Here is a 71,073-nt window from a genome sequence, read left to right on the forward strand (position 1 = left end):
ATTACAGGTGCCGTCGGGTAGAATAGGGCTGTATGGAACAAGCTAGAGTCGATTTGTAGCATATCTGACCCATGGTATATGTTTGACACTGGTTAAGCATTATGATTATGATTATAATGTCAAAAACCGCATTGAATCTGCGTGATTTTTTGCCATTTGCGAGAGGGGCACAAAATCTCAGGGGGCGCAAAAACTCAAAACCATGACGCAAATGATGCAAAGTTTGTCATTACATCCCTCTCACTTAACCACAAGATAGAACACCAAATACACCGAGAAACAGTTATTGATAATACCCAATAGTTATAAAGCCTCCCATGCCAAATTCCAGTGACACGTGACAACAGTTGGAATTGGGTCAATAAACTAGTTTTAAATAGTGTTTACCTGTACAATTTTTTAGTTTATAAACATGTTGACAGGCTCAATTTTATAAATATTGTCGTTATTGAAATTTTGTTTGTTGATTAAGAAATGTCTGAGCAAATCTCTTTCTGTTTTTTCAGCATCCTATATTTTCTACATTAACAGAAGGAGATGAAACTGATGGACCATCATATGTTGCAGCTGATCAAACAAAACAACTCTTCAGGTTTGTATTATTGAATTCTTATTAAACAGATTTAAGAATGTATTTTTATTTATTCATCAGTCTAAAAAAAATGAGCTATTTTACATGCTAAATTCAACCGGAGTCCAGATGCTAAGATTATATTGTCTCAAATTATTATTTTCTCATGATTAGTAATTAACCACTACATGGAAAATATAGCCAATAGAAATTCACCATGTGATTTAAAGGTCCATTATGTTATACTATTGAGGTGGACTTGATTTTAATGACAATCACCATACTTGTACTTTGCTGGTAAAGATTTTTATAATCATTTCAGTGTTACAACTTATATTTCTGTGTAAAATATGTACCATATTAAAAAGTTGAAAAGAAATGAATGGGCTTAACATCCTACTTTTCTGCTCCATCCGGGCTAATGAAAATGGGCATGGCATTCGCCATACCGAGTGCTCTGGGGGAAAATTTGCCTTGACGGCAGTGCTACAGCCTAATCATATTTGTATTCCGAATGTCAAGGTTTCAGGGTTCTTTTACGTGAATGTCAATGTGTACACAGGACTTTACTCAATGATCCATTACAAAGATATAGTGCTTATAGTTATTATCTGTATTTTTTTTGTACAGATTGTCTGATGCGTCTGGTAAGCTGACGTTCTCAGAAGAGAAATCAGGAGAAATATCAAAGAAAGATTTTGACAGTAAAGTAAGTATTATTTATACATACATAATTGTAGGAAGTAGAATTTTTAAAATTCTGTTCAGGTGGACTTTTCAATTGATAGAATTTTTTTGTAATGAAAATCATTCAAGATAACATGATAAGAAATGAGATTTTATTTTTTATTATCAGGACGTGTTTATTTTCGATACCAAAGAAACAGTTTATGTATGGGTTGGTAAAAAGACATCATCTAACGAGAAGAAAAATGCCATGACTTATGCTCATGTAAGTGTATTTTAACTCATTAACGTGAAAGTGGCGACTGGACTTATATTACTCTGTCCGCAGACTGATGATAGCAGCTTGTTGAGATATTATGTTTGATTGGGAAATCCTCTAGGATTATCTCAATATATACTTTTATGCACCTAATATCTGCATTTTATTGGCTATGGCTCATTCTCGGGGAATGGGGGGGTTGGATCGCCGAATGGTTAGCACGTGCGCACTGTATCATAAAGTATGTCATTGAGTCAGCTGACGTGGTTTCGATTCCCCGGTTGTACATGACAAGGAGTAGGGTTGCCTGTCCAATTTGTGGGTTTTCTCCGTGTTCTCCGGATTCCTCTCACTGCTAAAAAACCCTACGCACAAGCGAATTATTGAAATGATATTGAACCATATGTTAGTCCTGAAATGACCTAGTTTGTGTCGAGTGGACATTAAACCCCATTTCCCTGTCTCTTTTCTCGAAGAATGATCCAAACACTGAATTCTTTTCAAAAATAATCTGTCCAAATGTGTAAAAATATTCAATGATTAAAACGTTACTACTGTATTTGTTTTGAAGGTTATCAGATTCTCAATAAAATATTAACAATTATCAGTGCTTTGCCAATACTGTGAATATTAAATATCCATAAAATGGTATTTGATGTGTCAGTCTGTAGTAAAAGTTGTATTGAACTATATGACTTTAAGATACATTATATAAGAGCTAAATTTGCCTATTGAAGGTCTATTAATTAGACATTTATTAACATGACAAGACCATCATCAACTCTCTAGCTATCGCATGCACACAATTTTCAATGGATTGAAACAAGATCATCATTTAATAATTGAATTAAAAGATGGATAATTGAGACATTATTTTACTATGGTAGCAGTGACAATCAAGACTCTTGAAACAGCCATAACTTCGCTCACAATGAATTCATTTGATTGAAATTTTCAAATTATTAATTTTTCAATATCTATTTTTAAACTATTATAGCGAGAACTGTTAGCTCCTTATCTGAATCTTACATAATTCATCTTTAACTGGTCTAATATAAAACATTTTCTTCCTTCCATTGCATTGCTATTCATTTCTATTTTTAAAACAATAATTTCTATGTTCTCAAATTTTATATTTTTTGTATTGTATATTTACAGAAATATTTACAAGACAGTGATCATCCTTTACAATCTATCTGTGTTTTGTCAGAGGGCAAACATAACAAACAATTTGAGACAGCCATTGCCGCTTAAAATAATTAACTTTCAACATCCCTTTAAAAATGATTATGTGAGCATTTTAATGTGGGCTTATCTGTGTATCCCTGGTACATATATATTTGTTAATTAATTTAAATGTTATCAAGTGATGTATATCACATTGTCATGTATATTTATGAAAAAATATAAGAAAAGTTATATATCTTTCTACCTTAATGAAACCTGTTGTGACTAAAATTGATAATTTTGCATTTATTAATATAAGACCTTCATGTAAAGGTATATTTATTAACATTTCTGTAATCTAATGTTAATAGTAGGGACTTTTGAAAGCCTATTCATCTTTTTAACAGCAAATTTATAAAAAAGGTCTTCATGTATAAATGAAGCCAATTTCTGATTTAAGATAAACCATTTCTTATTTGGTATGAAATCGCATACAGCTTTTTGATAGATATGCATTATATTGTATTATTATCTTCAATTTATTTAAAATATGATATACAGTAGTTTGACTTTTATATAATTTTTTCCCCACACATGGCTATTGTTATAAATGTTAATGACTTCTAGAAATTGAAAAGCTGTTAATCTGCCTATTATTAGATTGATTTTGTTAGAAGAGGAGTGTTTGTTATTACAGTTAATTAAAGATGTGAAATTTAAATAGTTTGAATTAGGTTAGTGATAATGCTAATTGAATAAAATGAGTATAGAACTGGTACCAAATATTATATACAGAGGACATGTCATTGAAAAGTAGAAATGATTCTATAAAACCTGTAAATCATATCATTATTGTTATCATTCTGCTTTATTAAAAACTTTATACTGAAAGGTTGTCTCATTTTTTGCATCAAACTGTATTCCAGCATGATATATTATAACATCAAACAAATAAAATTCATTCCATTTATTTTTTATTATTAATAGTATTTGTAAAAAAAAAGTAAATTTATATTTTATTATAATTATTGTTATATAACAAGGGTATATTTAGATACCAACCAGTAGATGTCTCAGTAACAAGTAGCTATGTCTTCATCGTATAGCTTGTAATAAATACAATTTCAAAATATAAAAACTCTGTACTTTATCATTTTATTTCTACAATAAATCCCAACTAGTGGCTGCCAGGCAGGATAATCCAGAAAGTTATGGTCTGAAATGCACAAATATTAAAAGGGACTGAGATTTTTTGGATATAAAGATATGTTTTAAGTTTCATCAAAATCTGATAAAAATTGTGACCTCTAGAGGGCCCACAACCTTCGTATTACATATTTTTACCCAATTTGCGTACAAAGAGCGGCCCTTCAATTTTCCTGAAATTCGAATTCAACCTTCATTATGGTGGAATGGTGATATATTTTAACGGTTTTTAAAATAAAGAAAAAATTGTGAACAATCAGGGGCCATAATCTAGGAAGTGTGTAACGGTGGTATATTCACCCATTTTTTATGAAGTGTGTAACAGTGATATATTCACCCGTTTTCTATACGCCCACATTTTCATGTGGACGTATGTTGTCGTCTCCCCAGTCTGTCTGTCCACAATTTGTTTGTGGACACTTTTCCAGGGCAACAAGGGGGGAGGGGGGGAAGTGTTCTCAGGGGTGCTGTAATATTGACGGACAATGTATATCTATTTTTTATGGTCGAAAATTTTTTTCACGGGGGGGGGGGGGGGGGGGGGGGGGGCTTAGCGCCCCCAAGTTACGGGTATGCACTCTTCAGGTCACAATTTTTAGACAATCAGGGGCCATAATTCAGGAAGTTACGATCTGATATGTGCAAATATCGAAAGGAACCAAGATCTTTGGGTTATAAACATGCATATCAAGTTTCATCAAAATTGGGCGAAAATTGTGACCTCTAGAATGTCCACAAGCTAAAAACATGATTTTTCGTAAAATCAGGGGCCATAATCCATGAAGTTATGGTACGATACATGCCAGTATCGAAAGGAACCGAGATCTTCAGGAGATAGACCTATATTTTAAATTTCGTCAAAATCAGATAAAAATTGTGACCTGTAGAGTGTCCACCAGGGCCGTATCTAGCGGGGGTGCAGGGGGTACATTGCACCCAACCCCCCCCAAAAAAAATTGATAACCTTTTAATCATAAAATAATACACTTGATTATGATCACACAGTGATGCTCTTAAGGCACTGATCAGTCGGTCTTTTTTTAAGGGCGCCCACATTCCAATGGGTAACTTGGGCATTATTTTGGCGCCCCACCACTCTGCTGCACCCCCACTTTTAAAATCCTACATACGGCCCTGGTGTCCACAAAGAATGATGCTTGATGCTCCATCAAAATTTGATTTAGATGAGATTTAACTTCTGTTTAAAGTACTTGTTGTATATAATCATGTGTTGTCCTAACCTGGGTGATGCATATGCCTGAAGCAGTGGCCTTAGAAATCTGCAGTGGGATTAAATCTAATCCAAGATGCTCATTTAAGAAAATGTTTCATTATGTGATGGATAATGACCTAACACCCCTAGTTGTTCTTTCTATTTTCATAATGGACAGTCTTCGGCCATTATCTATCACTTAAAATGTCTATGGCCCTGAAGTTAATGACAGTCTATTCCATAAAATTGGTACATAGACATTAAAAGCATTGGAAAAGACAGCTGTAACCCATTTCTAACAGATTTATTAAATATTTGTCATGAGAGGATAACTGACAAATGCTTTTGATTTTCTGTGTAAGAGTCTAGAGTTTTTAACAGATTTTATTCAAATTTGGGTTGAAACTTGAAGCATTGTAAAAGGCAGCTCTAAAATCATTTTTTTATATGCGGTCCGTCTACAATTGGCAGGATTTGGGTAATAGAATGAAATGAACCCCGTGGTTATTTAATGCTCCGCGACCTGTTTGTGAATGACATCCTTTTTGCCGAAAACCTTGCGTGAAGCATTGGAGTCATGTCAGGACGAACCTTATTAATTTTCAGAGCTCTGCAACCTTCTCTTCCTGAGTTACCGGCGCTATTGCACTTTCTTAAAGTTTTATAAAGCGATAGAGGCTACAGGGGCCGTATTCAAAGGATATCTTAAGTCTAAAATACATTAGATAGTCACTTAACTGCTAGATTTCACTTAAATATACGTAACTTCCTGTAAGTTAAGGGTAAGTGGTATTCAAAGGCAGTGTTAAATGTCGAATTTTCCCGTAAAGTTAAAGGGACTATCCCGATTTGAATCTCGAAAATAAAAGTCCGAGTACGTATGGAATTTAAGCGCCAAAATATAGAGGAATGGTGTATTTATCTCGTCTCAAAATTTCAGCTCAAAATATTGAGTCGTTTGAACGTGAACCTCAAAACTTCTTATCCAGACACGTAACCCTTTTAAGATTTCTGGTCATTTTGTTCGTTGGGTGATCTGATAATCGATTCCTGTTAGTTAAGAGGTGAATGACCCATGGCCTGTACTCGATAATGAAAGGTAAATTTCATCTACTCATTATTTCTATAAAATAAAAGTCTGGTTTTATCCAGACACTGTATAATACAGCTTGGGACACCTGTCTCCATTTCCAGATGAATACTGCCGGGTTTAAGTTTGAAAACGTATCACATATATTGAGTTAGTTGCTCTACCCTAAGGTAGTGGATTTTAAGGGATTTTAACACAAAATCAAGCAGTTTTAATCTCCGAAATATTAACGGGCTTAACCCTTTAAGCTACGTTAACTTCTAAGTGTTTAGTCTTTTAGTGGTATTCAAAGGCCAGTTTAAGTGAGAAAAATCCACTTAACTTTAAGTGACCTATGGGAGGTACCTTAAAGTTAAGTGAGATTATAATGACTTCTTTTGACCGGAGTACATCATGTAGTAGCAGGCCCGTTATGGCGATTTTAAAAGTTAGGGAATTGAGATTGAAACAAAGACAATGTCGCCGAATTCAGCTGGCATCAAACGGTTTTTGGGGATTTTTTTTTTTGTCATCATCAGCCTTGATTTTGTAGAGCCATACTAGCGTATAAGGTTACTACCACCGAAATGGTTACTATCATGTTTTTATTGTTTAATCAATCATTAATAAAGTTTGATGCGTTAAATTTATTTGTAAATTTGACATTGCGATGGCATTCCATTGTAGATTTCAGAAAATATTAATCCTGCCGCGAGAAGCAAGGCATGGTTTATTTTTTACAATTCATTCCCATTAAAATATTTGAAGTATATGATGATGACTGCTGACCGAGGCGTGCCACCAATGATTTACAATTTACTGTCATGGTCAGGCCTTTGGGATTCTAAAGTTTAGGAACTGACACAATTTCTAGGAATTTTTCAAATGATAGATTGATAAACAACACTGTATGATTTGTTCAGTTTAATTTTAAAGCCAATATCCTGTCATATTGCTAATATGTTATTTTCTATTTGTTATAATAAAGTTTACAATATCCACCATTATACGGTCCACCCATTATACTACGTGTACCACTATTCGATAACTGCTAATGAAATCTGTTTATTTATTTTTTTTTTTTTGAAAAACATCTATACGAAAACAGCTGTTCCGGTTACGGATGGTACCATCATAATTTATCATAAATTATAATCATACTATTTTCGTGCGTTACAATATAATATTTCGACAAACATTTTCCTGGTAATGACAAGATTTTAATAGAGTATAGTGGTGCTCTGAAGGGGACATAACTTGCGTGTGATGTGAGTAATTCGTGATTTTTGGCAGTGGAGGTTATTCCATAAGTTAAAATGCTTGTTTTTTGGCTAATGTTGATATTCCGAATTTTAAGTGTGCAGTTAAGTTTTTCACATAGCCAAGTCTACCTAAAATAGAACCTTTGAATACCGATTTAAGATAAGACACTTGGTTAAGTGGAAGAATTAAGTATTTTTATTTAACTTTAAGAAAACCTTTGAATATGGACCCTGATGTTTTTAGTAACACAAGATTTGCTGGGAGGGGGAGATGAAGGGACTACTGGTTGTAATGGTAATATTGTCAAATTTAAAACATTCCTTCTAGCGATACCATTTGACTCAGTCTTGAGTTGTATGGATTTTATTGCCAAGGTTTTAGGTTCAATTTGCTGTAAAAGTGTTTGGGTCACATTTAGAATAACAGGTAATCAAATGTCTACAACAGTTTAAAAGCAATAACAAAATTAAATATTTCTCATGAAAATAATTGTATTTTATTTTTTACATGCACCATGTGTTAGTAAAATATAAACAAAATCTACAAAAAAAATAGAGAGAAAAATACACAGTGATTTGTCTGCATAAAATAAATTACTTAAGAAAATGAAAATTGTGAAAGCAAAAAAAACCCACAAGAAACAAAAACACCATCAATGAAAGACATATTGTGAAAGTTACCTAGAATGTTTACTTAGAATGAATATTATTGAAAGCAACATGACTGAATCTGTTTTGTGACAAATTTAACATCATGATTCAGATTATTAAAATATGCAAATTTGGTCATAACAATAGCACTTCAACATGTGAATTACATATGATTTCATCAAAATAAAACTTATTAAAATAAAAAACAGGAATATCTGTATTGACAGAAAGCATTTTATAAAAGGTTTAATTAAATTGAACGATATGTTTTATTAATTATTACCAATTTCGATTTTAATACATAAACTATTGCACTGAAAAGCTTAAAAGACAAAACTAACAAACTATAAACCATACAGTACAAAAAATAAAAATACAACATCCATTTTTATTGCATAGGTGGTAGTTTATAATTTATCATGCCATTATAAACATATCTAAAGTATATAAATAAGTGTTAGTGTGGCTAATATTAGAAAATAAGCTATTCTATTGTTCATTTCTATTCGTCCCCATTGAGATTCTTCTTGTTACGATGGCAATATGTAATTATCAACCATGGCAACACCATGGCAACACTAATATTATGTACATATACATTTTTGTTTCTAAGCTGCTAATGCAGCATCTAATGCAGGACATCGCTGTCCAGTTGTAACAACAGTAACTGGACGACCAAATCGCTTTTCATCATGTATGCAGAGATATGTCTAAAAAAAGAAGAAATAATTGAAATTAATTATTCATTATGATTAACAATATTACTTCAGATGTCTTGTCCAGATAAATGGTTATTAACAGAGTCCAGCGAAATTAGTCAAACTGTTTGATGCTGGTGTGATATATGAAAATATTTAAAATTATCTGATCATCGATCTTAAACTTCTAGTAATTTAGGATTTAAGATAAAGGTAAGAAACTTACATGAGCATAAGGTAAACCATTTCTCTTCTCTTCAGTAGATGCGTTTTTACCAACAACAACAAACACTTCTTTACCCGAATCAAATACAAATACATCCTAATAAAAGTTAAAATTATTATCACACAGAGAGCACTGTATAATCATTTTATAATCTATCAAGCTGTAGTACCACACATAAATATAAAAAGAAACCCACAAGACAAACATAGGCACAAGACAAAAACACTGACATTGTAAGACATAAGAGAATTATCACATTATGAGAATGGATTGGATAGCGACCTGTATACGTCCACTGTATTGTACAATCCTAGGTCTATAACGAAACAGGTTTCACTTAATTTATAAGTGAAAAAATGACAAAAGTTCCATAATTTATGAATAAAAACAAAACTGAAAGGGAAGTAATTCACAAATTTAAATGAGTACAGCTGTCATAGTATCAGTCCTATATTGACGTTAAAGAGCATTTTACCATGTTGTAAATACAACTTAGGTTACTGACCAGCACCATTGACTAGTTTGTTCCTTAAACTTTCAGTGCTTGGTCGACATATTGCAGGATATGTGACAATACTTCAGCAGACTGATGACTAAGGTGTGATTCATTAGATATGGTCGAAGCAGCGGAGTACAAAAAACAAAATAAATCCTATAACAAAATAAAGATGTTACTAAATGTATCAAAAATAACATACATCATCAGCGAGATCATCACGTGTAACTGGTTCACCTTCTTTAACTTTATCAAAACTACCACTGGAATATCTAAAATATAATATAGCAATAAATATTAAAATATATATTATTTAATTCAGGATATATGTAATGTAAACACCAGAAATTTATATGTCATAAAATTAAGGTGACCAGCCTCAATGGTGCATCAAACTGCATTAAAAGAAAAACTGTAGAACTTTAAAAGGGAGATAACTAAACCAAACTAACATTGTCTACGATATCACCTTAGGTGGAAGTGGACGTAAAACCCCAGAAACGAACGAACGAACGAACCAAACTAACCCATAGAAATTGTAAGTCATTGAGAGTGACAGAAATTTGGTTTAATGTCAACTGAATACAAACTAGGTCATTTTGGGACCAATGTATGGCACAATTTTATTTCAATAATTTGCTTGTGCATAGGGGTCTTTAGCAGTGGGAGGTAATTGGAGAACCCAGAAAAAAAATACATGTTTAGGCAGGTGACTTTATCATGAACAAGTGTGAAATCTAAACCACATCAATTGACTCAATGATTTTAAGCAGACACTTTAGACCAGTAGGCCAAACCCCACCCTGTAAATCACTAAGTTGGCCTGCTTTGTTCTGTAAATGTCAAGACAAGAAATTTAAACAACCTAATATAGTGGGTTTAATCAACCACCAATATAAACAGTTATCTTTACTTTTCTGCTTAGGGGAGACACAGTGGCTAAGCGGGTAAGATGCTGGCTCGCTAGCCTGGAGGTCGCATGTTCGATCCCTGCATTGGCCAAGAAAGTTCGAGATTTTTCCACGTGGTTTCTCCTTGTCAGGATGGAGGGCCTAACCAGGACAGCTGTCTCGTTGTTCGGATGGTACAAAAAAAAGAAACCTGTGTATACAATGGCATGCATGTAAAAGATCTCTTGGCAGTTGGAATTCTATATAAGAGTAGGCCATAGTGCCACTGAGAGGCTTCATTAGCCCAGTTGGAGCTTATCGGAGTGGAGACACTGAAGACTTTCAGAAACTGGAAAAACTGAAAAATAACCAAATCAATTCTTCTACTTGCAGGGCCACATACACCAAAATGGATATATATTAATTAAATTAATATCATTATTATTACCTGTAAAGAACGTTGTCATCATCATCATCTTCATCATCACTATCATTTTCTTCCGGTACACTATCTGTTAAACTGTCAAAGAATTCATGCTGGAAGTAGAAAATGGTATAGATGTTTAAACTGACCTCACTAATATAGAAGTGTCTGCTCTAATGTTATAGCATGCTACATATCAAACATAAAAGATGCAATGTGGAAAACAACAAATAAATAATTTACTGATAATAGATAATAACGATCAGACATTAGATAGTAATTTAGCTAAATAAGGAAGATACAGCTGCCTTGGTCTAGAAATTTATGGATAAAACTGAGTTCTCATTCGACAGACAATTACAACAAATTATTGATAGCGGCCACATAAAATATTACATTAATTTTGGTAAGATCACTTTTTTATTGTGTATATATTTTCCATTTATTCCTAGGGTTTTAACAGAAAGATCTCACCATCAACTAAAATCATTAAATTAACCACAAAGTATATAAAGCTAGTACTTACACTACTGGATGTCTCGGCTTCATCTAATGTTTCAGAATCAGCATTACCTCGTTCACCCTTCAATTTAATCAAATACTGCATGGCCTGTAATTAAAATAAATCATTAAGCTGTGTTAAATAATAATTAGTAAACACACCTAATTTGTTGATCATCTCTTGATTAGATAGACCACAGATCAGGTATGACCCAAGAATGACATTTTATATATTGATTCATTTACATAAACCCTGACCTATAAATAAGAAATAATGAGTGATATGATATTTTTTATAGCTACCTTGAATTTTTCGTCTTTGCTGCAATCAGCACCATTGAATTGGAAGAGTTTGAGACCCTTATCAAGAATATATACATCACTGGATTTAACAAGATCTCTACACAGAGGAATCTAGGCAAAGAGAACAAATAAATTACATTACAAAGTGGGGATGCTCTGAATTGACAGAATTGCAATGGGGTGACACAGAATCAAGTCCTGTCACAGTTCTGCCAATACTGACAACTAAGGTCATGTGAGTAGAATCGTGACATATGTTTCAGCTGGCATGGTTGGTTGTAGCCCAAAATCCCCCTTTTCACTCAATGGACACTATTTTTGGAATTGAGAGAATTCAATTCCTGAACACCCAATAGGGGAGTGTCCCCATTATATATAATCTACAAAGGGAGGTTAGCCAGTTGGACATGTAACTACACCACTGCATGTGTTATCTGTAAAAGTAATGTTTTGACAAAAAGATTTTTTTTATCTCATGTAGCAAAAATATCAATTTGGCAAAATGATGCCCTCTTAAAGGCTCAATACCACTCTTGTTGTAACTGAATAATATGTCTCAATCTTTATTCTGGTCAACAAATTGTACTATTTTACAATATTCCAATTAATTGATGATACAAATTTCATCTTAACACACCTAGTTTAAAAAATTGGAAAAATTCAACAAAATGATTTGAAAAGCCTAACGTAAAGCTTTTCAAATGTGACTTGGATTTAAAAATATTTTTGAACCCTTTGGACAAGTAAAATAGGATTTAATGAATAATTTACACAACAGGTAGGACACTAACACCTCTAGTACTTAGAATAAGGCTATTTTTTTATTTTCTGGAGCTGTCAAGCCAGCAAGAGTGTTATTGTCCCTTTAAGAGAGTTAAAAACATGTCAATATTTTTTTGTGTTCTAGGACCAGGGGTCTATCACAGCAAACACAAAAATTTAATTACATTATTATAATGTCCATATTGATTTATTATTCAAGGGGATACAGGAAGTGTTAAGCTTCACACATTAATTTCACGTGGGCATTAATTTCTTATTTTTACTGTGAGGGAGAATAATTTGGGCTTCTAAATGTATGCATGGTTGTCTAAGATATAAAATAAAAAATAATAAATTGCCTACCTCCCTGATGGTGATATTACGTTTTTGACCAGAGAAATGTAAAAGACGAGGACGATATTCCTCAGGTTCCACATGGCGGAAACCAGTCTTAGCTCCTCCTTCCATGGTTCTACAAAATGAAACAGACAAATAACAATAACAATACCTATAGCTGTAATTAAAGCTTAACACCAAGTTAAAGATACATTATGGGAGATTTTAATAGAAAGTTGTCCATTCTTGCTATAACAGTTCAAAAACAGATGATGAAAGAAGAATATTGAAAATTTCAGTCAAATTACTTTATTCTGAACAGAGTTATCGCCATTGTAATTTTTGACTAGAAATAAGAGTCAACTCTCTCTTCACTATAACCGAGAATGGCCGATCGTGTGATTGACAGGCGTTAACTCCACCTACATAATCTCGATTATCAAGTAACGTTTTCAATGACTGTGGTACCGTTAGCCTTTTCGGTTTAGCCTTTACGGTTCGAGACGGGGTTGCAATTCAATTCGTATCACATTTATTTTTACTACAAATTAAAAATAAGACTTTTAATATATAAAAAAGAAGCGAAAGTTAGAAAGGAATGGACCAAATCAATGAGGCATAATTATAGCCGACTTCTTGTTAGCCTGCATGTACTCTTGTACTGTAACTGGTAGGCATACGTAACTCCCGAAGCAGATAAATAGAAAACAGTGATCCAATGGAGCTGCAATTCAACTGGGGTGATGTTAGCTGCGATGTTTATCAATTTCCATAATTTTTCTGTAAACGCAAGTGACAAAAGAGTGTATAATACTGACATCCAAACTCTCATTTTAACCACAACTAAACATAATATCAAGGCAGTATATATCAAACTTTCAATCAAATTGATAACATGCGGCCTCGCTCAACAGCGGCCTCGCTTCGTACACTCTATCATTTAGCCTCGATCTAAAATTTCCGGGAGTATGGCGTCAACGTAACGGTTAATCTCTGCTTACGACACCATTTAAAAATTTAATCAATCAATGAAATCCTGTTTAAATCCAAGCCGAATCCAAGCCATCTGTGGGTCTACAGAGTTGATTTTGTGCTTGTTGTGTAAATAAAGATCTAATTTATAATTTCTATGACATCTGAAGCCTAAATAAAGACTTGCAATAATCAGATTTAGCTCTTGCATAATGTATGTTTAATAGGTGGTGGAGTTATGGTTAATACTGAGATAGAGTTCGAGGTCAAAATTCATTCAAGATAGGCTTTACGTGGGAATTATCTGTTTTCCCTTAACAGTGGGGTAAGATGGAGGACCAGGCAAGGAACAGTATCTAGTTATTTGAATGGGACGAAAAACCTGTTTTACACCAACTGCCAGTTTAAAAACAGGAGTAATATTCATAAATATACCAATTCCACATCTATAATAAATTTAACAAAGAAATCCAATTAAACTTACGTAATTCCCTCTGGGAAATAAGACTTGAAAAGGTCAGATTCATGACCTTGAACCTCTCGATGTTGGACTGCAGCATCGTCTAAAAATGTATCAAGTTCAACCGTCTTGTATGCTGCAGTTCCATATTCATCCTAAAATTACACGTAAAATGTAATAGTTTATTCTAACAGCTCTGGATTAATTTTCACATTTGCTTGTGCTTTTTTAAACAGTTAGTATTGTCTGCACTGTATGTGCTTTGCTATGTTGTATTCCTGTATTATCTATTAAGTCACAAATTTGAATTTTAATTACAGTAGAATCTATATGAGCAGCCACTCCTATTCAGCAACATCTCCTTGTAAGCGGTCACGATAAATTCCCCCCGTAAAAATTCTGTTGTTTCATCTCTTTATTCAACGGTCACTCCTCTAACGCGGCCAGCGGTCACTATTTTACAAATAAATTCAACAAAACATTGCCCATTCAGCGGCAATTGTTGAATGATACCATCTTGTCGTTCTTTGTAACGCCCCCGCTAATCCCGTGAGTAGTAGTTAATTAACTGGACCCCCACTGATCAGGTAAAAAGAAATGTAAAAATAACAATCAACCCGGGATTATCTATTAATTAATCTTTTGTTATTAAACGACTAACCTGATCATTGTTTTCACGCGTAACGACAGATTATTTGATATTGATTGAATAAAATAAAAGTACCGAGTTTTGTCACGATCATCTAGTATCTCTTTTCCATTGCCACTTTATTGTTAAACAGACGTTTTAGCGCCTCCTATAATATTACATACAGAGTTACATCCCCTGTAAATAGGTGATAGAATCGGCAATGTTTTTTTGTTCATGTGCTTTTTTGATAAAATAAAATTAATTCATCGATTTTCTTCACAAAAATGGATAAATATTATCGAATGCATCACAATGGTAGACAGTAGTATCGAAGGTTGGTACAAAATGACAAGTTTACAGAAGTTATGTCCGAGATTTGAGTAAAGAATTTTCGTTCGGCGCAAGATTCAGCGACGGTCAAATTTACCGCTTATTTACCGCTTCCAATGCATTCAAGTGTAATATTTAATTTATGTCAGCACAGAAAGCACCAAGATTTTATTAAGAGGTCACTCCTGTTAAGTTATGTCCGAGATTTGAGTAAAGAATTTTCGTTCGGCGCAAGATTCAGCGACGGTCAAATTTACCGCTTCCAATGCATCCAAGCGTAATATTTAATTTCTGTCAGCACAAAAAGCACCGAGATTTTATTAAGAGGCCACTCCCGTTAAGCGGTCAGTTGTGAAAATTCCCTTGGGTGGCTGCTTAATGCAGATTCTTCTGTAGATTATTAAATTGTTTACCTGTGAGCTATTTTTACCAATCCAGAAATGGACATCATAAAGTAACGCATCAGAGTCACCCTCCTTGTATGTCTGAAAAAAGAAAAATTATTTGTATTAATTGGTGTTACACAAACAAAGATAGGCTGCCAGGCAACAAAGCATATGCCCATAGCATCTAAATCGTCTGAGCACTCAACAAGGGTTGTCACATATTTATTCTTTTGTAGGTAATGGTAGCATTTACAAGACACTGATATCAATTTAATACAGGTTAGACGATAAATTTTGTTGTCAGAGTGTTCACAAGCTTTAACAAAGTAAAACAAGAGCCATAATTGTTGAAATTTAAAGGCTTCTTCATTTTACTAATTTAAATAATGCATACAAATTTAATACAGATCAAGTAACGCACATAAATTTCATACGGATCGGATAATAAATGTAGTGTGTAGACTGCTGACAGACGAACGGACGGAAGCGCATTAATATACAACCAAATTGCCATGTGGGTGTATAAAAACGGGGACAAAATGCTATATTCATCGTTTGTTAAACCTGTGTTCAGTCTGAACGGATTAGAATTTGAGTAAGCAGATGGAATGGATTAGATTGTCAGGTGATGCTGCAAAATGTCACATGATCTTGCACAAGATAAATGATGATGAGGAGATTTTGTCTATCTATTGATAAATTGATGATTGTCTTTTCACTACCCTGCAGAATGCATAGCTTGTTGACAGCAAAAGTTTATCATCTGTTACTAAACTACTTACATTTAAAACAATGTAAGAATCACCATTATAAAATTTACCATATTCAGATTCTTCCCAATCTTTCACTTGAAATTGCTGTAAAAATTAAGTATTGCCAAATTGCCATATTTAAGAATATCAATAAGAGAATATAAGAGAAATATGAATTTAAATCTCTGTCATCCGATGATTTAGAGAGTTGATTATAGGGTTGTCATGTTAATAAATGCCTAAATAATAGTTTATATAACATTTGAAGCTAAATAAAGACATGCAATTGGCCGATCTAGCCCTTACATAATGCATCTTTAACTGAAAATACATGTATTATTAATATAACTGTGTTTTCTCCTACCTCAATTCTCCAGATTTTTAGTCCAACTTCTGTTCCAGCTCCAGCCCATGCTGGTTCTGATTCAGCTGATTCCTCTAAAATATACAAGTATAAACGATAAAAAGCTGATTCCTCTAAAATATACAAGTATAAATATGATAAATAGCGGATTCCTCTAAAATATACAAGTATAAATATGATAAATAGCTGATTCCTCTAAAATATACAAGTATAAATATGATAAATAGCTGATTCCTCTAAAATATACAACTATAATTATAATAAATAACTGATTCCTCTAAAATATACATGTATAAATATGATAAATATCAAGTGTCCACCAAAGTCTGTAAATAGATATTGCCAGATATTTCAGCGGTGTTTAGCATTGCAAACATACCACGGAGGTAAAAGATAAAGAGTTTTTAGCTATAAAAGCCCCAAATATAGCACATTGAAACATGGTATTTGTAGGTTTTTCATCGTTATTTAGATCAACATTTACTCCCCAGAAGCGATTTGTTAATTGAGGTGATCTGTATAAGCCCAATTATCCAGACAATGTTTATTTTCAAATGTTGGTGGTGTAATTAGTTTTCAAGTTTATACCAATAAAATTGATTTCTAGAAAGGTAACATTTTGAACAAGATTGTAGATAAACATATGATTATTTGTACTGTACACACAGATGCTGAAATCAATGGTAAAATATTGTTAAGTCGTCAAACTCAGCAATACCTCATTAATCTCCTGAAAAATATGATAGGTGGAGAGCAATTCTAATTGGTTAACACTCTTGTATAGTAAAAAGTCTAATATCATTTGGATATTAGACTGTCCTGAGATTAATGTGTAAAAATACTAGGGCCCTGTTTCACAAAAATTTAAACTAAAATCACTAAAATAGATTTTCACTAAAATCAAAATGAAATTTTTAATTTTATGAGTTTCACGAAGAACGATTGTAACTAAAATGCAATTTTAATAGATTTTAGGTAAAATTGCTTGCGCCCGCGCAGTGCACAATTCCAGCACAATGCGTATCGATAAACTAAATCGCTTAAATTTCGTAGTTTTATGGTATTTTGGATAACAGAAACTATTGAGAATTGTCACAAACATGAGATATTTCTGACTATTAATCTAGACTAAAGCATTGTCGAATTTTAAAAGTATTTAACAACTTTTAAACTAATACACGAAATAGCCAATGTTTCGATGCCTAGATTTGAAATGTCAGTCCCATGGACCCTTTCAATAATACTTTGAAAATGCCAAAGTGCCACACTCCTTATTGGATAATGCTTATCTATCTTACTAAATTAAAATGATTTTTTCCCAATATAAAATACCCTTGGCTCCTATATAAATCATCATAACCCAAAAACCATAAATACTTTGCATATGGCCTATCTAGTATTATAGGACTGATGGGGTTCGATTCCTCGGTGGTACATGACAGGGAGTAGTGTCAATGTCCAACCTTGTGGGTTTTCTCCGGATCCTCCGTTTTCCTCCCACTACTAAAGACCCCTACGCACAAGCGAATTATTCAATTAAAATTGAACCATGTGTTAGTCCCGAAATGACCTAGTTTGTGTCTGGACATTAAATCTCTCTCTCTTTCTCTATCCCTCCCTCTCTCTCTCTCCCTCCCTATCTCTCTCTCTCATATTTTAAACAATTGTAGGTCTACAAAGATATTTTTTTATAGTCATTAGATATGAAGTGAGTTTAGATTTTCTTTTTTAGTTTTTTTGGGGGTCTATTATTTATTTGAAAATAGTATAATTCATACTTGAATCAAAATTATTTTTGTGAATGATAGTATGTTTAAATTATATGACCCGGGTCATTGGCAATATTATTCCAAATATATCTATATGTCGCAATAGATCTAACAACATAGCTCTAATCAATGTTTGTTAATGTTGTGATTTTAAGTTAGGAGAGGGTGACGGCTGTCCTAAGTTAACATTGATTTTAGTTAAAATTGTCCCTAAAATAGTTTTGTGAAACGCCACTATTTTAAGTTAAGATACAATTTTAACTTACAATATTATTTTAGTGGGTTTTATTTAAAATGCTTAAAATCGTTTTGTGAAACGCATCTATCTTAAGTTAGGATGGAATTTTAGTTTAAGACGATTTTAAGGAGATTTAAGTTTTTGTGAAACAGGGCCCAAGTATATAAGACCTCTTTATAGAAAGCTCTCACAGTGGAAGGGGTTGTGATTTAAACATTTTTCCTCTTGTTCCTTGCCAAAATGTTCAATTTTCTGAACACATCATTTACAGGTATTTTACTAAAATGTGAGGGGGCCCAATGCTTACCCAAGCTATGGGGATGTAGTCAACAATACTTACTTTTAACTTGTTTTTCTGTGTCTGATCCGAATAATGCTAAGTTAGAATCCTTCCAGTCATATTTCTTGGCTTTAACTAAACCTGAAAACACACACATTGATCATGTTAAAAATAATTTTTCAATTAATTTGAGTAACTATGAATAGTTACAATATTTCCTCTCCAAAATGGTAAATAAAAACAAGATTAACTGGTTTTTATTTTAATTGCACCATTTCCATTCTTGAACCAGATTCTCAATAAATAAGACCTTCCATTAATTATATTAGAATAGATAATCATGACAGAAACTACAATGTACATCAACAAGTATACCCAATGACAAAATACTGATCAAATACAAGTCCAGTGTAAGTGAAAAATATTCTTGTTCTATTTAGTTAATGATTTTTTTTCTTTCTGGAAGGTGTAGGGATGGAAGAGACCAGAAAAAATCATATGATTTATTTTACGCATATATAACCACAGGAGTCTGACCTTCTATCCGTATATATATGCATACACCATGTCCAACCAGTCAATATATAAAAAAAAAAACAACAGGAAGTAATGTAAATATTGGAAACAAGTGGCATATGATATCGTTTTGTGGGAGTATTTATGCCAATGAAAACGACTAGATTGAAGAAAAAACATATCTGAGTGAATCGACAGAGGTTTGATTGCCTGACATTACGAATTGTTGAAAAAAACCCAGCCGAAGCGAGAGCAGGTAAAATCGAGTCTTCAACAGGCATTGCATTCCTGTTCTTTTTTTATTGTATAGTCTGTTTGGACATGGTGTATGCATATATATATATACGGATAGAAGGTCAGACTCCTGTGATATAACTTACAGTAAAAGATTACCCAATTAGGGACAGGCATCGATATTTCCGCGCACATGCGCACGGCGTGCGCAGGCAAATGCTTTAAAAAACTTTTTTGCAGGCACATTTTCAAAGATGTAGCCACGCCTGGCGGCGCCTGCGCCCGGCACTATTTTTTGTCGCCCAGCACAAAGAAAAAATCGAAGGAAGCCGCCCAGTCATATTTAAACCCCTTCGTCCTTCTCTGTACACAAACATGGCACTCGAAATTTACCACGGCAATTAAACGGCAAAGCCATGGTAAAAGCCGACGTACGCAAACCATGTCTGTCACGGCATAATTTATTTTTGTGTGCCGTAGTAGACCCTATCATCCCAAATTAGTTTAAAGAAAGATGTATTGGTCTTTATATTTGTTTATTTGCCGTAAATAGGTCACCCAGACCAATTTACGGCACTCCAATGTTAAAGGTTTGAATGTCGTAATTGTCCAACACGTGCCTGCAAATTTTCACGATGTTTCTTATTTTATTTCTTACCTGTGTTGACCGTGGATTTGCTACGGCCCGAGAGTAGGACTAGGAGGACGATGAGAGCTTTCTCAGTTTCTGCCTGACCTGATTCTCATTCCACCGTAATAATAATAATATTCGTGAGTCACGTACAACAACTTTACAAACAAGTCAAATAATACAACGTGTTTTAATTATCAATATCTACCTGTTGTCATAATTCGTTGTACTCAAATTAAACACAAACACCGTTTTAAGAATCGTTTTAATTTTTAATCTCAAAGTAATAAAGTAATATTTGAAAAAAAAACCCAACAAAACAACAAATACCGAAAGGTCCTCAACTTATCTATCCAGAGAAACAGAGTGGGGCGGGACAATTTTATGCTCGGTTGGGTGGTGTCAAAAAGTTTTTAGATCCCTGTATCATTGATGAAAATTAAGTGAATTTGGTAAAATTTGAATATATAAATGGAAATTTGATTTGCACTGAACCAAATACAAAAGGCAGCAGATGCTCTGAAAATACACCAAGAAGGGTTTAATTTTCATAAAAGACCACGCCCCCCCTCCCAAAATTGTTTTTGCCTCGCTCCGCTCGCCAAATATATTTTTACACCACTCACCAAATCCTGGCTACATCCCTGTGTTTCAGTATGACCCTGCAGGCACATTTTCAAGTGTGTGCGCAGGCATACTCAACTTTTATAGAGCCCTGAATAGGGAATTACCCTAAAAACTTTTATCTCTGTTTCAATTTACATACTAAACAGACAAGTGCTTCCTGTAGTAAAATCAACAGTGTAAATAATAGTATCTGAATGTTTCACCTATAATGTACACAAATTTATTTGAATTATAAAAATAATGTAGAGCTCTAGATGTGTTTCAAATGATTGCATCCTTGGGGTATTCTCCATAAGAGTTGCATAGCATAGAGAGTTAAAAACTTAAATTAAACACCACATCAAAAGATTTTTACTCTCAACACTCTGCTATATATTACAGCAAGGGATGTAATAAATAAACATACATATTTATTAAGAAATAGTAAAAAAATGTCTGATATATGGGATGCCACAAAGATTATAAATTCTTATAAACAAGCTCCAAATTTATGACGAATACTTATACTTCTTCAAAATTTGATTCTGAAGTCACAGAATCGGTTGTTACAAAGTGTGGGGACAATAGATGTACAACTTGTGACAACATTATTGAAGGGAAAACAGTAAAAATTAATGGAAATGGAAATTTTAAAGTAAATCAATCTATGACCTGTAAAAGTAACCAGCGGCTGCCAGGCAGGATACGCCAACATTTTCGAGAGATGGATAGAAAACAAGCTAAAACGAAAGTGATTTTTCCTATGATCAAGGGCCATAATACAGGAAATTACAATTCGATATGCGCAAATATCGAAAGGAACCACGATCTTATAAACTTATAAACTTACATTTCAAGTTTCAACAAAATCGGATAAAAATTGTGACCTCTGTAGGGTCCACAACCTTGATATACCATATTTTTACGCAATTTGAGAACGAGGGGCGGCCATTTTGTCTGTCAGTTTTGGGGCGATTTTCACGAAATTTGAACTACCGTAAGTCGTCCTTAGGGTGTAACGGTGATATAATAATACGTTTTTTTAAATCGGATAAAAATTATGACCTCTATAGGGTCCACAAGCTAAAAATGCGATTTTTCGTACAATCAGGGGCCATAATTCAGTAAGTTACGGTCTGATATGTGCGAATATCAAAAGGAACCAAGATCTTTGGGTTATAAACTTACATTTCAAGTTTCAACAAAATCGGATAAAAATTGTGACCTCTACAGTGTTCACAAGCCAAAAACGTGATTTTTCGTACTATCAGGGGCCATAATCCATGAAGTTACGGTTCGATAGATGCCAATATCGAAAGGAACCGAGATCTTAGGGTGATAAACCTATATTTCAAGTTTCATTGAAATCGGATAAAAATTGTGACCTGTAGACTGTTCACAAACAATTGTGGACGGACGGACGGGGGCGACGACAATATACATCCACATGAAAATGTGGGCGTATAAAAATGTTATATATTTGAAAATATGTCCAGGTTGTAATGAAGAGTATACAGGCAAAATTATTGTCATGTACATATTATTAATAATGCCATGACGTCATGTAATTGTTCTCTATCTCATTATTGTCAACCAACAACACTGCAAGAATTGGCTGTGGCACTGCAAGAGGAGTGGGTCAGATTTCCTCAAATCGTGATTGGACGGTTGATTAGGAGCATGCCACGACGAATTTCTGAATATCTGAGGATTGTTGGAGCAATTACTCATTATTAAGACAAAAATCAAAAACGTCCATTTTCACTTTTGACAGTCAATGTATCTCTTTGCAAGTGAAATGGGGCCGTCAGATAAGCTGCCCATATGAACTGTTTATGTTCATGTGTAGGCAATTGGCCTGTTATTAACATACACTGGTTACCTCTAATAAAAACAGCCGTGCATTTCCGCAGTTTTGTATTGTTTCTGAATATCCCCTACTTTTTTTGAAGAGTATATAAAAAGGGAAAATTTGAAATTTAACTTGTAGGTGTTTTGCATATCTAAAGATATGTCTATTTACAAATAAGGCCCATATTCAATATTACAATCCCGTCGATGGTTGCGTACTCTATTCCGTAGATGCGTGCCCGTCTCCCCGATGTAGAAATTTTGACATCCATTGCAAGTCAAGACATATAGAGATTTTCTGTGTCACAATTCACATTGTCGTTGACGCTAAAAGTAAAGTTATGAAAATTATATTTGTTATTTGGCATTATATGGTCATTAAATGTATAAATATAATGTGGGAGGGGGGGGGGAATGTTCCTTGTGATCCAAGAGAGGTCCATATTGAATTAAGAATGTTGAAAGGTCCTACTTGTGTTAAAATATTTATGGTAGTTCCTAATTTAATTTGAATAGTCTAGTATTATATTAATAATATAAACACCCTATAAATATCAGAGGAAATTTATGATACTGTATTATTCATAAAATATCTAAAATATGGTTTTTTTCCAAATAAAAGTTCTATACCACGCCAAGAAATTAAAATTTAAGTGTTCAAAGCACTGTAATTAAGTATTCACAAAACATCATCATTTGCAAGGGAACACGCAGGTAGTTTGAAGGAGTCCATGCCTATGCCTGTGGGTAATCCGTCACTGATTTAATAAGAATATCATAAAAAAAACATACGATCACAATGAATGAAATTGAAGTTAAATCATGTTTGAAAATGAAACACTGTTGAATGTGGCATGCTGACCGTAAATTCCTAGCATTTCAAACATTCTAACCCATTGTCTACCATATTTATTAGTGTATTAATTGATAAAAGACAGACTTACCAGACATGATAACTGTATGGTGGATTTGGTTTGATAACAAAAATTAAACAGGACCTCACTCAACCTGAAATGATATATAACTATTGAGAAATATTTCACAGATGAGTGATTCAGTAAACTGTACCACCCCTTCCTACACACTCACTGACTCAACCTTCAACATGGCCTTAATGTACGTCTCACCATACTACTTTCTACATACCGAACTTTGTATCACATGTAGATGACTTGAGGTATTTAGTATATAAGTATATAAGTATATAAAAATATACTAGTAACGTCACTGTTTGAAATGAGTGAAATGTAATCCATCAAAAGAAGAATTTGAGATGGCCATTTTATCTATTGTGTACTGTTAGAATTAGTTTTACAAAATAAATAAGCATAAAAATATATTAAGATCCATCCACTGTTTCATATTAATAAAGCCTTATAATAAAATAAAGGGTTACAACTCTATATGCCCAATATTTTAGAGTAGGAAAATAAAAATTAACATTCAGAATTTGAATTTTCTAAAGTATGACATAGTGTTTGCCTTTTGGTGCATCCAGGATTTTGCTTAGAGGAGAAAGTCTGGTACAGTAATTTAAAGATAGGTTGCCAGGTAATGAAACATATGCCCTCAACAGCTAAGTCGTCCGGGCAGTCAACAAGGGTTTTCGCATATTTTTTCTTTTGTCAGTAAGGAGAACGTTTACAACACATGAAAATCTTATTACGAGTAATAAGCCATTAAGTCATTATCTGAAATCATTAGAACTTGGGGATCACGTGGCTAAGTGGGTAAGACGCTAGCTCGCTAGCCTGGAGGTCGGGTGTTCGATCCCTGCATTGGCCGAGAAAGTTCACCCAGATTTTCCGGCGTGGTTCTCCCTTGTCAGTGATGCAGGACGGAGGGGCTGACAAGGAAAGCTGTCTAGTCGTTCGGATGGGACGAAAAACCGAGATCCCGTGTACACATTGGCGTGCACGTAAAAGATCCCTTGGCAGTTGGAATTCGATATAAGAGTAGGCCGTAGTGCGGCTGTCCGGGCAAAATTTCCCTCATAGCACACTGTATGGCTTATGCCCGTCTTCATTAGCCCAGGTTAGGAGCAGAACAGTAGGACGTTAAACTCCATTTCATTTCATTTCATTTCATTAGAACTTGTTTCGATTCTTTGTCTCATGACCTTGAACAGTTTATATTAACTTTAGCCTTAAACACTGTGTATAAATTTAAAGTCAATCGGATATCAACTTTAGCCTCTAGAGCGTCCACAAGATATTTCAAAGTGATCAAGGACCATAACTCGGACAGTAATTATCTGAATTCTTTGAAAATGACTAGGATCCTTCGTCTCATGACCTTAAAAACTGTGTATAAATTTAATCGGATATTAACTTTTCCCTCAAGAGCATCTACAAGATATTTCAAAGTGATCAATGGCCATAACTCTTGCAGTAATTATCGGAAATCATTGAAAATCAATAGGATTCTTCATCTCCTGACCTTAAACACTGTGTATAAATTTAAAGTTAATCAGATATTAACTTTAGCCTCTAGAGCATCAACAAGCAATTGTGGACGCCAGACCGACAGACGGACCAACGACAATATACAACAACATTTCCATGTGGGCGTATAAAAACCCAATATTTCAGCATCAAGTTTTCCTTTTAATCATCAATGTTGAATTTAAATAAAGAACATGTTGATTGGCTTTCTGCCAAAGTGTGTATATAATCTCCCTCTGCCCCCCTGATTTCACATTTTCTGTATTCAGACCCGCTTGCAGCCTTGCACTCTAGCCTAGTTATGTTTCTGTCAAAACAGAAATATATCAAAAGTTGGCATTCATGTTTGATGTGACTCCCATTTTTGTGTTTCAATATTTCATTGCTGTTGAAGATTTTGTGTTACTCATTGGTTTTAATCTTAAAACCCTAACCCTGAATTTATAGGTTTTAATCTCAAATACATGTACCTAACCCTAACCCTAATCCTAAAATGTAAAAGTAATGGAATGTAAACGTAATGGAAATAGAAAAAGGAGTCGGACCAAACATGATCACCCAATACTTAATCCAATAGTGTGTGTTAAAGGCCAAGAATAGCATGGGGATACACTGTATAGTAAATATGTTAATAATTCAAACTTTCTTACATAACATATATATGTCAAAGAATATTTTACCTTGTATATTCTGTTAATTAGTAAAACATGATAAAAATTCTATTTCCTGTAGATCAAAAACATCTGTCAGACTTCAAGCACAGTAAATAAAATATTAACATTGCATTTCTGAAATCTGGTATTAATGAGAGTTAAAATGATCTGTCTTAACAAGTCAACAGTGAGGTTAATGTCTCCCATCTTTTAAAAAGCATTTAGTGATCCAGTTGTTTATCACTTTGTATAATGCTCATTATTAAACTTGTCAAGGTACTTAGTCAAGATATTGATGTAATGAAAATAGTCTCATAGTCTCACTTAATTAGAATCAAAGTTATCATATTCTCTAGTCTCAGCCAATCTCAGTCAAGGCATTCACTAATGATAATGAACAACTACTTCAAGTTTGAACATTCTAGTTCAACCTCAGAGTTATTGTGACCCCAATTATGGATGGACAGACAGACGAACCTATTTAACTAGTCCCGGGGGGGGGGGGGGGGGGGGGGGGGCAAAAATAGAGCATTTAGGAGTGCTGGTCAGATACCTTATATGAATTAGTGATGGATCACTCTCTGTACTATAAAATTGTTATTTTAAAAGATAATGCATGTCGTTTGATTCTGCTTCAACAGTGAAACACAAAGTCGGTTATATCACAACACTGGCTTCATCTAGATGTAGAATTTTCAATGAAGACAAATTGCCATCCCATAAAACAAATTGATGTATAAAATCCTATGAAAACAATTTTTTGTAGCCCAATCTAAGAAGTTTAGTCATTCTAAGCAAGTTCAGATTAATATCAATATGTGTTTTTCTTGCATACATGTATATATATATATATATATATATATATATGGTGCTAAAGGCAATTTGCCCATTCATCATAATTAAATCAAGAGTTTTATATCAGCTCATCTATACAAGAATAGGCTGCCAATATTAAATGCTCTGCTAAAATGTACAAATTCCTAATACCCATAATAATAAAGTCTAATGTAATGTGTTGAAAGAAAATGTTTTAGTAAATGGCAAGTGATCATGTATAGAAATTGACACAAATGGGTCGCAGCGCATATAATAATATAATATGAATGTATATAAACTGATTTACATTCAATCGTTTCCGTTTTTTACTCTAATTTCAAATCAGTTCTGTTTGGTGAAATACGCCAGAAGTCTCAATCAAATGGCAATCGTTAGTGTCTGGTTTTTCCAGTCTACACCTGTAGTATTTATTGTTCATGCTCTCCTGATAAGAATATGGTGTCACTGTTTGACATGACTTGTGAAATATGTCTAGCCTCATTCTTCGAGTCCCTTGTTACAAATGGCGCTGAAACACATTCTGGTACATGATTCATGTACAAATGGTAAAACATTTATTTTGTCTTGAATAGTGGATATCAGAAGCCCATCTTTTCCCCGGTAAGATGACAACATCAATGTTGATTTAAATTGACAAATAATTGGTGTTTTTAATGTCAAAGACTTTGGATGATATTGAGTTAAAGACTTAGATACTTAAATTAAGACTTGCAATAGTTGTAATGTATTATTGATCCCCAGTAATAAATATTGAATGAACTGACCTTACTACAACATACACACACAGTGCCTTGAATGGATTGTTCTACTATATAATGTAGGTAAAGAGTGTTACATGTATAAATAAGAATGGCTGACAGATTGTGTGATATCAACAAGGGAGTGGTGTAACCCACACAATGTCAATATATACATAATGTTATCTTGTACATACTACTATTTCACAACCTGCTTGACTTATCATAAGGGAGGAGGCTATAGTCACCACATGAAGAACAAAATATGACCCAAAACCTCCCTACTGTCCAAAAATATTCCTGTACACCTGCACTACTGTTTAGCCTATTATGAGAACAAGAATCAAGTTGTCCTGCAATGAAATTAGATGGGATTTAACGTCTGGACTAATGAAGATGGACATACGTCATGCAGTGTACTTTGAGGGACATTTTGCCTAGACTGCGGCTCTACAGCCTACTCTTTTTCAATTCCAGCTTTTCAAATTACTAGACGCTCCACCACAGAACCACCAAATGGGTCATGGTTGAGCTTGGCAACTAGGAATGGTTTGATATACTACTCTGCATTTGTCTAATAAAAATACGCCCACAAATCAGCCTTGTCTTGAAAAAAAGATTGTCAAAGACGGAATTAAAGCTTACACAAAAGAACAAATTGTGGCCTCTAGAGAGCAGACAAGCAAAATTACACTAATTAAAAGGCCATAACTCAGGAACAAGAATAGCAATTGCACTAAAATTCGATTCCAAGCTTCATCTACTCATAAGAACCATTATCTTTAAGTTTGAAAACAATTTGTCAAAAATTGTGACCTCTAGAGAATGGACAAGCAGGAGTCAATGGACCAACGGATAGGGAATCTCCAATATACACCCATACTATGTCAAAAAGCTTAAAAATGGTTATATTTTTAGGAATTAATCGGTTAATATTTGCTTGTCTGTGTCAAAATTATCTGTCAGCCATGTTCCTACTATTTTTAAATGTCCACTAGTGATGCCACAGATGCATTGTGATACTTGAATGGAGGTGTCTAGAAAGTTTTTAAAAATTGATTCTAGATGCTGTTATATTGTAAAATATTATTAGAATATAAAATCAGGTGGACGATCTCCAAAGAAAACATCTTAATTTACTTTATTATTATTATTGTTCAATTTATATAGCGCTTCATTACACATGAGTGTTTCTAAGCGCATAAAATTATATTAAACATATTTCTACACCTAAATTGTAATTTCCCTCATTGATCAAATATTTATCAACTAATAAATATACATGTATTACGACCATGACAATTCCTCATGGCACCAAATTTCTTAATTCGTTCCTGCTGTATTTTGCTATACTTAATACAACACAGAGCTGGCATCTGTATTCTCTAAAGTTTAAATTATCCTGTTGTTTTAAAGTTTAATCTGATAACATTACATTTGTGGCAACAAATCAAAAATGCAGACATGAAGAAAAGAATTTGGCATTTTAAAATCTAATGATAAACAAATATAGCTAACATGTATGCACTCGTATATATATATATATATATTTGTGTTCAGCTTCTACAATTAAATTCTGGTTGTTCGATTAATACTTTTTAAAGGTAGCATATATAAAACTAATTTTGTTATAATCATTTGTACAATTATATGGATTCACAGTCGTGTCGGGGATTTCCCTGGGTTAATTATTAACCTATTTTGTATAAGGTACCACACAGACTGATACATAATTTTATTTTGAAAGATTATTTTAAAATTAAACCATGAAAATATTGAATGGCAATTTTCTCATACATATTATAGAAACCCAAGTTTTCAACACTTGTCCTGAATAGTCGAACAATTGCATTTGGCCTTGAAATGTGAGCTACACAGATTGTTTTTATCCAGGCCATTCAAAAATAAATTTATGCACTAAATATTTTCCTAGTTTCTCCATGTCTGGTCCCATTTTGTTACAATAAACATCCAGGCAAGTTTTCACATCTCTGTTTGATTAAACTAAAGACACTATTCTTGCTATTTACATGTACTGCAGAATTTTTAAATGTTTTAAAACTAATCGTGACATATGAGGAATTAAGTCAGGTTTTACTAATTATATTCTTAATAAAACTATGTCAAGGTACCCGAGACATTATATACAGTTACTTACATATATATGTTATTACAAAAATAATAAGAATGCACTGTAATTTGAATAGATTCCAATGTAAATACATCAACAAGTGCACAATTTAATATTGTAAACACAATCATTTATTTACATGAACCATTTAGCACTTAGATTGCCTAAAAATGCACAGACAGACTAAAAGTGCCCAATTCACATGAATAGCTGTGGTACCCCAAGGAACTATACAGTTCTACAACACAGAGAGAGCTATTCACAGGTTGTTTCTGATGGTTTCAGGCTATACAAGAATGTACTGGTCTGATTTATATCTCTAATTTTATATCCAGGATAGGTTACAGCGTTTCTATTTTTCACATGTAATTGATCTGAATATAATAAAAGAAAGAGACAACTTGAATGAATCTATTTTCAATCTTGTATATAAGTAAAGATTTTGGCCAGAATCTTATTTTGAGATTAGTATAACAATAACATGCGATGTTAGCAAGTAATGGCCAGGGCAGGAATATTAGCCACTGAGGTTAATATCTTTGAATTAGTTTACTACATAAATTTATACTTCATCTATATACATGTGCATCTGAGGAGAAAGGCAATCTTTTAAATTACTTAATGATCCCCCCCCCCTCCCAAACAAACCCCAACCCTTCCTCATTGGTTATGACTATAAGAAACATGGGACTTTCTTTTTCAATGTCCTGCTTAATGTTTTCTTCTTCATGTCATTTAAAACTTACGAACTATAGATCTGTGACCAGGAACATATACACAAACATCTGGTAGCATCGCCAGAATTGTTTCATAAAGTTTTCATTTTATAAACTTCAGGGTTTTGCAAGGTGGCACACCCTTTCTTGTGGCTTAAGCCCACTAATATGTAGGCATGCCTGGCTACATAAAGAGGCTGTAAATATATTTAGGACAAATGGAGGAGCCATAATAAGAAATGTAACAAGCCAACAGTGAGGCTGATGTCCCCCGCCGAAATTGCAAAATAAATAGATGACACATATTAATTAATCGCACATTTATTTTTTTTCACCAAGTTTCATCACTCTCTATCAGATAGAATCAAATTGCTTATCACTCTGATTACCCTCAGCAAAAAATGTTCATTATCGAACTTAGTCAAGGTATTGATATAATAAAGCTATACACCAGGTTTCATCACTCTCACTTAATTAGAATTAAAGTTATCGTGTCCCAAAGCATCAACCAATCAAATTGCTTATCTCTGCTTACCCTAAGCCGAAAATGATCATCTTCTAAATCGATCAAGGCATTGGTCTAATAAACACCTACACCAAGTTTGAACATTCTAGCTCAATTAGAAAGAGAGTTATTGTGTCCCAAAAAGTGTGACGGACAGACGGACGGACGGACAGACGGACCCATTTTAATAGTCCCCTGATTTCTTCGAAAGGCGGGGGACAACAATGTATGTAAATAGATTTAAACGTTAAACAAGGATGTAAGATTAAACATGACCTGACCTTTAATCATGTTATAATACCTGATGTGTTACCAACCTTCCTGGTGTTTCAAAATAAACATTAAAATCCCCAGATTGATTATATGTGTATAAAAATAGATCTCCGTAAAGATGCAATATGTAAGAGCCTATAATCAACTATAGACCATTGGATGACCGAGATTTAAATAGATCAGAACACCCACGAGATTTTAAAATTTAAAGATAAAATAGATAATCAAGACTTAGTCTCCATTGTCAAGTACCGTTGCTACATGTATGTTGCTACATCTTCAAACACTGATAACTTCACTCTGAATACAGTAATTTGAATGAAATTTTCAATATATTCATCTTTCATTATCTACAGCAAGAATGGGGAGTTCTTTATCCAAATCTTACATAATGCATCTTTAACATTACTGGGGGGGGGGGGGGTGAAAAAGGATTGATGCACAAACTTTGTATTTAATACACATATATTTTTCAAATGCTCACATTTTATACCCAATCATTCTTTGTCCTTGTTGTTCCTGTACTAGAACAGTAGGACATTAAACCCTATCTTTATTGTGAGCCAAACTTGTCAAATCTACTGGTACATAAGGTAGGATTCCTTCATTATTTTATCAATTATTTATAGTATTAGCTTACTCATCAATTTCAGCCAACAATTCTATTTTTATTGTTCACTGAAATTGTCAAAGTTTCAGTTAAAAATAAGTTGTAAGAGGAAATTGATGACTTAATTAAACTTAGTGGAACATATCTTGATTCATCTCTAATAGTTCAATATTTCATCAGATTCTATAGATAAATTATGCATAATCAATACATCCTAATCAAAAGGTGTACAAGATGGCATCAGGTCACAGGAAAAATAAAGCAGTAGATCTATGATAGTAACAGATTCCCCTTGGACTTCATTTTGTTTTAAAAAATTCACATCATCAATAATATATGTACAAACGTACATTGATAGGTAATACTTGAAACTATACTGGCAAATTGAACTTTAATGAATGAACCTAAATGAACCTTTAATATCTTGAAACTTTTGTTTTAATCAACCTGGTGAGCCTTTATTGTTTAGATCTATCATTTGAAACTTTTGTTTTGATCTATCTGTTGAAACTTTTAGTTTAGATCTATCTATTGAGACTTTGGTTTTGATCTATCTATCTGAACTGTTGGGACTTTGGTTTAGATCTATCTATCTGAACTGTTGGGACTTTGGTTTAGATCTTTCTGTTGAGACATGAATAATTTTATCACAGTCCGATATACTATAAAGTAAGCTTCTATATATACTGTCATTTCAGTTAGGAAATTTGTTGATGTTGGCAAATACTGACAACAGAATGACTAATAACAGCTGCGATTACAGTCTTGAACAGGTCATGGCTGACATACATGTATATACAAGATAATATTTGGTATGATCATTTGGACAAGCTATCCTTTTGGGATTTAAAGATAAATAGATCATCTATTCCCAGGGCTGGCTTAAGCAGGCATGGGGTCTCTGGCTGAAAATGTCACTGAGGCCCTTGCGTCAATAGTGAAAAGGTGGCAAATTCTGGTCATTGTCCATCACACTTACACAAATGCAAAGTTATACAATTATAAAGTCATACAATTATAAAACATTACATGTATGTTAAAGATAAATTAATATGGTGGCCTCTGACTGAAACACCCGTCAGCCACCCTTAATCCGTCCCTGTCTATTCCATCTGCAAATATTTGTTTTATATGAAAATATGGTTCTTGGAATAAATTATATTAAGGAGTTTATTTAATCCATTTGAGTAAGAAGCTGGCTCGCTACCCTGGAGGTTTCGGGTTCGCTCCTAGTGTTGGCCAAGAAAGTTCCTCTGGATTTTCCGGCATGGTTTGCCCTTGTCGGTGGTGGAGAACGGAGGGTCTGAGAAGGACAGCTGTCTGGTCATTTGGATGGGACAAAACATTGAGCTCCTGTGTACACATTGATGTGCAAGTAAAGGAGCCCTGGAAGGTTTACAGTTATGTACTTACTGTAGGTGTGTCTCTCTAATTTTAGAGATTGATTAGGTAGATGTACCAAGTGCTAGCTAATAAATACTGCTACACTTTTATCAATCATTTACTGACTGTTGGCTAAACTAAGCTAAATTCAAACAATCTTATTATATATGAAGTGTTTGTTTATTTAAGGACAGCCCAACTCCACCCCCTTTACCAAAGACGCCCAATAACTGCCTCAAATCAATCAATCAAAATAATGCTGTTTTGACTCTCGAGGGTACATGTATCTAACTAAAAACAAATGCAGTCCGCCATACCCTCCTTTATCTTTTCAAACTTTTTTAAAAACATTTTATATTCCTAGCATAAATTTCATGTTAAACAGTATTTATTTGTAAGAACACAAATAAAATATTGTAATAAGATCATTGTTATATAATATAATTCCACAACATAAATCTATATGAAATTAGCTGGTGCATAGCCATTTTAAACAACTTACTCATAGGAAAGGTATGGTGTTCTCGTGTAAAATCAATTATAACTTCTGGTTTGAAAGCTAATTTATTTGGATATAAACAGTTCAGCACAATTAAACTGATATTTCATACAAACTAAATATATTAATGTATAACAAACTGTCTTGACAATTGTACGAAAAATATCCAAACAGTCTATGGGTAGAGGTCTCAATTTGGAACCAGTAATTGCTGTTAGTGTTTTAATTAAGCTTGATGTGTTGATTTGCTTAGTGAAGTAGGTATCAATCTGTCTATATTTAAAATGTTTAGGTTCACAGATTTAGCCAAAGTTGCGATTAATATTTTGAAAAAAAATGTTATTGTATAAATACTGTCCCATCACTAAACGAAATAACACATCACATCATTAACATTCAATTCTACAGGATTTTAACCTGGTGAATCTAACTCATATTTTAAAAATATTTATTTCAAAGCATTACTCTGTTCTGGTATTGTGTATACAGTCTGTCTTTTCTTATGCAGTAATCTTCTAATGAACATCGCCTTAAGATGATCACACAAATATGATCAATTTCAAGTTTTAGACAGATATGAGTCATCTGAGGTCAGGATGAACTGACAAACTTTACATTTCAAATATTGACTGTCTGTATATAAATTATAAAACATAGCTAATAGGTAAATATTCATTGTATGAAATTGTGTCTTTTAAACACAAATATGGTTGTATATATGCTTGGGGATATAAATAAATTTTGAACGGGCAGCAGCACAACCATCAAATTATTTTGATATGAAAGTGCTTTTAATGAGCACAGTTTATTTGTACATACACATGAGGTATAAATAAAAACTTATTATAGTTATTTCAAAATATATACTATTTTAATGTTAAATCTGAATCAATTTGAATAATATTTCAAGCAACATTTTTTTTTTAAAAATAAAACCATTCTTGATCGTGTGTAGTCCTAATCTCTATATTTAATCAATTCACCATATAATACATACAATTCAACTAAAAGCATGATGCACAATTACAATACATATTTTCAAGATTTGATTAAATTTCTATTTAGAAAATTACCATACATGTATAGTACATAAGAAAGAATCCCATTATTGATTCAACAATTTAAACTACATAAAGCCATTTCATTACTATATGACTCAGAGTTATAAATTCTTCAAATTCCTACTGTTCATAATATAGTCTTGCTACAACAATCCACAGTTGTGGTCTACATTTATCCTAATGATGATTTTGCTACAAATACTGTGAGACCCCAAGTAATATTTTCAAAAGGAAATTATTTCTTTTAATATTTCTACAAGGTCAACAACACTCAAAATTCAAACATTCACATGGCATAATTTCTCCAAAACATCAATAAATTGAAAGTATTTCCATTTGCAATCGTATGTTTATATACAGAATATTAATTGAACAGTTTTTTTAATTAGAGAATTTACAGTACTTATACAGTACTTATCTTCGGTGTCTGGAATTTTATTTGATGTGAAATTTGTGTAGTGACTTTGGGTAATTTGTGAAAGATTAGCTGGTTGATGCTTTAAGATTCATTATAAGTTGTACACAAGACCTGTCTTGTGTTTTTCAATCCAAATTGCTTTGATATCAGTCGGCCAGCGCCTTGGATTATCAATGAGTAGGTCCAGGGGGTATTTTGAATGTTATATAAGTTAGGTTGCCAGGCAATGAAACATACACATACAGCAGCTAAATCATCTGAGAGGCCGACAAGGGTTGTTGCATATTTATTCTTTATTAGTAACGGGAGGCATTTAAAAGACAATTTCACACAGATCGGATTACAATTTGAGGGTACACAAGGTTCTCCAAACTGAAACAAGGGCCATAATTCTGGAAGTAATTTACAGATATTGCTGAAATTCAACAGCGTTTTTCATTTTACTAATTTAAACAATGCATATAAATTTCATACAGATCAGATGATGACTTGTCGCTTAAATAGGCTTCTTCACCTCACTGATATAAACAACATACAATTTCAAAACAATCAGATGATAAATGTAGTCTGCAGAGTGTTCACAATGGTCATGTTAACATCCATTAAATTTTAGAACAAAACTTCAGTCCATTAAAAAAAAAACAACCCGTAGTAGACCAGATCATCTTACAATATTGTACCTCTGCACTGAACGGTATGGCCAACTAATCTAACATCTGGCTGTATATAATAAACACATCTGGAGTTCATCAGCAAATACATATAAATAAACTTCAAAAGGTATCAATACACTCTTAAGACCAACTAGAAATCAGCCTGATTTCTTCATGTTTAGGAATTTGACCTCAAAGATAATGGAAGTTTGTTGAAGAGAATCTTGTCATCAACTTCTCAAAGATAATAAATTGTCACCCAATTATTATCTATTTAGATGGTGCAGTGTATAAGTGTCATATTACACTGCTCTATATTTAGAATATAAAAGCTAGATGATTTGGAAATCAGGTTCTGTGGGATTTTCAATTGAAATTAAAATTAAAAATGAATAAGAGAATAAAAGAAAATAATCAAATTGAATGTAGAAATAAACAAATTTAATAACAATTTAATATAATAATTATATCATGAAAATAAAATTGATTCAAATATTACATAAAGTAATAATTAGCTTATTTAATTAGATGTAGCATCTTGTTTTAGCCAGGGTATACAAACATAAATTTCAAATTTTAAACCAAATCGGCTAAAAATTGTGACCTCTACACTGTTCACGAGCTCAAAACGTAATATTTCGTACAATCGGGGGCCATAATCCATGAAGTTACAGTCCGGTACATGCCAATATCGAAAGGAACCGAGATCTTAGGGGGATTAACCTATATTTCAAGTTTCATTGAAATTGGATAAAAATTGTGACCTGAAGAGTGTTCACAAACAATTGTGGACGTCCGGACGGATGGACAGAGCCGACGACAATATACATCCACATGAAAATGTCAGCGTATAAAAATGGATTCAAATATTACATAAAGTACCGGTAATAATATGCTTATTTAATGAGATGTAATATCTACAGCAACTTCTCTAAGCCAGGCTATAAAATATCTTACACTATTTTACTCATATACTTTGACATTGACCAATTTGATGTTATCCAATTAAATGATTTTGGACCTTTTTCCTGGGGAGATTAATATTCATAAGTAAAATAAGCGTTGTTGAGCACATTATCTTTGTATAACTCTTGCCAGTGGCATTTTACATTCATCTATGCATATTTATTTCCATAGAAAAGGGCCTATTGAGCCATCGTACATGTATTATATGTGACTACAAGGTACAATACTATTTACAAACTTATCAATTATTATTAAAGAAAATTTGATCCAAAAATATCTTATGTTCGTTCAAAAATATGAACATTTACGGATTTTTTAAATACAGGGAGAGGTTACCCCAAAACAATCTATTTGTTATTTAATATACAGCTTGAATATGAAATATATTTGGAAACAGGCGTTGCCATGCAAGAGACGCCAATTAGGTTTTATTTGGTATGTTGTTTATATACTAAGACCTACACACAAACGGTAATATTACTGGAAGCAACCATTTAGCTACCATATTTCATATCATTTCCCCCACTTTTGTTCAATTGAATTTTAACTTGGTGACCTTATCAAAGAAAGCTGTATTTTGACAATGGTCTATGATTATGTGCTATATACAATAATAGTTACAGCACTGGCATCCTTGACAACAGTCTGATTACAATGACAGCAATAGAGATCTTTCTGAAACCCAACTTTATATAGTAACTATTCCAATTTGCTCTGCAGTGGCACATTGAAGCAAATCTCAACTAAACTAATAAATACATATCGTAATAAAACTTGTTTTTTGCTCAGCTTAATTTTATTCGAAACCCTTCAATCAGTATATTGCTATCTCTCAAAATACAATCTACAATTCAATTTAGTATCAATATTTTCCTTTTGCTTTCGGAATATTTTCGGGATCACAGTTAGATGTTAATTTTTTCTTTTCAAATTAAATATCATCTCTGAAATGATTCTACTTGTACATGTTTCTGTTTTGTTTGTTCCATCTATGGTTTGTTTTAAAGTTCCCCTGTTATAACTTACAATGAGTATATATTTCTTTTCGATTTTAAAGACATTTTATAAAAATAATATATAAGGCCTGGGTTTGGATTCTAAATGAAAGTTTTTATAGCAAAACTACAATCTTTAATTTTAAATCATAAAAGCTAAGCAAAATATCAACTTTTTCAATGTAAAAACTGTTGATTACGGATATGTGCACATAGTAAGTAGTTTTCAAATATAGCTAAGACCCTTAACATCCTCAGAAAATTTCAAGTGCCCACGACCACGGGAACTGGTAGAGGTACGAAAGTGCAATAGCGCCTAACCATCTAATATACATACTTACACATCAAACGATAACGTTGTAAAATATCATTAACAATTCCCTGCCGCTGTTTGGAGTATTCCGAATACTTGATTACCTAGCCTTTCATTTCACAACTTTTATTTTCGGATATCCAGACTTTCATATAGAAGCGAAAAGGTGTGGCCAATGTTGATCAGGTTACTATCGCTTTGTACCAAAACACAAATAGAAGCAGCAATATTAACATTAGTCTTAATTAAAGGCATGTAACATTTAATCACGGTGCAGTTTTCACCAATTCCTACCAGCGGCGATTTAAAAGAAGATAGACTAAACAATTGTAAGTGGAGAGTTAATGTAGACTTACCGTTAGTCTGACGTCTGTGTGAGTGAATGAGAATGTGATGACCTCACTGGGTCAGACTTAGCTATTTTTACTGGCTTGTTGATAGGTTGAAGTTCGTACGGTCTTATTTTCTACCAGTTGCTTTGCTATGTTGATTTAATTTCCTTTAAAATGGCGTTATTTTATCAGATATATGGCCAATTTATCTCCATAAAGTCATTGCATTGCACTCACGTGCATGGCGTTATTTTCAAATTACTTTTTCACTCTACCCAGCGGGCACAGAACGTTGTGACAACGTTTTTCAGAGGTTGTATCACAACGTCTGAAATAAGTCAGCTGTAGGTTGTTTTGCAACAAACTCTTACGTTGTGACAACGTTGTACGGACGTCAAAGCAACATTGTCACAACGTTGTGTGGTGGTTGACGAAAAGTTGTGTGGTGGTTGACGAAAAGTTGTGACAACGTTGTACGGACGTCAAAGCAACATTGTCACAACGTTGTGTGGTGGTTGACGAAAAGTTGTGACAACGTTGTACGGACGTCAAAGCAACATTGTCACAACGTTGTGTGGTGGTTGACGAAAAGTTGTGACAACGTTGTACGGACGTTCAAGCAGCATTGTCACAACATTGTGTGGTGGTTGACGAAAAGTTGTCACGACGTCAGAATTTGTTGTTTTGCAACGTTGTGTGGTGGTTGGCGAAAAGTTGTCACGACGTCAGAATTTGTTGTTTTGAGGTTGTATAAAACCCAGTATAAGCCCCATCCGAACTCCCTACAGTTCTGCCCCTACTGGACTAACGAAGACGGGAATAGGCGGCCGGGCAGGATGGAAGTTAAATTAGGTGTGTGTGCGGGGAAGGGGGGGGGGGCTTAAATGCCCGACAGATTTGGGCCACGGTTTTGACATAGTGAAACGATACGCGAAGTTTCAACACTCTCACTCAATTAGAATCAAAGTTATTGTGTCCCATCACAACCAATCTAATTGCTTCTTTCTGAATAAAATCAGTATCAATTAATAGGACAATACGTAGTTTCAAAACATTCAATTCAAACGATTATATTACAGACAATATTAATGCTAGAGTCATATAACTTTGCAGTAATGGGTAAAGGTAATAGAATCTGATCATTAAATTTTAAGTAATGGTCATGTAATGAGTAATGGAAGATTTCAAAAGTAATGAGTAATGGAAATGTAATTAATTACATTCCGAAAATCATGTAATGGTCAATTACATTTCAATTACATTTAATGGCGCATTTTTGAATGGCATTTAGTAATTGGAACATAATCAAAAAACACACTTTTATGGAATAACAATTACTATGGTTTATTTCACTGCAACGTTTCAACAAGATTTCACAAGTCATTTTCAAGCATATATATACAAATAAATAAAATGAGAAAGATATGAATATATATATAAACATCAGTGGGAACTATCCAATGGTATGCAAGGAAGGTGAACATGAGTAGCTATCACAAGCTATTGATGAAACAACGGTAAATAATCGTATATACTAGGATTAACTCATTATACAATTAAAAGATCAAACAGAGGATTGTTGAGATGTACTGAAACCATACACATTATACTATATAATTGAAACCAGTTTAAAAGAAAATAAGGCATAGATCTATACATGATTAACTAAATATACATTCATAAAAGATCAAACAGAGGATTTACAGAAATATATTAAAACCATACTCTTATGCATTCAGTGATAACTAGAGTTTTAAAAGAATATAACAAGGAAACATATTTAATGTTATTACATTTTATTACTATTTAAAGATTAGTGCTAATTTAGCATTTAATCAATCAGATTTAAAGACATGGTAAAACTATTGTCTTTAAATCTGATTGATTAAATGCTAAATTAGCTCTAATCTTTAAATAGTAATAAAATGTAATTATTTACTTTCAATGTAATGGGTAATGGTAATGAATGATATTGCTAAAAATGAGAAAGTAATTGTAATGCAATTGGTACCGTAATAATAATAAAAATTTATTTATTTATAAAGCGCCTGTTACCAATATAAAACACTGCTCAAAATGGCTTATAAAGATTATAATAAAATATGACATGTAATAAACAAATTAAAACTGTACATGTACTTAATTGGTCCCTCTTCTGTCGGGTGCATATTTTAGATGAGCCGAAACTGCTGTTATTATCTCGGCTTCCTTGCAGCTCGGCTGACTGATCATTACACTATCTGAAGAATACAAAAAAACTGTATATTTACTCTGTCAAATTTTGTAAATTATATAATTGAGTCCGATCAAAAAGGTCGTCTTAAAGCTGTAACAGATAATTCTGCATCCCATGAATTATGGAGCAAAGGTGGCTAATTGGGTAAAACGCTGGCTCGCTTGTCTGGAGGTCGCATTTTCGATCCCTACATTTGCCGAGAAAGTTCAGTAGGCCTGACAAGGACAATTCGTTTGGATGGTATGAAAAACCGAGGCCACGTGTACACATTGACGTGCAAGTAAAAGATCTCTTTGGCAGTTGGAATTCGATATAAGAGTAGGCCATAGTGCCGCTGCCCGGGCAAAATTTCCATCATAGCACGCGGTATGGCTCATGCCCGTCTTCATTAGCCTAGTCGGAGCAGAACAGTAGGACGTTAAACCCCATATGAATTATATTATATATGACCCAATAACACATTCTATATGAGACATCGCTTGTGTTATAACTTTCATATTCTCCATGAATTTGTACGTGTAAGAAAGGCTTGGGTGTAAATTACAAAAAAAAAAGATCAATACTCATCGATGAAGTAATAAAAACTCCTGTATGCCCATACCATGTTTGATTATCCGATATTTAAGGATATGTTCGTAAATTGAGTATGATAAAAACAAACCTTGGACAACTTTGTAAATTTCTAAGTCCATTATGGACCGCCTCCCTTTATTTCCCTTTAAATTAAATTGGGCCATTAGGGAATTAGACATCAACCTGTTAAAATAAAAAGACATACTGTTTATGCGTTTGACAATACCACGAATTTTGACTTTCCATTCCTTGACACCTAGAAATGGACATAAATGGGTTGCAACGCATATAATAATGTAATATGAATGTATATTAACTGATTTACATTCAATCGTTTCTGTTTTTACTGTAATGTCTAATCAGTTATGTTCGGCGAAATACGCGAAGAGAGAGAGAAATGGGGTTTAACGTCCACTTGACACAAACTAGGTCATTTCGGGACTAACACATGGTTCAATTTTATTTCAATAATTCGCTAGCGCGTAGGGGGTCTTTTTAGCAGTGGGACGAAACCTGAGGACCCGGAGAAAACCCACCAGGTTGGACAGGCGACCCAACTCCTTGTCACGTACAACCGGGGAAAAAAACGGTTAAAAAAAATTACAAACCGATATTCGTTTTCATATCATATTTGACATTCAAAACCAGGAATGGTAGCCAAAAATGTTTTCATTCACTAAAGACTATATAAATAGTTCATACAGCACGAGTGCATATATCACTTGTCATTTGTAATATATCACAAGTTTTGTATACGTTACATTACTATTAACACTCCCTGCAAAGCTTCATGAAATTGGTAACCCTATACATTTAAAGATAATAGATACTGGGAAAGTCCATTATACAATACTATAAATATTGTAATGGCCCCTTCCAATTCCAGACATAGATTGAAATAGCTCTTTCTAAATCCAGACATAGCAATTAACCAAAAACTAAATGATTAAAATGCAATACAATTATAAAATAAAAACACTAAAGTTTCAAAACTAAAATAAATCATTTAAGAGGTAATAAAACATATTTAAAATACTCAATTTACTTTGCAAGGAGGGTTCAATAATGAAATGACAATAGAAGTTCGGCTACCAGTAGAAAATAATCTACAATTACCGAAACAATTAATTCTTTTATATCATAATTATTTCTAAATGGACACAAAATGTTAATTAATCGTAACATACCTAATTTTCAACTTTTACGCCTTCTAGCAACTTATAAAACTCAATAGTTTATCACAGCTCTAATAAAGCAGCCATGTTTGGCTAGGATTCCTTTTTGGCGGAAAGATGTTTAAATTTGATTGGACCAACTGTCAACCTTGGGTGTGTTTTAAAATAAAATATGTATAAGATAATTAATCTTGACCTTTATTGGGTTTTTTTATATACCGGTACATTAAATATAGATATTTTGCAATTAAGTTATGAACGTAATTAAGTTTTAAAGGTGTATTAAACCTTTAATAAATGTTTTTAAAATTTTTTTTTTACCTATTCATTGCGGGTTCTTTATAAACGTTTCATAAACGTTAAAAAAAAAAATCATATTTACGGTACTACGTTTTAATGGAAAATTTTGAAAGAAAACATCAATTATGAACGTTATCTAAACATATTATATTAAACATTTTTATCAATATTTATCGAAAACTTCTGAAAAACATACACTTAAAACATTTAAAAAACGTTTGATAAATATTTTTTTTTTACATAACCTTTTAGAAACAAAAAAAAAATAACAAAAACAAAAACAAAAAACGTTTTTAAAATATTTTGTGCTTGCTGGGATTCACTTAGACCTGTAATTAATTAAATAATGGCCAGGTTTCACACTTATATATACTGAGCGCCATGGAAAACGCATCACTTAGTTTTTCGTATAACAAAATGATCCTGTAAACATATCTTATTTATTTTGCTTCTTATTGTGAACAATATTCAAATGGGAACACATCAATAACAACACATTTGTACACTCATGGATGTTTAATCTGTAATCAACGGTACAAAGTCAGATGTGTGTCCTCCGCGGGCTCTTACGCACGCTGTGCAGCGACGTCGCATGGAATTAACCAATGTTTGAAAGAAGGCCTGGGGCAAATTGTTCCATTCTTGGACAAGAGCAGCTTCTAAAGCAGCAATGGTGTGCATCTGTGGTCTCCGATACAGACGGCGTCCAATCGCATCCCAGACATGTTCTATCGGTGCCATGTCCGTAGACATGGCTGGCCAGTCCAAGACATTGATGTTGTTAGCAGCCAGGAAGTCCATACTAAAACGGGCGGTATGCGGACGTGCATCATCCTATTGGAAGCGCTGAAGTTGTGGGTGCGCTCGAAACATCGGAACAACAATTGGTTGCAAGACATCATCACGGTAGGCTACAGCATTAACGCGACCCCTGCAAATGTGTAGGGCGGTCCGGTGATGAAATGTGAAGCCTCCCCACACTATTACACTTCCCCCCCACCCCATCGATTCGTTTCGAAGATGCAGCAGTCTGCAAGACGTTCCTCAAGACGTCTACACACATGTTGACGGCCATCAGCGTGATAAGGATGAAAGCGACTCTTATCACTGAAGAGCACACTTTGCCAGTCTACTCTTCTCAATGTCTGGTGTGTCCTTGAGCCCATATCAAACGCCGCTCACGGTGAGGATAGCTCCAACATAAGGTCGTCGTGCACGGAGTCCTACTTCTCTTAGACGACGTCTTACGGTGTTGGCACTTACTGGTCCTTGTCTTCCGACGACTGCTGCACCTGTTCGAGTCGCTGGGCGGAATCTGTCACGCAGATGAGTGACCAGGACGTTGACGGTCACGTGTTGATCCAGTAATTCGAACACGTTCCACCAACCTTACAATAGTGGACTGATGACAATTGAAGTGTCTGGCAATAATAGCACGTGTAGACATGCCAGCCCTGGACATTCCCATGGCTTCATTCCGTTGATTTTCAGTAAGTCTCGGCATCTCTAGCTCGATTCCTTCACACGTCCAACAACAAATTACGACAGATTGATGTTTCACAGTTCATGTACAACACATTAATTTGAAAACATGCTTTTAAAGGGCTCACACACAATGCTGCACGTGAATATTGGGTTTTTCATGTGCATCTTATGCAATTTTTTTTGTGCACACGGGCCGAAATTTTTTGCGTTTGGGAGCATTGTGTGAAACAATAGTTCATAGTATTGCATAATATTATACATACAAAACCACCTAGTAATAAAATATTTGGGAAAAAAAGTGATGCGTTTTCCATGGCGCTCAGTAATATAACGGTATCTACTTAAAATGATCATTTAAATACTTAACTTCATTATTCTTTTATTATCATTTCTTTTTTTTATACCGGAATAGTATTATTAAATTTACATTAGCACTATTAGATGTCGATCTACGGCTGTTTTTATTAATAATTTGTTTAGTGAAGCCGAATGATAAAATCGCGTTAAGTCTACCAACTACCAAGCGTCGATCGAGATTTTGCCGTGGGTAACAAATCTCCGTAAAATCAAATAGCCCAGTGACGTGTAGTATAGATCAAATGGCTTGCTATGTGTTGAAAATTATTCGTTTAACGGCAATGTATATGAGTAATATGAAAAAACTAATGATGAGAGATTTCATTTAGATTAGATCTACTTGCGCAACACATCAACGCAAATGTCTAGCCTAGACTAGTGCAGATCACGTCAGTCAGTTCTAAATTCTACGTCGCTTGGCCTAGACTCGTGTATTCTGAGCGGACTGACACAATCATGCAGCTGGTCCAGCTAGTTTTAATAGTTAAAGCGAGAATTTCATATTTTCTAAGAAAGTCAAAACATAATTATTTCTATATCTTTTGCTCAATAGGCTGTCAACTCACTATTATAGGATCATAGGTATCATTATGACGCTTATAAAATCATTCACACCGGAAATAATAACACAATTACCACCTTTGTTTTTCTCCCCCCCCCCATGGAAAAACTATCTTCAAACGTTTGAATTTGAAGTTGAAAATGATATTTTGGCCAATTTCTCAACTGGCAGTAGTGAATTATAGGAATAATAGGATTATTCTGTAACTTAAAAATATAACTTAAAAATATGATATTCACTCGGCACATCTGCAGTCTGAGTCTGTGTTTTGAAATGAACGTCGCCACTTACACCGCGGTCGTCAACGAAGTCCATGCCTACCTTACCGGTAATCAAATTCGAGGGGCTTTCATATTCAACTTAATAATAATAGTCCCTGTTACTACATGATGTATGTATAGATGCGCGTGTTTTACATACATGTAAATATAGTTGGTGTTTTTGTTGTTTTATAGCCAATGATAATGCTGTAGCGTAGGTAGCCTAATGTTTTGTTTGTATACTGTCTCTAATAGCCTAATGGGGTGTTAAGATACAATATAATTTTATCTGATCTTATATTAGCCTTAGAAGAAGCAATTGACGATTTTTATATCCCTTCCACATACCCAGTTGAGAGTTAAAATAATAGAACTTACCTTCGGCACGAACCAAAAAACCAATATGGCGTCCCAGAAGCATCTTTCGCGGCAACATTAGAGTCACGTTATCAGTATCCGCGGGAAAAAACCCCGCTAGTGTTACCAGATAATTTACTGAAGAATTAACCGGAATATTTGTCAGCTTCTAGTTGTTTTACAATAAGCCTTAATTAAAATGTATTATAGCTTGTATTGTGTTATTCAATCTCGATCTACGTCGTTAACCAATACAACTGTACCCAAGATCATACGTCAATTTCTATAGATAAGCGCATTGCAATTCCTGTTTTAGGCCCGTATTATGCACTGAATTTGTGTAGCAAACGCTGCACACTACACAATATGCATTAATCACCATTTTCTGTGCTTTGTGTTATTATTTCAATTGCAAAACACCGAATGTAAAAACAGCGACATTTAGGTGCGGGAGAGGCATCTCGTTTACAGTTCATAATACATTTTGTATAATACATGACGGACGTAAACGCCTTTTCTTGCTTTCCCAACCCGTGTGCTCAGCAACATGAAAGCAGGCCAGTATTGCCTATTTATTACACCAATAACTTTAATGCATTAAAGGAAATTATGATTTCCGAAAAATTATAAAGCAAATAAATGATCGATGTCGCACACCGCCGAGTGGGACCCGACGAAATGTTTTAATCCGCAATCAATGCAGTACAAATTCGCCGTGTTCAATGACAAGAAAGTGAAAATGTTATATTATACTTAAAAGTCATCGAATTTGGGGCCCTTTATTTTACTGACAAGAAAGCAAAATATTTTCTTCCAAATAACATTCTGAAAGTTCCGCTTTCACTTTCTCTCGGGATTTTGAATGTGACTTTTTACCTAAATTGCTGCCGGGAACAGGGAATGTCAGGCAATGTCATGACCTTGACTCAGGTTACAACCCCAAAAATGACCTTGCGGGTGCGGGTCACGACTTTGACCTTGACATTTATTAGCGAAAGTCTGGGTGGTACATGAAGTTTTGGGACTTTTTCGATCCCAAGGTCAAGGGTCAGGTCAAAGGTCAAGGCCCCATTCGAAAGGTCAATGAGTTGCCTATCCATGGTCATGACCTTTGATTTGCCGCGCAGACCCGGGGCCTCACCATGTGCCCGGGAGCATCCGACTCAGTAGATATTTTGGTGACCTTGACCCTTTCAGATGACCTTGACCTACCGTGGTCATGTGGACCAAGATGACATTTTGGAAGGTCAAGGTCCAGTGGTCCTGACTTTATTAGATGGGCCTCTAGGGTTCAAAAACCAAAATACTTCCGGGGCCCCTAGCGGGTCAAGGTCACGACTTTTGGTTGCCGATTTTAAAAAATGAAGAACAAATGTTGGGTCAGTCTATCGGGTCACCAAATCCCGGGGCGATTGGAAGACATTTTTTGGGCAAATTTCCCTAGAAAGTGAAATAGCTGAGTATTACAGCGGTGTGGTCTAAGGGCAGATAACTCGCCCATCACAAATCGGATCCGACGACCTTGAGGTCGTGGCTATTTAAACTAAATTGACCCCTGGGAGTCTCGTGGTGACCTTGGTTTGACAATCAGAGGTCAAGGTTCGAACTTCTATATATGACGTTTCGATAACGTTATGACAACGTTGTGACAACGTTTTAACAACGTTGTCACAACAATCTGTATATGACGTTTTGATAACGTTGTGACAACGTTGTGACAACAACCTATGACGTTTTGATAACGTTTTGAAGACGTTGTGACAACGTTGTAACAACGCCGTGACAACAACCTGTATATGACGTTTTGATAACGTTGTGACAACGTTGTGACAACAACCTGTATATGACGTTTGAATAACGTTTTGATGACGTTGTGACAACGTTGTGACAACAACCTGTATATGACGTTTTGATAACGTTTTGAAGACGTTGTTACAACGTTGTGACAACGTTGTAACAACGTTGTAATAACGCCGTGACAACAACCTGTATATGACGTTTTGATAACGTTGTCACAACAATCTGTATATGACGTTTTGATAACGTTGTGACAACGTTGTGACAACAACCTATGACGTTTTGATAACGTTTTGAAGACGTTGTGACAACGTTGTAACAACGCCGTGACAACAACCTGTATATGACGTTTTGATAACGTTGTGACAACGTTGTGACAACAACCTGTATATGACGTTTGAATAACGTTTTGATGACGTTGTGACAACGTTGTGACAACAACCTGTATATGACGTTTTGATAACGTTTTGAAGACGTTGTTACAACGTTGTGACAACGTTGTAACAACGTTGTAATAACGCCGTGACAACAACCTGTATATGACGTTTTGATAACGTTGTGACAACAACCTGTATATGACGTTAGAATAACGTTTTAATGACGTTGTGGCAACGTTGTGACAACGATGTGACAACAACCTGTATATGACGTTTTGATGACGTTGTGACAACGTTGTGTCAACAACCTGTATATGACGTAAATACAACGTCGAATATTGGTCGAAAACACGTTGTACAACGTCACGACCAATATTGACGTTGTCACAATGTTGTAACAACGTTGCGTGCCCGCTGGGTAATATCAACGAATACAATAACTTCCTTAAGTAACAACAGGAGTTAAAACATAAAATCCTAACTAGCACAACAACTATGAAAGATCACATAGATTTCAGAAAAAATAGCCTATGTAATGGTTTATAAAGACTGTTGTTAGTATGTAATTTTAATTGCACAACCGATGAGTACGACCGTATTTAAAAAAAACCGGACTGGCTTTAATGAAAAATGGAAAGGGAATTATTATTACTTTATTAAGATGTATAACTATGATCGAAGGTGTAAAATCACCTGAAACAACAACTTAAAGAGTCACGAGTAGCTAAATCGTTTAAGTCCCCATATTGGTTGGAATACTTGTAATAGGCTAAACCTATTTTGTCTCTGCCCGGTCACCCCCGACTCCCCACCCACAAGATTTATTGTGTTGTTCCGTAAAAATACTGCTTTTTACGGATCATTAAGAATTCCGATGTTTCCCTCTCCTTAATTAACCAACCAAAATTAAGTCCTGCAGAAAGGGGAATTCTTATTATCAGAGATAAATTATTATACCGTAGCCAAGCTGCTGGCTGCGGAGGGGCGTTGGACTTTTAGGGGGGCAGGGGTGTTCTTCCCCCCCGTACGACAAATAACAATACCGCTACCTGTCAACCACAAATAATATTCCGGCTTTCGGGTTATGGAAACATTTCTGATATCAACTACCTAATAATTCAAAACTCATCGAAAAAATGCCACTATGCGTTTTGGGAAATGGGTCTTCATTATTTCTTTTTCTAACAAATATAAAAAAGACTGGGCCATTGGGCAAGTCAGTACAAAATATATGGCAGATAGATGTCAGAACATAACCAAAAGGCTAATATGAGACTAGGTGCAAGATGCCACGTCCCCAAGTCAATACTCTACATGATGATCCATGACTGCTGTCTATTACAAACAGTAGGTATTTTTAGTACCATGGTCGGCAATTTTCTTCGGGGGCCACTGCTCCCCTTGCCCTCGGCTGGCTACGGAGCTGGTATTTAGCAATTTACAGACTTATGATTCATAAATACAACAAAAGTTTGTAAGTTATGTCAGTCACCCCTTTCAAACTTTTTTTCTTTTATTTTCAAATATGTACAGAGATCCAAATTATTTTATAAATCATTTCGTTTAGAAAGAACATTAGAATGGCAATAGCTGCGTCGACTGGGAATGGGAATACAGCTTGGATGAGTAAGTTACCAGAACCGATAAGCAACTTACCGTTATACTACTTGGCGATTCCAGGTAAATATATATTTACGTTTATGAATATTAAGATCGGACTGCCAGGTATCTGTGTGGCAGGAACCCCTGTTGGGTCATCTTTCTGAATGTTAGTATGCAGCAGAGGATCAATTCAGTTATGAATTCTATTGGAATTTTTTGTTTGCAAACAATTAAAGAGAACGAAACAGTAGTTTGAACTAGCAAATTTTATTGTCTTCGTACTAGATCATCATGTAAACATAACCATTAAAATAACCAGAAATGGACAAAACTGGCTATCGGACAATCATCAAGTACTTGTAACTGAAAGGACTAACTCTAACACAGATGCCTCTTCCTTTTCCACAGTAAAGACGTGGGCTGTGGAATTTAAGCGTGGTAGAGAGCCTTGACGATGACCCGCGTCCTGGAAAGCCATCAACAGCAACCATTCAAGAAACATTACCCGGATGCTTGACATGGTGATGGCCGATCGACAATTGACCACTCGACATATTGCCAGTGTTGTCATGAGAGGGTTGAGCCAGAGGCGGATTACCCCATAGGAAGTGTAGGCAGCTGCCTAGGGCCCAAGAAAAAATAGGGCTCATAAAATATTTGACGACCTTTTTAAATTTGACGAACCTCACTCGGTTGTGTCGGCCGTTCACTATGAGGGAAGAAGCCCACACAGTCAGTGACACCATAGCACTCGAGATGAGCTTTAGTGTAATCGATCACTCCAACTGGGAGACTGGTCACTTGCTCGCCTTGCATTAGCCTGACATCTGGTTTCGCTTTCATTTTAAAAAAGTGTTTGCGATTTTCTCATGAAATTTATCTTTCTTTCATTACTTGAAGGCCGCCTCATTTCGGCGTTGGTTGGTTCGCCGTTTATATGGCCCAAAAGCAAATGTGTGGATGGGAGAAGAGAGAACAGAAAAAACATGAAGCTAAAATGCTGGAAAAAAAGCGGCAAACTAAGCGGTCTTAGTTTTACTACGGCAAACCAGTTCCGCAAAGGGCCCAGCTGGTCGAGCTGCCTAGGGCCCATCAGAGCCTTGATCCGCCTCTGGGTTGAGCACATTATCGCCAACGAGTTAGGTTGACAATAGTTTCTGCAAGATGGGTGCCAAAGCTCTTGACTGGATCAGAAATGTGTCAGATTCTTGACGTCCCGTATCTGCGCCATTTTGAAGCAGATCCTGATAATCTTTTGGCCAGATTTGTAACCATGGATGACACCTCTATTCATCACTTTCAACCAGCATCCAAAATTCAGTATAAACAATGGAAGCATCCAGGGGCACCAGCCCCCCAGAAAGCCAAGTTAGTTCCTTCTGTTGGAAAGGTAGCTTCAGTCTTTTGAGATTCCAAGGTATTCTGATGATTTGAGTATCTTGTAAAGATATTATGCTGAAAAGGTGTGAAACTATCAAAGCTACCAGGGGTGCTCACTAAAGGCGCCCTGTTCCACCAAGACAATGCCCCTGCTCATAAATCGGTGACTGCCATATCAATGATCCATGATTGTGACTTCAAACTCATTGACCATCCCCGTCAGACCTCCACCTGTTTCCAAAAATGAAAAAGGAACTTGACGGTCGTCATTTTCCTAGTAATGATGACGTCATGTCAGCTGTGAACGACTTTTTTGTGGTGACTGAAGAAAATTTCTTCCTGGCCAGCACCCAGGCCTTGCAACATCATTGGCAAAAGGGTGTATGAAAGAGGCTATGTAGAAAATTAAATGTAACCCATCGACTTTGTACAGGTCTTTCACAGACACACCTAGTCTTAGAACTTTTCAACCAATCCTCGTACAAAAGGTTTGAGGCCTGGAATTAGTAAATATGTGATCGGGGCCCCCTAAAAAGGAACTCTTAAATTATGCATTTCGAGACACTACCATGGGGCGCTGTTCACATTGCCGCCAACATTGGTTTTGTAACACATCTCAAGTACATCAACGGAACCTGTGTCAAAATATTCCTTAGGATCCCCAATGGCAATATAAATCCCTCGGAGTGGTCAATTTTGGGGATTAACCCACTTCTGAGTAGGTCAAAGGTCACATCGGTCGGCCACGCCCAATCTACCTTAAATGCAAATCTCAGTAAAAGCATGAAATGGGTATTAAACTGTTAAGGGCCCCCCCGGGACACTTCTAAGAAGGTCAATGGTCACCATTGGTCAGCCACGCCAAGTCCACTTTAAATGCATACGTCAGTTACATACCTTCAGTACAAGTACAAAATCGATACCAAACTGTTCATTGTGATCCCGCTGGTGTAACATAAATCCTCCAAATTAGTCAGTTTTGGGGATTAGCCGAGTTCTGAGCAGGTACCATTGATCGACAACGCCCAATACATGCATATCTCAGTAAATACCTTCAGTACAAACACACATTAGGTATCAAACTGTTTCTGGCGATCCCCTGAGTATTGTGAGTTCTTTTGAGTTGTTAGTTTTGGAGATTCTGAGGGTTACCATGAGTTGGTTCTGCTAAGTTGCACATTTCATGCAGCATACAGGTGTCAAACTGATCCTTGGAACCCACCGAGGAAATTATGAATCCAGTCGAGTTGTCAATGTCAGCGGTTAACCCCCTTCTGAGTAGGTCAAAAGTCCTTGTATTGCAAACACATGGTAGCGTTCATGAAATATACAGACATGATAGGTGTCAAAATGACAATCTGGCGATATTGTATAAATGCAAGTCGGGCGCTGTGACGTACCAAACTTCCGTGTTTTCAGTCATAAAAAAGCTGAAACAAAGGTCTTATACTGATATATGGTCCCCAGTTACAGAACTACAGAATGACAAAAGACCAAGGCTAGAGACATGTGGCAGGAACTGTGAAATAGAAACCTACCCAGAGTTATTAATTCCCGAAATTGACAACTCAGAAGGACTCATTTTTGTACAGCGAGTCCCAAGGTAACCTTTGTACTACCCAGTACCGGGTTACTCTCTAAGCTGACAACTCAGAAGAATACATAATGTGTCATAGACAGTCATCAGGAACAGTTTGACACGTTTTGTGCTTGTTCTGGAGAAGTGCATTACAGGTCGAATGAGCGGGGACGACCAGTGGTGACATAATTTAACCATCTCAGAAGACTTCATGTTGCCAAGGGGATCCCAAGGAACTGTTTGATACCTAATTTGTGCTTGTACTGAAGGCATGTACTGAGATATGCATTGAAGGTATATTGGGCATGCTCCGACAAATGCTGTCCTTTGGCCTACTCAGAAGTACTTTAATCTCCAAAATTGTCTACTCGTGAGGATTTATATTTCCCAAGCGTGGTCGCAAGGAATAGTTTGATACCTATTTTGTGCTTGTACTGAAGGTATATTTTGAGATATGCATTGGGTGTGGCCGACCAATGATGACCTTTGACCTACTAGAAGTGGGTCAATCTCCGAAATTGACCACTCAGAAGGATTCATAATGCCCTACTCCTAGGGTGTCACAAGAAATAGTTTGATATCAATTTTGTGCTTGTTCTGAGATTTCCATTTAAGGTAGCTAGATTTGGCCTGGCCGACCAATCATGACCTTTGACCTACCCAGAAGTGGGTCAATCCAAAAAAGTTACTACTAAGAAGAATTTATATAGACATTAGGGTTCCTAAGGAACATTTTGACATAGGTTTTGTGGATGTACTTGAGATGTGTTACAAAACCAATTTAAGTGGTACTGTGAATAGTGGCCCTGGCAGTGTCCCCAAAATCATAACTTGAGAGAGAGAGAGAGAGAGGGGGGGGGGGTTTAACGTCCACTCGACACATACTAGGTCATCTGCAGGTCTAACACATTTCAACAATTCGCTTGCGCGTAGGGGTCTTTAGCAGTGGGAGGAAACCGGAGAACCCGGAGAAAACCCACGAGGTTCGATAGGCGACCCTACTCCTTTTCACGAACGACCGGCGAATGGAAACCACGCCAGTTGATACAGCGCGCACGTGCTAACCATTCAGCCATCCAACCCCCCGCATAACTTAAGAGTTGCGTTTTTGAAAGTTCCGATCATATTTACTAATTTCACTTATCAAACCTTTTGTACTCGAGATGTTAATTAAATCTTAGTTAGCTCCTGGACCAGGGGATGTATTGTGCCGGAAATATGATTTATAATCCAAATGATTGCAAAAAGGGAAAACAAGGAAAGAATGACATTGGCAGAAATTTTATGTTTAGACTTTATTAGAATTTATCAGTCAAATGGAAAGTACATCAATATTTTGTTCAATTTTATCACTCGGTTTTTTACTACACTTCATCTTACACACTGGGCCCTGTTTCTCGAAATCCTAACTAAAGATAAAATTCAATTTTAGAGATACTTCAATGTTGATTGGCTAAGCACTAAAATCAATCTAATATTATCTAATCAAATTACTAAAATTTGGATTTTTATCTTAGTTAAAATTTCGTGAAACAGGTCCCGGATCAGCAGTGAATATTAGCATATAAGGCCGCTACAATCACTGAGAGGGATGACCTCGGTGAGGCTTAATGAGCTCCTGATATTGACTTTTTTCCATCAGCAAATTAAATTCTGAAACATTTTTTTAAGTATTAGAAAAATAAATAAAGATAAATAAAGGTGTTTGAAGTATATTTCCCTATAGTATAAATGGGTATATAAAATGGGTAAAAGGCACCAATCTGCCTGCAACAGTTATAGAAACAACGTCTTATTTAAACAATGCACGCGCCATAGTACCCATGATGGACGCCGCGTGGACGTCACTTGCAGAATGTATACTTGAATTTATAAAGGTCAGTCATATAATACAGTGGTATAAGAAGATCTGCAACCGTGCCACATGAAATGTGTTGTAACCAGATATCTCAGAAACCGCTAACCGGAAGTGGTCTAAATTTTAGCTACTCTGATTATGGATATCGGTTCATAATTGCGGTCTGTAGCCGTGCCACATGAAATGTGTGATAACCTGATATCTCGGAAACCGCTAACTGGAAGTGGTCGAAACATTGGCTACTTTGAGATATTTTTAACGTAATCATAATCGGTAAGTTTCATAGATATAGGTTGATAATTGCGGTCTGCAGTCGTGCCACATGAAATTTATGGTAACCAGATATCTCGGAAACCGCTAACCGGAAGTGGTCGAAATTATTATTAATGTTATTATAATCTGTGAGTTTGATTGAAATCGGCTGATTATTGCGGACTGTAGCCGTGCCACATGAAATGTGTGGTAACCCCATATCTCGGATAGATCGAACCCGAAGTGGCCGAAAGTTTGGCTACTCAGAGATATTATCAATGTTATCATAATCTGTAAGTTTCATTGAAATCGGGTAATAATTGTAGTCGTGAAATTCTTGCTTACCACATATGACAAATAGCCTTTTTTGAAATCCTGTCTGTAGATTTAAAATAGAGTGACTATCCAATAACATCTGGCTTTATTTACATTTATAATCTGCCTAATATTCCAGGGATTTTAACTTTATTACAGGATCCCACAATTCATTTTCGGCCGATTTAGACCGAACACAGGATGTGTCTATAGACGAACCAGGTGCCATCAAATTTCTAGGCAAAATAGGTGGCAAAGGTATAATATATAACTGGGGCAAATGCCAGACTTTGTCTATTAAAGAACAGCTTGAAGCCGGTATTCGATATCTGGATCTGAGAATTTGCCGCAATCCTAAGTCAAAACAGTTGACTTTTCTTCATGGTTTGTATGGTCGACCAGTAAAGGAGCTGATAGCAAACGTACAAAGCTTCCTGGAGGTTTATTCCAAGGAAGTAATTCTGATAGACGTCAACCATCTATACGGCTGTTCGGCGGATGACGTACTTCGTGTGTTTGTTTCTAAGATGGACGAAAAACTCTTGAGCAAAGATCGTTTGGCAGATTCATCCCAACCGCCATCTTTGAGCAACATTTGGAACAGTAAATATGGGACTCCCAGGGTGATATTATTCCTCCACAATCATGCTTGTGGATTCGACAACCTACGAATATACTCGCCATGGCATAACACAGATAAACATGAAACGTTGTTCCAAAAGCTCGACTCCCAGAAAAATAATAATAATTGTTTCAACGTTTCACAAGGTGTATTAACACCGCAGACGAAAACCATCTTAACAAACCATTCCCTGAAAACGTTTGTGGACAACACTGGAATAAATTCTCGGTTTATGGAATGGCTAAAGAAAAAGAAGAGCGGTCATGAGAGTGGAATTAACATATGTATATGTGATTTTATTGAGTGTAATTCTTATATTGATACAGTTATAGGAATGAATACCGAATCTTGAATACGAGTCCTTATTTGGTAAAAAAACATAAGGCGACAACCCGACATCACAACATTTCAACCCGACATCACGATATTTTAACCCGACTTTTCACCCGACACCACGACATTAAAATGTCGTAATGTCGCGTAAAAATGTCGTATTGTCGGGTTAAAATGTCCTGATGTCGGATTATCGTAATGTCGTGTTGTCGTGTGTCGGGTTATCTGCCATTTTCCTCTCTATACTATGATTATGTACACTGATCCTGGTCTTGGTCAAAAACGTTCCCTGGCATTTTGCAGCGCGGCTACTCCATGTCGGTAGTGCAGAACAAAGGGCCTGGCAAAGAACTGTGTCTAGTATTGTAGATGGGACAAAAAAGCAAGCTACTCTGTACACGCTATGCAAAGTGATATTACGGAAATTTTCAATGGACCGTGACATTTCCTCATCGAATTTCAACTGAGAAGGATTCTTTTATGTATACGCCAATGTGTACACAGTAACTTGTTTGGGTTTTTTCCCATCTACAATACCAGGGAACTTTCTTGACCAACACCCCACACCAGGATCAGTGTACATAATCATAGTATTGAGAGGAAAATGGCCGATAACCCGACGCCACGACATTACGACAACTCGACACCATGACTTCACGACGATTTAACCCGACAATACGACATTTTTACGCGACATTACGACATTTTTAATGTCGTGGTGTCGGATGAAGATGTCGTGTTGTCGGGTGAAAATGTCGTATTGTGGGGTGAAAATGTCGTTATGTCGGGTTGTCGTGGTGTCGGGTTAAAATGTCGTGATGTCGGGTTGTCGCCTTATGAAGTGCGACACCATAACATCACGACATGATACCAATCAGCCACCATAGTTATCTCCCTTTTATTATCGAAGATAATAGAATTTCAACTGTCTGCTTCGGGATATATTGTAGGTGGCAGACTGTTGAAATTCTGTCGTTATCATATATGGCTACATGAACATGTGGGTGTATAAAAATAAATCTGTTTAAAATTAAATATTTATTTCCTACATGAAATATAAAAGTTAATTCAAATTGAAACTAATTAATAATTCACCGTAACAATGGCTATGGCATAGGTAAATTAGAATGTTACATGGGAACAGCTTTGTACATTTTCATATATACTATTCAAAAAAAGTAGGGGATATTTGATTTTGGGGGCATAATACTAAAATATGCAAATGACTACGAAAAAAGTCACTATAGAACCTAACAGAAGAAACATTTCCAGTTACATGTGACGCCCAAACGCACCAATAGCTACCGCATGGAATGCAGGTGATGCTTGGGATCATCATGGGGGTCCAACCCAAGATTTGCACGACTCTGACTTTGAATGTTACAGTCATTGTGGCATTGAATTCCAGGGTGGAAACATCAGTTTAATTGTTTTAGTGACCAGAAAACAAATTGTGATATGCGTCGGCTTACCCAAAATGAAAGGTTACGTGCCCTTGGCATGCTACAGATCGGCACAACACAGGCGGTTGTGGCGCGGACGATGAATGTTTCTCAGTCTGTCATAAGCAGGCTATGGTCCAGATACCGTGATACACAATCTGTACAGGACAGACCACGCTCAGGTCGACCAAGGGCGACAACTCAAGCCCAGGATCGATTTATCCGTACCTTGGCCTTGAGAAATCGTGTCATCACAGCAAATCAGATCAGCGCTCGTCTTCAAACAGACACTGGTGTGAGAGTGAGTGGCCAGACGATTCGGAATCGACTGCATAGGGGTCACCTTCGCGCCCGACGTCCTCGCGTGATCCCTTGTTTGAGAGATCATCACATTCAGGCAAGACGTCGTTGGTGTAGGGATCGTCAACACTGGGATAATCGACGCTGGAGCAATGTGATGTTTTCAGATGAGTCAAGGTTCACTGTTGATTTTTTGGACAGACGTAGGAGGGTGTGGCGTCGTCGAAACGAGCGCTTCCAAGACGTTAACGTCATCAGACATGATCGATTTGGGGGTGGTTCTGTTATGGTGTGGGGAGGCATCACTGTTGCTGGAAGAACGGCTTTACATGTTGTTGCAGGGCGTGTTACAGGCCAGTACTACCGGGACAACATCTTGGCAGTCCATGTTGTGCCGTTCGCACGACGTCATGGCCGCCGTTTCATCTTCCAGGATGACAACGCAAGATGTCACAGGGCCAGGATCGTTACAGGTTACCTCCAACAACAGAACATCACCACATTACCTTGGCCAGCACTGAGTCCCGACCTCTCCCCCATCGAGCATGTCTGGGACATGCTTGGACAGAGGTTACGTCAACGTCAACAACGTCCTGCCAATGTCCAAGAACTTGCTGCTGCGTTGCAACAGGAATGGGACAATCTGGACCAAAATGACCTTAGACGTCTCATTAGGAGTATGCCACGTCGGATCAATGCTTGTTTGGCAAACAGAGGAGGATTTACCCGTTACTGACTTGGTTGTGATGCTGTGGTAACTTTGCTGTTTGACCCCGGGTATCATTTTACCCTTATAATGGTCAGTCTGTGCCTTACTTAGTCTAACGATCATTTGGAATAAATCGATGAATGTGAACTTCATTTCATTTTGTCATTTGTTTCTTCGTCAGTTTCATTAGGTGACTTTAATAACACTTAAAAATCAAATATCCCTTACTTTTTTTGAATAGTATAGTAATAGTCAATATATTAAATTTTTATCCCTTCAACGATAACAAAGTTGTCTGAGCAAAAGCGCTGATTAGCGACAACGCCAGGGGCAGATCCAGAGGGGGCAGTTTGGGGTCCAAACCCCACCCTGCTCAGCTACATAAAAAAATGTTATACAACACTTTATGAGAAAAGTGTAACGGTCGTGTGGTTTATACCTTATCATCAGATGGTGAGATGGGATTGGCATTCATAGCGCGAAATAATGATATAGTTTGTGATGTCACAATTAATGCTTTGCATCAATGAAATTGAATAACAATGTGATCCTATTAATTCAATATAAAATTGACATCAAACGGGATGTTGAATTTCTCTCACTGTGTATGTGTGCCTACGTAATTTAGAGACGATGATGGCATCATGCATTGTCAACTGTCAAATATCGATAACAGGAGCCTGGCAAACCCCCTCCTGCAAACATTCCTGAATCCGCCCCTGAACGCCTCTCGAACATAATCGGCTGCTGCAGGAATCAATTTATCGCTTTGATGCTGCTTTGTCAAAAGCCCACCTTCAAATCGTACTTTCGAGATGGAACCAATAGTTTTCTGGAACTGGGGCCACTGAGAGTTTCTTTCATTTGCGAAAATCATATCAACTTTACTTCTTGGTTATGTAACCGAATATAGTTCCCGCCCATCCATAGGCGTACGGACCCGATGGATGTGGGGGAGGGGGGCAGGCCTGAAATACCCGAAAAATTTCCAGTTTACATACCTCCGCCAGTGAGCATTTAAGGCGTGGGGGTTAACGCGTATAGGGGCCTATCCGAAGAAAAAAAATGACGGCCGCATATACGCGTTTTCCTGAATGCAGCAATTTGCCAAGTGGTCTAATATAGCGCTTACGTGCACACCGACGTACACACAGTGCCTCAATGTTTCATCCCATCCGAACGACTATATTGCGTTGTCCCTTGCCCCTCTGTCCTGCGCCATTGACAAGGGGGAACCACGCCGGAAAATCCCAATGAACTTTCTCGCCCAACACAGGGACCTTCAGTTTAGCGATCCATCGTCTTACTGGGCCACTGCAAATGTAAGGTAGTCCAGAGGTAACGGGCTCGATCCCGTTGCTGCCCTAGGGATTTTCCGGTCTGGTTTACTTCGTGAGGAGTGCAAGAAGGAAAACCTGGTATGGAACAGCGTCTGGTCGTGTGAATGGGACGTTGATGTGCACGTTAAACAACCTTGACATGTATTTTTTGCCGAAGAGTGGGCGGGCAGAATTTACCAGTTATATACAAGGATTAGAACGAGCGAGAATTTAACGATAAACTAGATAATAGAGAGTTAGACCATAAGATCTGTCACTGAGTCAAATGGCGTGGTTTCGATTCCTCGCTTGTGTACCTGGTAAGGAGTAGGGTCAAAAATATAATTTCAGCGAGTGTGTTATAGTTGGCCCTGGAACCTGGTGGTTTCGAAAAATGAGTGGACAGTTTTAAACATATTAAGTGAGCTTTCGGTGTCGTCAGTTCCGTGCAGTAAAATATTAGTACCCGTATTTCGACGGGTAGACGGCAAATTGTTTATGGTATATGTATGTTAGGAGCAGTTCAATAAAAAGTGTTCAGTATCTTCAAATTGATGACCACATTTACAGGATGGATTGTCAGAAATATGACGCAAATATTTTAATCCATTTAGATTGCTGCAAGAGAGACGCAGTTTACAATGAATGGTTTGGTTTAAGCAGGACCGCAAGTTAAGAATTGAAAATATTTAGAGATTTTGATTTTTTGTGTCTACGTTTAGATTATCCAATAATCTGTAGCGTCACCGGGCTGAATTCTGGAAAACAAATTTAAGGGGAGAAAGCAATTAGAACATGTGCAATGACAACATATCTTCCAGGAAAACCAAATTGACTTAATCCCCCTCTGAACTAAATGAAATCGAACTAGACTGTCCACCGCCCCCAAGAAAAATCCAGTCAGTAAAACTGTACTCTTCTATTGAGTCAAATCGACCACCACTTAATCCCCAGTGAACTGGACTGTTCAACTGATATCTCCCAAATTGAGAGTCGACCAGTCTGCAACCCGCCACCGCCCTCAAGAACAAATCAATAAGAAAAACCGTACTCTCCTTTTGAGCCACCACTGATTCGCCTGCATTCACCCCTCTGTGTTGTATCTGCCATTCTGCATCTACCAATCTGCATACTGAAAAAGTCTAAGGGAGAGAGAGCAATTAATTTACCCAGGGTTTACTCAAGTCTATGTGGCCCCCGAGGGCAAAAGTTTCAGTGACACAAGTGTCGCCCCCTAGCCTCCCCCCCCCCCCACTATGAGAGGGCCCTTAATTTACTTAATCTCCACTGGACTAGAACTAAATGAACCTGAACTGGCCTAATCAGCTGATATCCCTCGAATTAAAAGCCATCAGTCTGTAGCCCGACACCGCCCTCAAGAAAAAATCAATTAGAAAAACTGTACTTTCCTTTTGAGCCAAATCGTCCGTATAGAGCACCGCTGCCTTGCCTGCATCCGTTCATCTGTGAAAAACAATCTAATGGGAGAGAGCTATTAGTACATGTGCAATAACAATATATTTTCCATGAAAGCCAATTCAATTAATCTCAACTGAACTGAATTAATTTGAATAGAACTGGACTGTTCAGCTGATCCTCAAATTAAGTACTACCATGCTGAAGTCCTTGACCACCCTCAAGAAAGAATCAATCAGAAATACTGTACTCTCCTTTTGAACAAAATCGTCCACACAGACCACCAGTTATCTGGTACATCTCATCTGCCTTGCCAATCTAACTTATCCATTCTGAAAGACCATGAAAAGTCGTTGATCTACACAACTGTCTTGGTCTCCATCAACCCTTCAGTATACACCTGTACAGATTTCTTTGGCAATAAATTTTAAAAAATTCCATTAAAACCGCAAATGAATGTCTGGTCAATTCAGTTTATCAAATAAATATATGGGAATTGCACATTATCTACGGTACAATCATACCACACCAGACGCTTTACCTATATATACAGCTTTAACGTCCGCTCTATATTTACAGGAATAAAATGAAATGAAATGGGGTTTAACGTCCTACTGTTCTGCTCCTAAACTGGGCTAATGAAGACGGACATACGCCATACAGTGTGCTATGAGGGAAATTTTGCCCGGGCAGCGGCGCTACGGCCTACACTTATATCGAATTCCAACTGCCAAAGGATCTTTTACGTGCATTCCAATGTATACACGGGACCTCGGTTTTTCGTCTCATCCGAAGGAATAGACAGCTGTCCTTGTCAGGCCCTCCGTCCTGCATCACTGACAAGGGGGAACCACGCCGGAAAATCTGGATGAACTTTCTCGGCCAATGCAGGGATCGAACACCCGACCTCCAGGCTAGCGAGCCAGCATCTTACCCACTTAGCCACAGTGATCCCCCTACAGGAATAAAAAAGCGCCGCAGTAACATATTTTATATAATACATCCTAATATCACACCCCAATCTAATAATGTATTTATTTCGGGTATTTTAGGAGTTTGAATTATCTAAAGCTTCTTTGAAAAGAGCAACTATCTTTGACAGCAAAGTACCAATCAAAAACATTCCTAGCAGATTTGGTTAAATTACTTTGAATCAAGCAAAAAATGTTTTAAATTTGCCCACTTTCTGGACAACATGTGTCCTATCCTAATTCGACATTCCTGCATTATTTGGTCGAAAGTCCCTACTCCTTGTCACGTACAACCGGGGAATCGAAACCACGCCAGTTGACTCAATGAGATACCTTATGATACAGTGCATACGCGCTAACCATTCGGCCACCACTCCCACCACATCACACCTCCCCTGCATAAAGGAACACCTGGATAAAATTTGTTGTTTTTCTTTTATTGAAGTAAATGTAAAATGATTTATGTTATTTTACTATTGTTTATCTTTTAAGACCCGCGGTTCTAGTTTTGGAAAGCGACTTGAAATGTTTTATCACAAATTATTTATCACTACCCTAAGACTATTCAAATGTTTTATTCACACAAACAAAAATATTGTCGTTTTAAAATTAGTATTTTTTTGTACCTAAAATAGAATAACCCGAGATCACAGATATGAACAAAAATGCAGATTTTTCTGAAAAAAGCACCACTGTAGTATAACCATCATTCGTCTATATCAAGGATGTCTTATTCGTATGGTGGCTGATTGGTATCATGTCGTAATGTCGTGATGTCGCCTTTCATAACGCGACAACCCGACAACCCGACATCACGACATTTCTACCCGACCGTGATGTCGGGTTGTTGTGATGTCGGGTTGTCGCGTTATATCTTGACCATGTTGTACATCTCTATATTCGTTTAAAAAACAACTTAAAACACATTTATTTAATCAGGCTTTTAACTGACTCTGTATACAATCGTTAACATGTTCATAATCTTGTTGTTTATTTATGATTTTCCTAAGGCTAAGCAGAGATAAGCAATTTGATTGGTCGATGTTTTGGGACACAATAACCTTGATTCTAGCTAATTCTGAGTTTGATCATGAGAGAGAGAGAGAGAGAGAGAGAGAGGTTTAACGTCCACTCGACACAAACTAGGTCATTTCGGGACTAACATATGGTTCAATTTTATTTCAATAATTCGCTCGCGCGTAGGGGTCTTCAGCAGTCGGAGGAAACCGGGGGACCCGGGGAAAACCCACGAGGTTAGACAGACGACCCTACTCTTTGTCATGTACAAGCTTGGGCTGGAAACCACACCACTTGAGTCAATGACAGACACACAGACAAGGGCGGCTTCATAATATGTTCACATTATGAAATGAAATGGGGTTTAACGTCCTACTGTTCTGCTCCGACTGAGCTAATGAAGACGGTTCACATTATGAATGTGGACGTATACAAATGGATACGAATGCAACTCAAACTGCACTGTGAGTGTCATAGGCGTACGTGGCCGAACTTGTTTGGGGGGCCAGCATATTTTCCCGACAAATATATTTCTTTAGAGTCCGCGGGCGCCGTAGACGTGATTTCCAGGCATTTCGAATACTTTCTAGTAATTTGGAGTGGGTAGTAAATTATGTCAGTTGCAGCATAAAAACTGGTAAAAGTCATCTTTAAAATACAAGCTCTATTACTACGAAAACAAAGATCAAGTCGAACGATTAATTTTTGCCACATTTTTCATTTTATGAGACTTCACATTTTTTTATCAGGGAAGGCATAAACAGAGAGTTTATACTGCTTTTCAGATCACTTCTATCCGGTGCATGGAGTTGGATGCCAGTATACAGGAACACAGTCAAGAACTGAGAAAGGCCATGTGTACGTACTAGTTCTATTCAGATGGCGTACGTGTTCATCATTGACTGGACTGCTTTCTTTCCGCTTCCATATTATTAAAAATATTCAAAACCCGACAGACGGCGCGACGCTTCCCGACAAACTGAGCATTCATTCCCGACAAGACCATAGCCTTCCCCGACAAGGCCTTACCCCTACCCCCACCCCATTTTCAACAACTCCTCGGCTAATGACCGATCTCACAATTCTGAGCTCTTTTCAGATTTCTATTTTTTTTCATGAAAATATTTGGGGGGGGGGGGGGGGCGGGAGGGCCTCGTACGCCTATGGTGAGTGTGAATCTACTTCCACTTGATCAACCATTTTCTTAATTGCCAGTTTTTTGTTATGAATATCATCGTGGCCGCTTATAACATTGATCATGGAAGTCGACAACTCGACAACCCGACAACCCGACATCACGACAACCCGACAACCCGACACCACGACATTTTTACCCGACATCACGACATTTTTAGTGTCGTAATGTCGGGTAAAAATGTCGTGATGTCGGGTAAAAATGTCGTGATGTCGGGTAGAAATGTCGTGATGTCGGGTTGTCGTGTTGTCGGGTAGAAATGTCGTGATGTCGGGTTGTCGGGTTGTCGCGTTATGAAAGGCGACATCACGACATTACGACATGATACCAATCAGCCACCATATATTCGGTATCCTCGACCTATAAAAATACACATTAGAACATATTAGACGACTAGTTTCAATATTTCCTTATTTTTAAGAGGAAAAAATTCCATTTTGGTGGCCTTTTTGAAAATAGCCGTTGAAGCAACCTAATTAACTGACGTCACATACCAAAAATCGCATCGGATTCGGATTCAGAAGCCAGAATCCCCCTTAGAAAACACTCGTCACCTTAATTGGACGTCCATTTGCCCACACCTACTTTCACGGCTACGACTCGTTTATCTATTTCTGTTAAACAACTCTCTATCACCACAATGTCTTCTTGTATTTTAAATTGTTTCTGAAGGGTTATAACCATTGACTTTTATACGCTTTAACATAGGCCAGTAAAATTCGCAGTTGGACCCACCATTAATTGCAATAGATATGAAAACACGTACACGTTTACTGATCTGCATTGTCTAAGCAGAAATATATTTTTATACGCCCACATTTTCATGTGGACGTATATTGTCGTCGCTCCTGTCCGTCCTTCCACAATTTTTTGTGAACAGTCTACAGGTCACAATTTTTATCCGATTTCAATGAACTTGAAATATAGATTTATCACCCCCAGATATCTGTTCCTTTCGATATTGGCATGTATCGGACTGTAACTTCATGGATTATGGCCCGTGATTGTACGAAAAATCACGTTTTTAGCTTGTGAACACTGTAGAGGTCACAATTTTTATCCGATTTGGTTTAAACTTCAAATGTATGCTTATAACCCAAAGATCTCGGTTCCTTTCGATATTTGCGCATATCGAATTGTAATTTCCTGAATTATGGCCCTTGATTGTAGGAAAAATCACTTTCGTTTTAGCTTGTTCTCTATCCATCTCTCGAAAATGTGGGCGTATCCTGCCTGGCAGCCGCTGGTTTATTTAGATGAGGCTAAATCCCCAAATTTACCCCAAATTCAGTAGAAATAATTTATAACGTAGACTAATTAGCATATTACCCATGATGCAACATATTTTTTATTGTTAAAGATAGATTATTTGATTTCCATGATAATAATCATTAGACACCTATATCAACTTATTCGGAAGATGTCATGAAAAAACTCATTGTCTAGAAAATCTCCTACGAGTCTTTTTTGATATCAAAAAGGACGAGTAGGAGATTTTATTTATCAGCCAACCCTTTCTTACATGCACAAATAAATAAATATAATTCTTTACTATAGATTTCACTTTTACTGAACCTGATTACATTAAGGCGTAGTGATACATCATTTTTTGACAGCAATTCAACCATTGCAAAGTCCTTTATATTGACCCAGTGTTTCCATTAAGGTCAATTAAATAAAAATTGTTTATTTTTAATAAAAAAAAGAAGTTACTTTTAATAAAAAAATGAAATCTCCTAAGGAGATATCGCAGTAGATTATGATATTTATCACACAAGCGATATTTACTGTAGAATGTATTATTGGGTGAAAAAAGCATATATATTTGTTAAAACGTCGACGTGATGTAATAAAGTACAACACACAAAAAAGAAATAAAACGAAAGGAATATAACATCGAATTTAATTCAGATTGTATTGTTAAAGATGCCTATTGCGGGTCTTTCCATTAGGCCTCATTTAAAAATGTTATATAAATTATTAAAGGGGCATTAGGTAAGATTAGATAAAAGATCTGACAGTTCTCGCTATAATAGTTAAACAACAGATTTTTTAATACGGCTATGTGAGACATGTAAACGAAACGAACTATCAATAATAATGTACTGCTTAAAGGACATTGCCAGTCATTATCACATATGTGATAGAACTTGTTAAACACGTTCCAAATATTATTTTATCACAGAGATCATTGCTACGATAGATGCGTAATAAATGTTTCAACAATCGGAAGTAACGAACGCAAAAGGAAAACACGAGTTATCCCTCTATATAATTGACTGAAGTGACGGCTGATAACAGACACATAGGCGAATTTCTGTTCACTAATACTTCCTTCGAAGACCAAAAGTTGTTTTGTGAGACTGTGAAAGGATATCTGACAATTCATAAAAAAATTGACTGTCACTAGATAACAGAAAATTAAAGAAAAATAGAAAATGTCCGTGCATTACCATGTTTTTATAAGTATAGAATGATAAAAAACACAAGTGAATGTACGGACTGCTTCTATTTTTCTCTTGTTCTCTTATCTAATGACATTCAATTACTTTTTTGAATTGTCAGATATACTCTTACAGTCTCATATAACAACTTTTGGTCTTCGAAGAAATTATTAGTGAGCAAATATTCGCCCATGTATCTGTTATCACTCGTCACTTCAGTCAGTTATAGGGATAACTCGTGTTTTCCTTTTGCGCTGGTCACTTCCGATTGTTGAAGCATTGATTACGCATCTATCGTAGCAATCTCTGTGATAAAATAATATTTGGAACGTGTTTAACCAGTTCTATCACATATGTAATAATGACTGGCACCAATATTGTCCTTTAACTGTGGCCAGATAAATAGGACAAATGGAGAAGCTTTGAACTCGTCGCAATACCCGTCGGAAATTATCACCTAAACTCATTGAAAAATAGTCCCTACACATTTACTGCTTCATATTACCCACTTTTGTCATCCGATATCTCGAAAACTTTTAATTAAAATGATGGACGATTCTCGTATACATGTATTAATAATCGCCACGCATTTACTGCTTCATATTTCCCAGTTTTGTCATTCGACGTCTCGAATACTTCTAGTTAACATGACTGAGGATACTCGTATATAATCACCCCCAAGATGACAGACATAGGTAGCATTCATTATCACTATAACAACTAACTTACTTACGGTATCACGTCAAAGTATACTTAGATATAATTGAATTGAGAAATAAGCCAATTAACCTATTTCGAAGATCACCTTTAATTTAAAAAAGCAAATTTATCTATCACTATCGAGGAAAATCTTTAAAAAAAATTATTTTCATACATAAACGCGGAGTCATTTATACCTTAAATTTCTATATAATAACTCAGTACGGCAGATAGCCAAAAAGTATTTCCCATAACGTATTAACGCCTTTTGTCTAACACCTGCACTTTAATCCGTTTCCATTTTTTTTATGACAGATGTTCTGTGATATCACAGGAAATGAAAAACAAGACTGATGGGTTTCAATATTCTGAACTTTTTAATGAGACAGATATAAATCATTAAAGAACACATTACTCTCTCTTTTATTTAACTTAATTTTTTTACACATGCCCCCTTTCGAGTTTTGGAAGGTTCGGCAAATTCTACGATACAGATTGAGGGTCGAGCAGTGTGTTAAACTTATTAACCATTTTACCCTGTACGTGTATATGTTATAACTTAGAAAACAAATCTTCTGGGATTGTATCACTGGGGATGAAGACGAACCACACCGGAATGCTGACATAGATTGAACGTGGGTTTATTGTCACTGTCTTAAAACCCTGTAAACTCTGTATATGCCAGAGTTTTTTAACAATAAGTAGGATGATCATCAATCAGTGTACAGGTCAGTTTTTATAAAATTTGCTAGGATTGTGGGCTATTTAGAGGTCACAATTTGTCTTCTATTTGTTACTGAATTCAAAGATCAAAAGACTTTAGATGGCCGTTGTGGCTCTTGCTTATACGCAAAATGTGTATGTGTCTTGTTAACGTGATGCCTTTTAATGCCAAAATTTGGTGTGATAAATTAGGAATATATGAGCGTGAACGCTATCGATAATCGGCATATGGAGACCTTCCGTTCCGGAGCCCCGCCCCTCCCACCCCCCGTTTACTCTATTGCAGACCAACCATATCGATATTCAGCTTTCCGCGACCTTCCGTTCCGGGGTTACAACCAATGTTCTCCGATGTTCTCAGCGAAAATGTGGGCGTATCTTGTCTGCCAACCACTAGCGTTATTAGCATGCGGGGCTGTTTTCGTCATTTGAACTGAACTCTAATATTTTACAAATACAAATACAGTTGAATAGGCCTTTCACTGAATCTATAGGTTTGGCCAATATAATTAACTGAGCAACCCCACCCAACCCTTAATCCTCTTCTTCAACAGCCAATATGATCAGGATGCCAATTAAAGTTTTGTAATAGTACATTCATTTCAACAACAAAACCATTAAAATAATAAAAAGCAAAACAAAATAAAATTCTGTCCATTATCCATGGTAGTACCGAGAAGCGCCCCTTTCCCAAAGGTTCGACGAAAGACTAATTGGCAACGGTTCAAACCATATTAATAACGATATGAGTTGTGATGGTGTTACTACCATGCATGAAAAATAATACAAGTTATATTAGCTATTGGGAAGCATGTGACCTAAGTATGGAAGCCGAGAACGCCAAAGTAGAAGTTACAAATTATAGATATAGGCTTCCATGCCGAAGAGTATACACGACGTGATAGTAATTATGATATAGCTTGCAACACATGGGGAAACCCTAATTTAATTGATCTATATTAAATTAACTAATAAACATAATTGCTTATATCGCCCGAAATTGTTACTGCGAAATGTCGAATCGTATGAAGAAATAAGACTTTCATCGTGTTTAGTGATCCATACGTTAAGCACAAAGCTGGATCGATCATCTTATAAAATCGCTAATTACCAGATTTCCACAGTTACACAAACTATTCCATATACTGATGCAGGCGCAAAAATTCGCTGTGTATTTTTTTTTTCTTCACTTTGCAGGCCTATTATGTTTTGGTGTTTAATATCATGGAAGGAAATCACCGTTATCACGTACGGAGAACACATTTCAATGACGTTATTAGTTTTTAATTGCTAATATGTTTCCCTTTAATAAAATAGTTGCTATCTTCTTTATGTTATTATAATTACAAATACATAGTTTTAATGACATCCCCGCGCATTAAAAAGCGTTTGTATACTAGTATATATTAATAACTAATGGTATTCTTAGATTTAGTATCGTCATTATCAATCATACAGATGATACTAGAGAACAAAAAACACAACATAATCAAAAAAATAATTTAAGCAGTTGTGGTATCAAGAACAGAAAATGTGCCATGACCTATGTGTTAGTGTGTAGTGTTTGTATTTATTGCATATTATTTTGGTATTTGGTGTATTATCTGTAGTTTACCCCGTTATGGTTCTCCACAATAGCACATCTAATCTGTACTCACTTTTAACTCACTAAACTAGTTTCTGAACCTTACATGGAATCTAAAGAATTTTAAATTTCGTTTTTTATTTTATTCCAGAAATTTATATCTGATTCTAATAGTAAATAAATTTAAAATAACTAAACCTTCAAAAAAAAACCCACCCCAAAACACGCGGACGACAACAATCACGGACTCCGTAACATATCAATTCGATATCAAACCAGTTGATCCACAGCGCAGTGAAAAAAAACCCTATATATTTGTTAATTTTGTAACCATATTCAGCATAATGAGTATTGCCGCGCAGGGTGGTCGCTGTGATTACGTTGCACTATACGTTTTCCACCGTTCATTAGAATCATCTCAAGGCGAGAGGTGAATGACAGATACTTCCGGTACAGCCAATCCTTAATAGAAAGGCACTTCCTCTTTTGTTGATAATGGACATGAGAAAGCAAGCGATAAACCATTATTAATTTGTTTTTTTTTTCTTTTAAAAAAAGTACAACAGGTCGGGTAGGTGATATATAAATGGATGCTGAAAAGACAATTATAGCAAAATGTTTATTTGAAAAAATCTAAATGATCAGACTGTATTACTTAATCCATGTTAAATGTTCATGACTCCTCGCATTAGAAAAGTCATGTTTAATATGGGTATGTTCTTCAAATCCCGTATACACCATGCCTACGCCAAACACTTGGTATCGTAGAAAAGAGAATTACAAAATAGGGTAATTGTAGAGATTGCACAATAGTAAAGTAGTAGCAGGTGATCTGACCCGCCACGACACCCACAACTATTATGTAAAATATGAAACGAAATTTTGATTGGAGTATGTTACTGCATACTATATATTATAAATGGACCTTAACGACAGGAAAATTAAAATCTTTATCCTAGCCATAAATTCACTAAGTTTACTAATGTCACGAAAGTCGACTAACCACTTTGCGTACGAGGGGTAGGGTCTCCATGGGATTCCTGATTGGGTGAAAGAATGAAGACAGATTACATCGACATCCTTTTAGTAGTCTTTAAGAAAAGATCAACATGTACCTGTCAGTGAAAATGACATTGTAAGCTCTGTATATTTTGCATAAACATTATGGAAGTATAGCAGAGAACCTAGGCTGCATTTTTAAGCCGGTGACAATCTCTTTGACGGAAATTTTTTTGTGTGTGAAATAGCTTTATTTAACGTCCGCTTCCACCGAAGAATGTGCATTGAAGTTTTTCATTCAGACAAAAACTTAAACTACAATACATCAGTTGGCAGGCAATAAAACTGGCGTTGCCATGGAATTATTTAAGTGTTATATGTGTACAAAAAAAGTTAATACTAAGGAACTGTCAGAGGCTAAGAGACGATGTACTACTGAAGATGAAGGATAATCAAGAGTAATCTTCTATATCGAACTTGCAGTTTATTACACACTAAATAAACCATAAACGCGTTATTGGTCGACATAAAAAAAAATCCGCTTTATCAATATACAAGTAAAAGATA

At 35.8% G+C, this 71,073-nt stretch overlaps 3 protein-coding genes across 7 annotated transcripts in view; 2 read left to right on the forward strand and 1 right to left on the reverse strand.

Moving 5' to 3' along the window:
• The window catches only part of LOC126828726 (gelsolin-like protein 1), a 24,682-nt gene extending 20,860 nt beyond the window's left edge, over window positions 1–3,822 (forward strand). For all 3 annotated transcript variants that reach the window (XM_050558695.2, XM_050558696.2, XM_050558697.2), the window contains exons 11-14: window positions 507–592; window positions 1,202–1,280; window positions 1,428–1,523; window positions 2,676–3,822. In XM_050558695.2, the coding sequence (XP_050414652.1) occupies window positions 507–592; window positions 1,202–1,280; window positions 1,428–1,523; window positions 2,676–2,771 (357 nt within the window). In that variant the 3' untranslated portion in view covers window positions 2,772–3,822. The remainder of the gene's footprint in view (window positions 1–506; window positions 593–1,201; window positions 1,281–1,427; window positions 1,524–2,675) is intronic.
• A 4,086-nt stretch (window positions 3,823–7,908) lies between these two features.
• Window positions 7,909–38,439, reverse strand: LOC126828722 (gelsolin-like protein 2). Of its 3 annotated transcripts, none has more exons than XM_050558692.2 (14): window positions 38,292–38,439; window positions 23,686–23,749; window positions 18,964–19,044; window positions 16,617–16,690; window positions 16,283–16,357; window positions 15,528–15,599; window positions 14,178–14,308; window positions 12,749–12,857; window positions 11,624–11,734; window positions 11,346–11,429; window positions 10,844–10,932; window positions 9,708–9,777; window positions 9,010–9,105; window positions 7,909–8,795 (listed from the first exon to the last, which is right to left on the reverse strand). In XM_050558692.2, the coding sequence occupies exons 2-14, from the start codon at window positions 23,690–23,692 to the stop codon at window positions 8,694–8,696; spliced, it is 1,101 nt and encodes a 366-aa protein (XP_050414649.1). In that variant the 5' UTR covers window positions 23,693–23,749; window positions 38,292–38,439; the 3' UTR covers window positions 7,909–8,693. The 3 variants fall into 3 exon arrangements, with proteins under 3 accessions (XP_050414649.1, XP_055958078.1, XP_050414648.1); XM_056102103.1 differs by lacking the exon at window positions 38,292–38,439 and adding an exon at window positions 37,964–38,072; XM_050558691.2 differs by lacking the exons at window positions 23,686–23,749; window positions 38,292–38,439 and having other exon boundaries at window positions 18,964–19,060.
• Window positions 38,097–56,722, forward strand: LOC126828731 (PI-PLC X domain-containing protein 2). The gene is made up of 3 exons (XM_050558705.2): window positions 38,097–38,264; window positions 49,314–49,426; window positions 54,892–56,722. Exons 2-3 carry the CDS (start codon window positions 49,327–49,329, stop codon window positions 55,704–55,706), a joined length of 915 nt encoding a protein of 304 aa, XP_050414662.1. The 5' UTR covers window positions 38,097–38,264; window positions 49,314–49,326; the 3' UTR covers window positions 55,707–56,722.
• The last annotated feature ends 14,351 nt before the right edge of the window (window positions 56,723–71,073 follow it).

The sequence above is a fragment of the Patella vulgata genome, chromosome 7 (genome assembly GCF_932274485.2).
Source record: "Patella vulgata chromosome 7, xgPatVulg1.2, whole genome shotgun sequence".
Taxonomy (NCBI): domain Eukaryota; kingdom Metazoa; phylum Mollusca; class Gastropoda; family Patellidae; genus Patella; species Patella vulgata.

What these genes read in the sequence shown, in the direction of transcription:
- LOC126828722 (XM_050558691.2), bottom strand. Translation starts at nt 19,060, where the DNA reads ATGTGTGTGTTTTCAGGTTTAGTTAAAGCCAAGAAATATGACTGGAAG. An exon ending in GATGACAACGTTCTTTACAG is followed by an intron (nt 9,778 to 10,843) that starts GTAATAATAATG and finishes ATTATATTTTAG; the next exon opens with ATATTCCAGTGGTAGTTTTG. An exon ending in ATGGTTTACCTTATGCTCAT is followed by an intron (nt 8,796 to 9,009) that starts GTAAGTTTCTTA and finishes TTCTTTTTTTAG; the next exon opens with ACATATCTCTGCATACATGA.
- LOC126828731 (XM_050558705.2), top strand. Translation starts at nt 49,327, where the DNA reads ATGGCAATAGCTGCGTCGACTGGGAATGGGAATACAGCTTGGATGAGT. An exon ending in ATACTACTTGGCGATTCCAG is followed by an intron (nt 49,427 to 54,891) that starts GTAAATATATAT and finishes ACTTTATTACAG; the next exon opens with GATCCCACAATTCATTTTCG.